This window comes from Sus scrofa, chromosome 15, assembly GCF_054392235.1.
Source record: "Sus scrofa isolate SSC_HxYL_T2T_F1_AM1 chromosome 15, Sscrofa_HxYL_maternal_Yorkshire_Landrace_v2.0, whole genome shotgun sequence".
Taxonomy (NCBI): domain Eukaryota; kingdom Metazoa; phylum Chordata; class Mammalia; order Artiodactyla; family Suidae; genus Sus; species Sus scrofa.
This window is the reverse complement of record NC_139397.1, coordinates 135253355-135324261: the sequence shown is the minus strand read 5'-3', so window position 1 is coordinate 135324261 and position 70907 is coordinate 135253355. Positions and strand designations below refer to the sequence as shown.

General features: G+C 49.2%; 2 protein-coding genes and 1 long non-coding RNA gene across 3 annotated transcripts in view; all 3 read right to left on the bottom strand.

Moving 5' to 3' along the window:
• Positions 1–14651: 14651 nt before the first annotated feature.
• On the bottom strand, positions 14652–26436 carry LOC102162937 (uncharacterized). Its single transcript, XR_002339116.2, has 2 exons — positions 25625–26436; positions 14652–14741 (listed from the first exon to the last, which is right to left on the bottom strand). It is a non-coding gene; the product is annotated as an uncharacterized LOC102162937 (long non-coding RNA).
• Positions 26437–39780: 13344 nt separating this feature from the next.
• WNT10A (Wnt family member 10A) lies at positions 39781–53828 on the bottom strand. The gene is made up of 4 exons (XM_021075610.2): positions 53063–53828; positions 51771–52033; positions 43524–43903; positions 39781–40883 (listed from the first exon to the last, which is right to left on the bottom strand). The coding sequence occupies exons 1-4, from the start codon at positions 53173–53175 to the stop codon at positions 40386–40388; spliced, it is 1254 nt and encodes a 417-aa protein (XP_020931269.2). The 5' UTR covers positions 53176–53828; the 3' UTR covers positions 39781–40385.
• A 7697-nt stretch (positions 53829–61525) lies between these two features.
• Positions 61526–70907, bottom strand: part of WNT6 (Wnt family member 6) — a 16079-nt gene continuing 6697 nt past the window's right edge. Inside the window, exons 2-4 of the mRNA XM_021075516.2 lie at positions 64537–64757; positions 63992–64326; positions 61526–62361 (exon numbers count right to left, since the gene is read on the bottom strand). Coding sequence (XP_020931175.1) covers positions 61900–62361; positions 63992–64326; positions 64537–64757 — 1018 coding nt within the window. The 3' untranslated portion in view covers positions 61526–61899. The remainder of the gene's footprint in view (positions 62362–63991; positions 64327–64536; positions 64758–70907) is intronic.

Sequence of the window (70907 nt, the reverse complement as noted above, 5' to 3'; positions counted from 1 at the left end):
CCACCTTTGCAGTTAATCAAACTCCAGCTTATCCTGAATTCTCACAGCTAAGCAACCACTGGCAGGGGGTTAAATTTTTTTTTTTCTTTTTAGGGCCACACCTGTGGCATATGGAAGTTCCCAGGCTAGGGGTTAAATCAGAGCTGCCATCCTACACCACAGCCACAGCAACGTGCTATCCAAGCTGCATCTGCGAGCTACACCACAGCTCTCAGCAACACTGGATCCTTAACCTACCGAGTGAGGCCAGGGATCAAACCCGCACCCTCATGGATACTGGTCGGGTTCCTAAAAGCCAGACTCAAGACTGCTTTATCTGTGTGCTGTGCTTTACAGTTTACAAAGCACATCCATAGCATCCATAGACACAATTTCCCCTGAGCTACAATGGGAACTCCTAAAATCAATTTTTAACTGACGTCCAGTTCCTCCAGCTGGTATTGTGTCCTCTCCAGTCCCTGGCCTTTCCTGTCCAATCCCATGCTGAGATGATGCTAAACACCTTTCCTAAGGCAGAGCCAGGCCTCAGCAACTGTCTGCTCAGTGACTGATTCTGCCCTCAGAGCATGAAGGTTAATGAGTAACTGCTTGAGGAAGAGCCTGGTGGGCCTGCTTACAGCCCAACATCTTGTTGGATAGGACCCACTTCTATTTCCCTCCTCTTTGTCCAGGATTAGAGGCTGGTGAGAGAATGGGCTCTGTAACAGATTCATTAATTTACATTTTCCTCTCTGTAGTCCCAAAACATAAGGTCAATCCTTTCTTTTTAACTCCTTTACATAAAAAAATGACCCTGATTTAATCACCCAGCACTCCACATGTACTCATTTTTGATTTGGGGTATGGGGCAGAGAAGTATAAGAAGGCTGTCTGTTGGACTAACTGGTAGTTTCTAAGATACTCTGCCTTGCAGAACCACCTGAAAGAACTTTGTAAAAATACAACTTCTGGGATCTACCTCAGACCAATGGAATCACAATTTCTTTGGGTGGGTTTAAGGTGGCATCACTGTAAGAAAAAATTAAGAGAAAGAGGGAAACTCAAGGAGATGGCTGGGTTCCACCTGTTCCTCCTCGTAAGCACTTCTATTATTGCTGCAAGAGGAGCATCTAACCTCTGTGTAGTAAGAATATCCTAATTTGCTTTTGGGGAACCATTTCTTCCACACTCTGAATTCATGCAGTTTACATGGGGCAATGGGAGTATCTTTTCCGTGTACCTAAAGGCCAGACTCAAGACCACCTTATATGTGTACCATGCTCTACAGTTGACAAAGCACATCCATAGACACAATTTCACCTGATACTTCAGCAGCCTCTTGAATAGATATGTAGCTGACCATCTACTTTCCTGGTCACAATGGATCAGGGATGGGCTGGTAACCAAAGTCAGTGTGAGATTCAGTTCTTGGAGTTTTACTAGAACTATTGAGAATGAGAGCCTTTCCTTCCTCTGAGGTTGCTCAGCTAGTGAGATGAAAACCTTGAGATGTTGGTGACTTGCTTGCTCCCACATGGAGAGAGGTCATCTGAACTAATATGCAGGAAAACAGAGTCAACAGATGAAGGGATAGATTCCTGATGTAATTTTAGCCCCTGGATCCATCTGGTCCTGATGCAGGTCTATAACCCAATAAACACCCCTTCTTCCCACATTTTTTCTTTCTTTCTTTCTTTTCTTTTCTTTTTTTTTTTTTTTTGTCTTTTTTTGCTATTTCTTTGGGCCGCTCCCGAGGCATATGGAGGTTCCCAGGCTAGGGGTCCAATCGGAGCTGTAGCCACCGGCCTACGCCAGAGCCACAGCAACGTGGGATCTGAGCCGCGTCTGCAACCTACACCACAGCTTACAGCAACGCCAGATCCTTAACCCACTGAGCAAGGGCAGGGACCGAACCCGCAACCTCATGGTTCCTAGTCAGATTCATTAACCACTGCACCACGACGGGAACTCCCCTTCCCACATTTTTTCTAATCTTAAGGTAGTTTGAATAGCAAATCTAATACCTGCAAGGAAAAAAATCCCAACAAATAGAACTTCCTGCCTGGAAATCTTCCTTCCGGATATTTGTTGATAACTTCAAAGAAATACATGTTTGGTCTTGATGCTGAGGAGGATGGTCTGTCACATCTGGTTGTCAGTGAAGGACTGAATCTGGATAAGGCACTGTTGACTACAATCTGGGCTCTGACCCTAAGGCTTATTTCCTGCTGGATTCCTCAAACCTCCCTGTCCAAACCATAGCTGGTGATAGGAGTTCTTCGTTAAGTCCCAGTGACCCTTCCTCATAGTAAAGGCCTTGGGACAAGAAAGCCATTTTCCTAAAGCCTGTAAAACTGTCAAATCTTCCTTCTGGGCTGCTGCCAGGTTACATTCCTTGGGTATCAGCTTCCTGCTAAGTAAGAAATTTGATGCTTCACTTTCCATCATGCTTCTGAATCAAGTTTGCCCCCAACCAGTGTCAGAGGCAGCTGTGGCCACACAGAACCATTTGTTATCATCAGAACCATTAGCACAGTGTCTCTGGTGGTGGTGGTGGTGGTGGTGGTGGTGGTAGCAGTGGGGGTGGGTTTGAGCTTTAAGCTGCCCCGGGGTTCTCTTCCAGGACTCCTGCCTAGCCTGCTCTTGGGGAGCTCTCTCAGAGGAGTGCCTGGGCCTTCAATAAAACAAAAAAAAATTTTTTTTCTGTCTTTTTGTCTTTTAGAGCCACACCTGCGGCATATGGAGGTTCCCAGGCTAGGGTCCATTCAGAGCTGTAGCTGCTGGCCTAGACCAGAGCCACAGCAACACGTGATCCGAGCCGCGTTTGCAACCTACACCACAGCTCATGGCAACTCCAGACCCTTAACCAACTGAGCTAGCCCAGGGATCGAACCCACATCCTCATGGATGCTAGTCGGGTTTGTTAACTGCTGAGCCATGACAGGAACTCCTAAACCAAATTTTTTTTTTTTTTTTTTGGCTTTTCGCCTTTTCTAGGGCTGCTCCCACGGCATATGGAAGTTCCCAGGCTAGGGGTCGAATCGAAGCTGCAACTGCCAGCCTACACCAGAGCCACAACAACACGTGATCCGAGCCGCGTCTGCAACCTACACCACAGCTCACAGCAACACTGGATCCTTAACCCCCTGAGTGAGGCCAGGGATCAAGCACGCAATCTCATGGTTCCTAGTCAGTTTCGTTAACCACTGAGCCACAATGGGAACCCCGAGCTACTGGGGACCTCCAAACCAAATTTTTTTTTTTTTTTTTTTTTGTCTTTTTGCTATTTCTTTGGGCCGCTTCTGCGGCATATGGAGGTTCCCAGGCCAGGGGCCTAATCGGAGCTGTAGCCTCCGGCCTACGCCAGAGCCACAGCAATGAGGGATCCGAGCCGCGTCTGCAACCTACACCACAGCTCACGGCAACACCGGATCGTTAACCCACTGAGCAAGGGCAGGGATCAAACCCGCAACCTCATGGTTCCTAGTCGGATTCGTTAACCACTGCGCCACGACGGGAACTCCCCAAACCAAAATTTTTGATCACAACATGGTTCATGCCTCTTTTTTAAACTCTGAGGGTTTACTTTCAAGTGGTTTATGGATTATTCTGCAGTAGGACAACATTTTCCTATCTCACTCTGTGGTCCAAATACACAATTTTTTTTTTTTAAATTGAAGTATAGTTGATTTATAATACTGTGTTAGTTTCATATTATTCTTTCATATTGACTTATGAGTGCCCACATAATTTTCCCTTTGCCCTTGCCTTTTCAGCCTCAGCCCTTCCTCTGACCTTACCACACTGGCCTCCTGCTTTGGGCTCTGCAATGGTTGTTTTTCTCTTCTTGGAACATTCTTCTAGTTATAGGCTGGGCTTACTTTCTCATCTTATTTAGTTTTTGATCAAAAGCCACTGTCTTAACAAAGTCTACCCTAACTAACCTGCTATGGACTGAATTATGTCCCCCCTTAAATTCATATGCTAAGCCCTAGCCCCAAACATGATGGTATTTGGAGATGCGGCCTTTGGGAAACAACCAGGTTTAGATGAGGTCATGAAGGCAGGGTCCTCAGAATGGGATTAGTACCAAAAGCTTCTCCCTCTCCTTCTCTTTCTCCACCTTCACCCACTCCCTCTGCCATATGAGGACACTGGCAGAATTCATCACCCCCTCTCCCCACCCAGCTCCTGCCTCTCTCTCTCCTCAAAACCACTGTAAACTTTCACTTTCCCAGCACAATCTTTTCAATGAGTTTAGGCTTTCACAAAAGACTGGAATAGAGGTGGTCTGGATATAAACATCTGAAACATCAACTTTTTGGAGGTCAGAGATGCCAAGAGGGAGTTGGAGGCTTCAGGCTCAGTCCTCGGATGTCTTCTCTCTCTCCATTCAGTCTCTAGGCAAAATTCAGCCATAAGCTCATGACACATTTATATCTCCAGTCTCCATTGCTTCCTTAAGTACAGGAAACTACTTGAGATCTCCACTTGGATGCATAGGCATCTCAATTCCTTAGATGCAGACTAATACATTTAGAATGGATTAACAACCAGATCATACTGTATATAGCACAAGGAACTATATCCAATCTCCTGGGAATGAAAAGAATTTTTAAAATATAACTATGTGGGAGTTCCCATAGTGGCGCAGTGGAAATGAATCCCACTAGTATCCATGAGGACACGGGTTCGATCCCTGTCCTTGCAGATGTGGCTCAGATCCTGCATTGCTGTGGCTGTGGTGTAGGCTAGCAACTGTAGCTCTGATTCAACCCCTATCTTGGAAACTCCATGTGCTGTGGGTGTGGCCCTAAAAAACAAAAAAGTAAAATAAAATTTATCTATCTAAATCACTTTTCTATACAGCAAAAATTGCCCCAATATTGTAAATCAACTATAATTTTTTTAAAAAAAGGAAAGGGGAGTTGTGGCTCAGTGGTTAACGAATCCGACTAGGAACCATGAGGTTGCGGGTTCGAACCCTGGCCTTGTTCAGTGGGTTAAGGATCCAGCGTTGCTGTGAGCTGTGGTGTAGGTTGCAGATGCAGCTCGGATCCCGCGTTGCTGTGCCTCTGGCATAGGCCGGCGACTACAACTCCGATTAGATCCCCTAGCCTGGGAACCTCTATATGCCATGGGAATGGCCCTAAAAAAGGCAAAAAAAAAAAAAAAAAAAAAAGTAAAGAGCGTTGGCTCCTTTTAGCAAAGAAAGGCATCGAGAAACCAAGATCTGGTTGTTGGATATGCTCATTGATACTGGGGTGTGGCTACTCCTAAACCTTCTTAATGGACAGAGCTAAGAAATATATTCACATTTGCACTCATGGGCATGGCCATACTCACACACAAACACACACACCTATTATCAGTCTGTGTGTATTAGAGTTCCGGTTGTGGCTCAGTGGTAACAACCCGACTAGTATCCATGAGGACAGGAGTTCAATCCCTGGCCCAGTTGAGTGGGTTAAGGATCCAGCATGGCCGTGAGCTGTGGTGTAGGTCAAAGACTTGGCTGGAATCTGGTGCTGCTGTGGCTGTGGTATAGGCCAGTGGCCACAGCTCTGATTTGACCCCTAGTCTGGGAAACTCCATATGCTGCAGGTGCAGCCCCAAAAAAGACAGAAAAAAAAAAAAAAAAAAAAAAAAAACTGTGTATTGAAAACTTCAAACTCACAATACCTCCAATTCTAATCTCACATCCCAGCATTAATTCTAGTTGTACCTCTTTTCATATTTATAACTTCTTTCTCTAACAGTAAGAAACCTGGCTCCCATGTTCCTCAATGTATTTCCTGATTGTGTCCATTCCTTTGTATGTTACCAATTTCCTGTCGCCTTCACTTTTCCTCCTCTGCATATCTTCCATAAATGTCCCTCTAACTCCACTTGGGTTCTGACGCACTGCACCAGGCCATCCCTTATGTGAAAGATCTTCTCCTGGGGTCTAATATCTTCTACTACACATAGGACGTTTCCTTCACATGGGGTACCAACACACCACATCAGCCACCCAATATGTAGATGCCCTCCTCAGTTGTCCTGGGTGGTACTGTACCACCCTTCCATTGGAATGCCCTTCTCACCCCATTCAGGCTCCTATGCCCAGGCCAGGTCGCTCTCCTATGCAGATGCCTTCCTCACAGGACCAGACACCTGTGCAGGGCCTCCACCACAGCAAGTATTACATTACTAGTAGAAAAGTGTAAGATTTCCTCCTGGTATTAAGACCATGACAAGAATGTCACTATCTCAACAAATAACAAATGCTGGAGAGGGTGTGAAGAAAATGGAACACTCCTGCACTGCTGGTGGGAATGTAAATTGGTTCAATCGCTATGGAAAACGGCATGAAGGTGCTTCAGAAAACTAAATATAGAACTACCATATGACCCAGCAATTCCACTCTTGGGCATGTATCCAGACCAAATTTTCCTTGAAAAAGATATATGCACCCATATGTTCATTGCAGCACTATTCACAATAGCCAAAACTTGGAAACAACCCAAATGTCCATCGTGAGATGAATGGATTAAGAAGATGTGGTATATATACACAATGGAATACTACTTAGCCATAAAAAAGAACAAAATAACATCATCTGCAGCAACATGGATGGAACTAGAGACTCTCCTACTACGTGAAATAAACCAGAAAAAGAAAGACAAATACCATATGATATCACTTACATCTGGAATCTAATATACAGCATAAATGAGCCTTTCCACAGAAAAGAAAATCACGGACTTGGAGAACAGACTTGTGGTTGCCAAGAGGGAGTGGGGTGGACTGGGAGTTGGGGGTTAATAGATGCAAACTACGGCATTTGCAGTAGATAAGCAGTGAGATCCTGCTGTATAGCACAGGGAAATATATCTAGTCACTTATGATGGAACATGATGGAGGATAATGTGAGAAAAAGAATATGTATATATACACACACACGCACGCATATATATGTGTGACTGGGTCACTTAGCTGTACAGTAGAAATTGACAGACCACTGTGAACCAACTATAATGGAAAAAATAAAAAACTTTAAAAAATGAATGTCACTATCATTACTTCTAAACAACATTAGAGATCTGAGCTAAAAAGACATAAAAGGTATAAGGATGAAAAGAAAACTTTATTATTCAGATACTACATGATTATGCATGAAGAAAGTTAAAAAAATGTACAAATCTAACAAAAGAGTTCATCAAGGTCACCAGATATAATGGGCAATATTTTAAAATCAATATTTTAAAATTTATACACAAGCAATAACAATTAGAATAGAAATTTTAAAAGTTATGTTATCTATCGTAGCATCAAAAAGTATTAAACACCTTGGAGTAAATCTAATGAAAAATATATTCAAGAGTCTACATGCAAAACTAGAAAGACTAGGAAACATTACTGAGAAAAATTAAAGAAAACCTAAATAAATAGAGGAAAAAACATACTAATGGATTGTCAGACTTAGTAGTGTGTACATTTTACCCAAACTTATCAAGAGATTAAATGCAGTTCCAATCAAAATCCCAATAGATGTTTCAATGAAAATTGACAGGCTGATTCTAAAATTTATACTTAACTCCAGTTTTTGTTTTCGTTTTTTTTAAAGCATCTTTGGACTAAGATTTAAGGAATTCCAACATAATGTTTGGGTAGTGGAGGATAAACCAGTAAAGGAAGGCAGAAAAGGAGTATTCTAAGGTAGGAAGAAAACCAAGAAAATGTTCAGTAACAAGTCAAAGAAAGAGAGAGTTTAAAGGAATCAACATTATTCAATGCTGCTGAGAAATATGTAAACTGAAGGTCATAAACCACAGGTCTATTTGTTATTCAATAGTTTAAAATTGCAGAGTGTCCGAGAGAAGGGGATGGACAGGGAGTTTGGGATTGGTAGACACGAACTATGACATTTAGAATGGATAAGTAATGGGGTCCTACTGTACAGCACAGGGAACTGTGTACAGTCTCTTGGGTTAGAACATGATGAAAGACACTATGAAAAAGAATGTATGTGGGGGGGGGAGTGGCTGGGTCACATGGCTATACAGCAGAAGTTGAAGGAATATTGTAAATCAACTACATCTTAATAGAAAAAAATTTTAAAATAAAAAATAAATCTTATATGGAAATCAAATAGCCAAAACAGCAAAGACAATACTGAGGAAAAAGAAGGTGGAAAACTGGTCTATCAGATAATCAGATTTCAAAACTTATTATAAATCTATAATAACTAAAACAGCATTGGATTGGCGCAAGAATAGACAAACAGAGCAAACTCCATGCACAGATTCCCAAATTTATGGTCACTTGATTTATGATAAAGTTGCTGTTCTGGGAGTTCCCATCGTGGCTTAGCAGTTAACAAATCTGATTAGCATCCATGACGCAGGTTCAATCCCTGGCCTTGCTCAGTGGGTTAAGGATTCAGCATTGCTATAAGCTGTGATGTAGGTCGCAGACATGGCTCAGATCCTGGGTTGCTGTGGCTGTGGTGTAGGCCAGAGCTGCAGCTCCCATTAGACCCCTAGCCTGAGAACCTCCCTATACCACGGGTGAGGCCCTAAAAACCAAAAAAAAAAAAAAAAAAAAAAAGTTGCTGTTCTAATATCCTGGGGAAAAGGATGATCTCGGTTTTTTTTTTGTTTTGTTTTGTTTTCAATAAACAGTGCAGGAGCAATTGTAAATCTTAATCTCCACATCACACTACACACAAAAATCAGTCCTACATAGATTAGAAACTGAATAAAGCTTCTTGATGACAACTTAAGAAAATACTTTCATGACTTAGAGTAGGCAAAGCTTTTGTAAATAGGACATAAAAATCACTAACCATATGAAAAATGATTGATAAATTGGACTACACTAAAATTAAGAACTTTTGTTTATCAAAAGTCATCGAGACAGTGAAAAGGAAACTCAAAGAGTGGAAGAAATATTACATATCTGCCAAAGGGCTGGTTACAGAATGTAAAATGAATCCCAGAATTATAAAAAGAATAAATCAATCAGGAAAAGACAGAAAACTCAGTTTGCTTGTGGTTTTTTTTTTTTTTTGTTTTTTTGTTTTTTTTTTGCTTTTTAGGGCTGCACCTTTGGCATATGGAGGTTCCCAGGCCAGGGGTCTAATCAGAGCTGTAGCTGCCGGCCTACACCACAGCCATAGCAACACCTGATCTGAGCCATATCTGCGACCTACACCACAGCTCACAGCAGAGATTTCTATTTACTGTGTGTTAAGTCATACTTGCCTATTTTCAATACATGCAATTTTCTTTTTCTTTGAATCCTTTTCATTTCTTTTAAAATTTCATTTCAATATCTAATGTTTTCTTCCTTTTCACCTTCTAATTCTCTTAAGGCATTATCTGCTATGTTAATTCACTCTAAGTGTTTTTACAATTTAGCCTTTCCTTCTGAAATTACCTTGTCATTCAGTTCTAATTCTTTTCTGAGTTCTGTCACCTCATTTCAAACTGTCTCTAATTTAGTTATCTTGCATAACCTTTTATGTCTTATATTATTTTAAACATTTTTTATCTTCTTTCTAAATAGTTAAGGTCACAGTTTTATCTGCTCTGTGGGCATGTCTTCCCAGCATGCTTTCTTTGCCTGTATTGTGGTTCTGCTTATTTCCTTATAACTTTGTAATTGATTTGGCCTTAATACTTTCCTTTGCTTATTTTTACATGAAATTAATTATCCTGAATTTTTAGAGGGACGCATGGATCAGAGTGAGTCTTCTAATTTCAAAGTTCCTTTTTCTGCTATGTTCATGTAGTAATAAAAATGTGGCAGCATGCTTTCTAAGATTTCTTGGCTCTGCTCCCTTCCCCATCCTTGTCTGAGCCTTGCCTTGTCTTTATCTTTGTTGTACCTATCCTGCCCCATTTTGATTCTTCTCTAAGCACTTTGTTCTCAGCTTGGGATCCTGTCCTGGCAGAAAGCCCTGATGGACAGCTATCTTGAGAGTTCACAAGGGCTGGAATACTTCATTTATTTCAGACCTTCCTGCAGGCTGCTTGTACTCACCCACTAGGGAATTAGGCAAAATCTCTCCCAGTTTCTGCTGCTTTTTCACATTGACCCATGAATACCTATTGGTTATTTTATGTTCTCAGTTTCATCAGAAACCCATTACTTCCCTCTGCTTTCTTCTGCCCATATGCCTTGTCCTCACCCACCTGTATTTTTGGGCTTTGTGGATATATCTCACCACCTAATTTTGTTGTAAATGTTATCTGTGAGTTTTTAGTTTTTCTATCTAATTGTTCATTTTTTATGTAGGATTTAGAGTGCAACAGCATGCCTCTGCCACAGCCATCTTTACAGAATCCCAATATTTTATATCTTCCTGTGGATGGAGGTTTGCTCACATTTTACAAATTCATTGAGCTGTGCCCTTCATATTTGTGCAGTCTGCTGTAAGTATATTATAAATTAACAGAAAATTTATCCCCGAATTATCAGAGCTAACCAGAGAAACAAAACTAATAGGCTGTATAGATAGATAGACATTTGGGAAAGGGGATTTATCTTAAGAATTGGTCCATTTATCTTAAGGAAAGAGTGACCATGGAGGCTGGCAAGTCTAAATTCTCTGGGGGCAGGTTGGCAGGCTGTAGACCCAGGGAAGAGGTGATGTTGTAGTTCAAGTCTAAAGGCCATCTTAAAATTAACCCTACATGTCCTAAAAAGGACTTTAATTTGAAGTTATAGATGGACGCAGAGATGCTAAGTAACTTGCCCAAGGTCACAGCAACAGAGTAGTGAATCCAGGAGTAGAACTTAGCTCTTTCTGAGGCCAGAGTCCATGCTCTTTCCACTACACCAAGTGAAAGGTGTGCTAATGGAGTCCAATCCATTATAATCTTTATAGATACTTTGTAGATCCAAGACACATCCTCCTTGATGGGGGCTGCAGTGGCTTTTGTTACTGCTTTTACCTTCCACGAGGCAGCCAGAGTGATCACTTCAAGATGGAAATCTGAGTTTGTCTCCTAGAATACTTCAATGGTACGTCACTGCCTTAGTCCTTTCAGGCTGCCGTAACAAAACCACCATAGACTGGTGGCTTACATAACAAACATTTATATCTTACAGTTCTGGAGGCTGGGAAGTTCAAATTCAAGGTTCTGGCAGATTTGGTGTCTGGTGAGAGCCCACTTCCTAGTTCACAGATGACCATCTTCTCACTGTGTCCTCATACAGTAAAAGGGGCAAGAGAGGTCTTTGGAGTCTCTTTTTTAAGGACACTAATTCCATTCACAAGGGCTCCACCCTCATGACCTAGTTGCCTACCAAAGGCCCTACCTCCTAATATCATTGGGGGTTAGGGTTTCAAAAGAGGAACATTGAGAGGACACAAACATTCAGTGTGAAACAGACACTAAGAATATAGGTGTAACCTCTATGACAAAGACCCAAAAAATAGAGTTAAATCAAGTTAGAAATTTATTTATTTTTTTAATTTTTTAATTTTTATTTATTTATTTATTTATTTATTTTTGGTCTTTTTGCTATTTCTTGGGCCACTCCCGCGGCATATGGAGGTTCCAAGGCTAGGGGTCTAATCGGAGCTGTAGCCACCAGCCTACGCCAGAGCCACAGCTACGCAGGATCCAAGCCGCGTCTGCAACCTACACCACATCTCACGGCAATGCCGGATGGTTAACCCACTGAGCAAGGGCAGGGACCAAACCTGCAACCTCATGGTTCCTAGTCGGATTCGTTAACCACTGCACCACGACGGGAATTCCAGAAATTTATTTATTTATTTATTTATTTTTTCGTCTTTTTGCCTTTTCTAGGACCGCACCCACGGCATATGGAGGTTCCCAGGCTAGGGGTCGAATTGGAGCTGTAGCCGCCGGCCTACGCCAGAGCCACAGCAACGCCAGATCCGAGCTGCATCTGCAACCTACACCACAGCCCACGGCAACGCCGGATCCTTAACCCACTGAGCGAGGCCAGGGACTGAACCCACAACCTCATGGTTCCTAGTCTGATTCGTTAACCACTGAGCCACTATGGGAACTCCAGAAATTTATCAACTTGTCACATACAGTCTGAATTTAACAGTCAGGGGCTGCTATGGCTGCTCCATGGTGATGGGGATCCAGTTTCCCTCTATCTTGTTGCCTCACCATCCTCAGCATATGGTTTCTATCTCACGGTCTAGGATGGCTCCTCCAGCCCCCACATCATGTCTATATTCCAGTCAGTGAGAAGAAAATAGGAAGAAATGAAAGCCTGCCCTTTTGCTCACAATCCATTGGTCAGAACTTGGTCACATGAGCAAATTTACATGTAAAGGAGTCTGGAAAACAGTCTTTAACTAGGTAGCCATATACAGAGCCCAAACTCTGGGATTTGAATACTGAAGGAATAGAGGGGAAATGGAATTTGGGGGACAACTAACGCTCTGTACTACAAGTTTTCCATTGCTCTTACCAAAACACTTTACATGTCTCTTGGCTTTGCCTTGTCAGGCTTCAGTCTTACCAAGCACAGCCCTCTCACTCTCTGGCCTCCAACCACACTGGCCTTCTTCCAGTTCCCTGAGTGTTCGATGTGACCCTCAACCCTGGAGCCTTCACAGGAACTATTTTTTTCTGTTGAAATGATTTTCTCCCACATCACCTAGTTAATTCTAACTCATTCTTCAGATGTCAGCTCAAGTGTCATTTCTTTAGGTAGACCTTCCCTGATGCCATTCTAATAAAGCCACTCTTACCCACCATAACTCTTCAATGCTTAGCTCAGCTGTAATTGTACACCTACTGATAATTACTCAACTAATTGCTATCTCCTTCTCTAGACTGTAAGTCAATAAAGGCAAGGCCATTTCAGTTTTGCTCACTGTTATATCGCTAGCACCTAACAGAGTACAGGGGACAAATAATTTTCTTGAAAGAATAGATAAGTGAGTCACGGTGAGTCCTTAAAATTGTCTGGATAATACTGACAGGACAATTTCAGCTGTGTGGACAAGTTCTCAGACTACCATGGCTTAATCCACAGACTTTCCAGTTCTACAGAATCCTATGCAAGTCAGGAGTATCTGGGTCCTCCTGCAGGCAGAGAATGGCTTATTTGAATTCCATATCATAAGAGTTGACTCTAGCATCTAGTACATTGCCCTACTGCCCCTGACTGCAAATAGATTCTATCAGGCTTTTAGTGTTTCTGCTTTGATGAGGCTGTATTTTAAAAGAAGTCAGGCAGGTTGAATCTGGCCAGACTGTGTCTCTGCACAGAAATCCCCCCAGCTTTGTCATGTGAATGACTGGCTGCTCTGAGATCCAGATCTCAGAAAACCCAGAGGGCGGAAGCACTTGGCAGGGCCCACTAGCATTAAAATGGAGTCAACTGGAGAATTCCTGCAAGTCAGAGTTTTAACTCCCTCTTCTGCTTTATTCCTGTTCCAAATGTAAAGACCTCCACAAACCTCAGAGTTACTGTCTACATGCCTTTGGCTACAAGTCACAGAAGAGTCCTTCTCAGGTAAATTTTCTTGACACATATCACAAGGAGTAAAGGCAGGGCAGCCTAGGGTTCTTAATTCAACCATTGGAACACTCCACGGATGACCTGAATTCCCTCCATCCCCGTTTCATACAAATGGTTCTGCCCCTTGCCTTTTGTCATTTAAAAATGTATCATTCCAAACAAGACACAAAGAGCTACCATATTCTTTGTTTTCTTTTTACATTGAATAGTATCCCACTTTAAAGGGCTCTCATAATTTATTCAACCAATCCCCTCCTGATGAACATTTAATTTGTATCCAGTCTTTTGATATTATAAACAATGATGTGCTAAATATTTGTGCATAAGTTATTTCATGTGCAGAGAATGCATCTGAAGATAAATTCCTAGAAGTGACAAGATACATGCAGCATGTGTAATTTTATAGATGTTGCCAATCTGCTTTCTATGCGGGCTGTACCAATTTACATCGCCTTCCCCCACTACAAAAAGCACCGCAGTCTTTTCAATACCTTAGCTTAAACATAGAGTGGAAAAACTATGGTGGATGCATGAATGGTTTCTGCATAGAGAAACAGTCAGTGGGTTGCTAACAACTCAGGCCTTTTAACTGGTAGCTTCATATTGCCTAAGTCCTCCTTTTCAATAAATCATTAACTCTGTGGACTCCCCCACCCCACCAGTGTCTGAGGGACCCAGGCTGTCCATGTGCAGTCCGTGTTTCAGAACCTAGCACTGTAACTTGGGCATTCTAGCCACAAACGACTCCTCCCTGGATGTCTTTTCTGTCCATCTCCACCTGGGGTTGTCCTAGCCTTCCCTTAGACCTAGTGGAGATTTCCTCTTCTCAATTAAACGTTATCTGACACCCCCAGGCAGAATTAGTCACACTCCTCTGCTCCTGCAGAACTTTGTGCACATCTCAATCACAGCAGGAATCATCTGTAATATAATTATCCACTTACCTGTCTGTCTCCCACACTGCGCTTCTCAAGGAGAGAAAGCGCATCTTCATCTTTGGGCCAGTGCCTCCACACATAGCGCCCAGCGCATTCATGGTTCACAGTAAAGGCTTGCAGAAATGAAATTAGGCAAGGGCACAGTTTCACAGTACCAGTGATAAATGTAATAGTACTTCTCTTTTTCTCTGGTGGTATTGAGCAGAGGGTCAAAACTACAGATGCTTCTGAATATTTATTTCTTTGTAGGTTCTGAACTTCACTCTTCTCCTTGAGGTTCTTTGGTTCTCTATGCCCTCATGCCTAAAACAGTGCCTAGAAGACAAGAGGCATTTCATAAGTAAATTCTGAATAAATGAGTATCCCTGATTAGAAGTGACATCCACAGTACAGCTAGGATTTTTTTTTTTTTTTTTTTTTTTTTTTTTGCCCGTTTGATGTGGTCAGAGGGTATTTCCAGGTCTTCCAAAAGCCTCAAGTTTGGTCCCTCATGTGCCAGTTCTGTGTATTTGGGTTTTCTTTCACCTCAAATTAATGCATGTAAAAGCGCTTCAAACTGTGTCAGTTACCTAGTGCACATTCAGTAAGTGCTATTATTATCTTTATGTATGTATTTATTTTGGCTACACCCACAGCGTGTGAAAGTTCCTGGGATAAGGATCAAACACATGCATAGCAGTGACCTGAGCCACAGCAGTGACATCCTGAATCCTCAACTGCTACGCCACCATGGAACTCCTGACCATTATTTTATTATTATTCCCACTAGCCCAAGCATAGTCCCATCAGTTCATTGCCCGTGCTGCTCTCTTTATCTCTCTCCCAGAAGATGATGTGGCCCTGGTCCCTGGAAAACATCTGAAACACAGGCTTCGATGTGTCCCCTGTGTGATGCTGGGCCAGTTTCTTGTTTAAGAAACTCTCAGAGGCTCGATTTCTTCATATGGATGGGCATTGTATTAATATCTACCTCTCTGGATTGTTATGAAGATTAAATGAGACAATCATGGACTCCACTTAGCACCGTGCAGGGCTGAGAGTAAGCATTCAGCTACCATCACCATCATCATCATCAGAGATGCTGAAGGCCTTTCATCTCTTCTTTTGGAGGGGCTCATTCTCATAGCCCTTCTGGGTGACAGTAAACCTTTAGCTGGTTCTAGAGTTTGGAGCATCACCAGGAAGCCTGTCTTGAACACGTATGGATGAAGTTCCTGCTCGTCCCTCAATGCCCTCCTGCCTGCATTATTTGAGGATATTTATTTCACACTCACAAAAATGTTTTGCTCTGACCCATTCCTGAGAGCTAGGAGTGGGCCAGAAATACAGGGCTGTCCAGTCTTCCCAATCACATCCCTGCCTGATGTCCAGTTCTTGACTGACACTTCCCCTGCCATGTAGACCAGTTTTTACGAATCCTATTTCCCACAGATGCACTTGTGACTTTGCCCTGTAAACTTTCAGTGAACATGAGGTCACCTCTGACCCAGAGGCCATCATTTCACCTTCTCCTGGGGACTCTCATCTAAAGCAGCAACTACGCACTCTCCGTACTAATCCAGTTTTGTGTATGTCACTGTTTTATGAAACAAAACAATATATGGTAGAGGAATTCTGAGGTATTAGAAATTATAAGGATAATTATATACTAGAAGATAACTAACACTGAAGATAGAGTTTGTCTTTGTGGAGGAGAGAGGAGGATTAATTGTGGAAAAGCCCATAGGGAGCATATGAAACCTTTGTAATATTCTGTTTCTTAACCTAAATAGTGAGTACATTAATGTTCATTGGACGATTAATCTTTAAAATGTACATATTCATGTAATACATTTAAGTGTATGTGATGAATTTCTTAATTTTTTGAAAAAAAGAAAAACATCATGAAATAGAAAGGAAGGAAGGTGGGAGGAAGTTAAGTTGGATCTTTAATAGGGAAGAACATGTCAATGTCAAATTCCCATTATTCAGCATCCAGGAGGAAAATCTCAACAATTACTCTGTGGATGAGTTTATTTAATTTTTGAACTATGCGTTTAATCCATGTTCAAAAATCAAACATTCTAAGCTTCTTTCTTCAGAATATATTCCAGGTCAAGATCTATCCTGGGGTTCTAGAGCACAGAATTTCTTAGGGAATATTGACCTTCTTATAGGAGCTCCCGCAGCAAAGATGGGACAACCATTCATCAGGCCAGAACATAAATCAACTCTTCAGTTTTCATCTTAAAATGAACTCTGCCTTCTGCCCCCCCCAAGTTAACTGTCGCCTTCAGTACTCAAATATCCCAAAAAAGATACTCTTACTCACCAGTAACATAAAATATCACTCCCTCAGCACCAGGGCTCTCGTTTTTTAAATTATTTTCAATGATTTCTGCCAAAAGCCTTGCTGCAACTAATGATTTTTTTGCCTTCCTTCCAAAGCTTAGAATGCATAATATGGCCACAACCCCTTCCTAAGACGGTTTCTTAAATATAGATCTTGATGGTATTACCATTTTGTGACCTTATCCTCCATTCCGCCCCAACCACAGCTATTAGCTCTGGATTGGGCACCTACTTGATGACAGACACTCTAGAAGTGAGCTAGTGGCCTGTGCATATTTGTTAAATAGGCAAATAAATGGATGAAGGAATAACCATGATGTGACCTGGCCCAAGAGCTTTGCCAAGAGAATTGATCATGTCTGAATGAGCCAATCAGATTCACTCTCTTATGAAGCTGAAACTGAGATGCAGAAGTTGGAAGTTGATGACAGGTTGAGAAACTGAGTGAACACAAAAAGAGGTGGCAAGTTGCAGAGGTTCTGAGGCCATAAAAAAGAAGCCATGAGAAAGGAAAATCAATGAACAAACAAATGATATTCAGAGAAGAGGTTGAAGGAGTTGGCTGCCAGGAGAAAGAGTAGGAGAATCAAAGAAACAAGCCATCTCCAGAATAGCAAGGAACTGAAGCACTTCCGATGTTGTAGATATGAAGACATAACTCGGTCACAAGTTTTACTTAAGGTCCTAAATCACCTTCTAATTCTCAAATTATATCCCAGGCTACATAAGGATTACCTAATGTAGCTTATTAGTTCTTGGTTTCTTATAAAATATTTATTGACCTTCTTGCCATGTATAAATAATGTAGATGATATTAGAATAAATGATAGCATTGGAATAAATCTATGGGGGGAGGGTGTCTCCATCCCTTGCGATCGAAGGAGCATAACTAGTGCAAGATTTGAGAAGGATCAACTGAAGGATATGCTTGTCATTCATTCATTCAAAAAATGTACTGTGCTAGGCACTGTACTAGGTATGGGAATCCCTAACGTATCCTCTGTAAGTCTGGTGTAGAGGCTGGAAAACAGTTATAGCACAGCATGATAACTGCTATAACAGGTTCATCCAAGATGCCAGGGTGGAAGTGGTGTCCCAGAAAACTTGTCAAAGGAGTCAATATGAGCTGAGACTTAAGGGTCCCCTCAGCCATAAAAACAAGGGGGATTCTGAGAACAGGCAGAAGGAACAACATAAACAAAGGCACAGAGATCTGAAATGGCTGGTTGTGTTTGGGGAATTGTGACTACATGATTTTTTATGCTAAGCAGAAAGAGCTAGAATTGAGGCAAAGATTAAGAATACAGGAAAGACACTCATTTCAGGCTATGATGAAGTAGCTAGTATCAAAATAACTCATTCACTGAAAACAAATACTAAAGTCAGATAAAATACAAACCATAGCTGTTTGATGACATCAAAGAACAACCACAGCAACCAGGACCTGGAGAACCAAGCTCCCAGAAAGAAGGGAAATGCAGAAAGAATAAAAAACAGCAGAAAGGGTAAATCTGTAGGTAAATGTCATCAAATAATGACTGTTCAAAACAACAAATGTGATCTACTGTGAGATTTATGATACATTAGAATAAACAATAGCATGAAAGCCAGGAGGGTGCTAAACAGAATTAAATTGTTGTAAGGTCCCTTGAATTGTCTAGAGAGAGGTACAAGCACTAATTCAAAGGAACTCTGTTAAGTCAAGGATGTATGCTATAATATCTAGGGTAACAAAATAATAATAACAATAACAACAATGTGTAACTAACAAGTCACAGAAGAGAGAAACAGAATAAAAATATTGGTCAATGCAAAAGACAAGATGAAGATAAAAAGAAACATAGTCTGTGATGCATTTTGAGGTAACTTTGTGAAGGTAGAAAGTCTGTGTCTAGATTCATTGGCAGGGGGTGGGGAGTGGGGGGTGGGGGGTGGGGGGGGGCAAGCAGATTGTCCAGTTGTTCCAGTTCCATTTGTTGAAAGACTATCCTTTCTCCATCATATTGCCCTTGCTCTTTTGTCAAAGATCAGTTGATTACACTTATATGGGTCTACATCTGGGCTGGCTACTGTTCCACTGATCAATTTGTCTCTTCTATCACTGATACCACACTGTCCTGACTGCCATAGCTTTATAGTAAGCCTTTTTCTTTTTTTTTTTTTTTTTTTTTTTTGTCTTTTTGCCTTTTCTAGGGCCACTCCCACGGCATATGGAGGTTCCCAGGCTAGGGGTCGAATCGGAGCTGTAGCCGCCGGCCTACGCCAGAGCCTCAGCAACGCCAGATCCGAGCCACGTTTGCAACCTACACCACAGCTCATGGCAACGCCAGATCCTTAACCCACTGAGCAAGGCCAGGGATCAAACCCACAACCTCACGGTTCCTAGTCAGATTCGTTAACCACTGAGCCACGATGGGAACTCCTATAGTAAGCCTTTAAATTTGCTGGTGTCAGTCCTCCAACTTCATTCTTCTTCAAGATTGTGTTGGCTATTCTGAGATTTCTTTTGTGTGTGCATGTTATTTAGAAGTGTGTTGTTTAATCTCCAAATATTTGGGGATTTCCAACTATCTTTCTGTTATTGATTTCTAGTTTAATTCCATATGGCCTGAGATCTGACACTGTATGATTTCCATTCTTTTAAATTTGTTAAGGTGTATTCTACGGTTCAGAATGTGGTCTATCTTAGTGAATGTTCCATGTGAGCTTAAGAATGTGCATTCTGCTGTTGTTGGATGAAGAAGTCTATGAGATGGCAATCATATCTAGTTACTTGATGGTATTGCTGAGTTTAACTGTATCCTTACTGATTTTCTGCCTGTTTGAGCTCAGTCCATTCCCAATAGAGGGTTAATGAAGTCTCCAACTGTAATAGCAGCTCCATCTATTTCTCCTTGCAGTTCTGTCCATTTTGCCTCATCTAGTTTGACCCTCAGTTGTTAGGTGCATACACGTTAAGGATTATAATGCCTTCTTAGAGAAATGACCCTCATGTAATGACCTTTGCCCCTGATAACTTTCTCTGTGCTGAAGTCTGCTCTATCTGAAATTAATACAGATGCTCCTACTTTCTTTTGGTTACTTTTAGCATGGTATTCTTTCTCCTTCCATTTACTTTATTTTTCCCTTTGTACAGCCATACCTGCAGCATATGGAAGTTCCCAGTCTAGGGGTTGAATTGGAGCTGCAGCTGCAGGTCTATGCTACAGCCACAGCAATGTCAGATCCAAGCTACATCTATGACCTATTGCACAGCCTGTGGCAATGATGGATCCTTAACCCACTGGGCAAGGCCGGGGATTAAATGTGAATCTTCATGGATACTATGTCAGGTTCTCAACCCCCTGAGCCACAAGGGAACTCCCATCCACTTATTTTTAATTTATATGTATCTTTATATTTAAAGTGTGTTTCTTATAGATGACAGATAGTGGGTCTTGTTTTTTGATCTGCTCTGACAATCTGTTAATTGGTGCATTTAGACCACTGATTTCCAAAATAATTACTGATATAGTTGGGTTGATATTTATCATATATGTTACTGTTTTCTATTTGTCATCATTATTCTTGGTCCCTATTTTTTCTCTTCCACTATCTTTCTGCCTTTTGTGGTTTTGAGCATTTTACGATTCCATTTTCTTTCCTTTTTTTAGTATATCAGTTATTACTTTTTAACTTTTTTAGTGGTTGCCCTAGAGTCTGTAATATACATTTATGGTTAATTCAAAACCACTATCAAGAAACACTATACCAGAGTTCCCGTCGTGGCACAGTGGTTAACGAATCCGACTAGGAACCATGAGGTTGCGGGTCCCTGCCCTTGCTCATTGGGTTAAAGGATCCGGCGTTGCCGTCAGCTGTGGTGTAGGTTGCAGACGTGGCTCGGATCCCGCGTTGCTGTGGCTCTGGCGTAGGCTTGGCAGCTACAGCTCTGATTCAACCCCTAGCCTGGGAACCTCCATATGCCACGGGAGCAGCCCAAAGAAACAGCAAACAGACAAAAAAATAAAAAATTTTTTAAAAATTAAAAAGAAAAAAAAAGAAACACTATACCACTTCACAGGTGGTGTGAATATCATATAAAAAAATAGTCCTAATTCTTCCCTCCTATCCCTTTATTATTACTGACATTCACTTCACTTTTTTATAACCATACGTAAGAATATACATTCAGGAGTTCCTGTTGCGGCTCAGTGGGTTAAGAATCCGACTAGTATCCACGAAGATGAGGGTCTGATCCTTGGCCTTGCACAGTGGGCTAAAGATCTGGCATTGCCACAAGTTGTGGGGTGGGCCACAGATGAAGCTCGGATCCTGCGTTGTTGTGGCTGTGGTGTAGGCCAGCAACTGCAACTTTGATTCCACCCCTAGCCTGGGAACTTCTTCATGCCGTGGGTGTGGGCCAAAAAAAACAAAAAAACAAAAAATATTCAAATACATTATTGTTATTATTTTGAAAAAAAAAATGCTATCTATTAGATCAATTGAAAATAAAAAATAAAAGTTTTTCTTTTACCTATCCTTATTGCTTCTCCAGTGCTCTTTCCTTATGTAGATCCAAGTTTCTGCTATGTCATTTTCCTTCTCTTTAAAGAACTTCTTTTAAAATTTCTTGCAAGGCAGATTTATTGGCAACAAATTACTTTAATTTTTGTTTGTCTGAAAGAGTCTTTGTTTCTCCTTCCTTTTTTTTTTTTTTTTTTGCCTTTTAGGGCCACACTTGCAGCATATGGAAATTCCCAGGTTAAGAGTCAAATCAGAGCTACAGCTGCCAGCCTACACCACAGCCACAGCAACACAGGATCCAAGCTTCGTTTGGGACCTACACCACAGCTCATGGCAACACAGGATCCCTGACCCACTGATTGAGGCCAGGGATTGAACCTATGTCCTCATGGATACCAGTGGGATTCGTTTCCACTGAGCCATGATGGGAACTGCCTCTCCTTCACTTTTGAAGGACAATTTTGCAGGGTACAGAATTCTAGGTTTGTAGTTTTTTTCTCTCAGCACTTTAAATATTTCAGTTCATGCAGTTTTCACTGTGGCTCAGCAGATTAAGGACACCATGTTATCTCTGTGAGGATGTGGGTTCAGTCTCTGGCCTTGCTCAGTGGGTTAAGGATCTGGCACTGCCACAAGCTTCAGCCTAAGTCACAGATTAGGCTCAGATTTGATGTTACCATGGCTGTGGCATAGGCCACAGCTACAACTCCAATTAGACCCCGAGCCCAGGAATTTCCATATGCTGCAGTTATGGCTGTAAAAAGATAAAAAAATAAATAAGTCAGTTCACCTTCTGCTTGCTTACATGGTTTCTGAGGAGAAACTGGATGTAATTCTTATCTTTGCTCCTCTATAAGTAAGGTGTTTTTCCTCTGGTTTGTTTTAGATTTTTTTTTCTTTTTTGTCTTTTTACCATTTTTGGGGCTACCCCCACAGCATATGGAGGTTCCCAGGCTAGGGGTCGAATCAGAGCTGTAGCCGCTGGCCTACACCAGAGCCACAGCAACTCGGGATCTGAGCCATGTCTGCGACCTACACAACAGCTCATGGCAACGCCGGATCCTTAACCCACCGAGCAAGCCCAGGGATCGAACCCAAAACCTCATGGTTCCTAGTCGGATTCATTAACCACTCAGCCACAATGGGAACTCCTAGAATTTTTTTATCTTTGATTTCTGAAGTTTTAAAAATAATAGCGGGTGTTCTTTTTTTTTTTTTTTTTTTGGCATTTATACTATTTGGTGTTCTCTGAGCTTCCTAGGTCTGTGGTTTGACAGGGTCTGTCAGCCAGGTCATCTAACTAGGGCTGATTAGGCAATTCCTGATTGACTGGCTTTAAGACTCCATTTCTAGGAGAGCCAAAACTGTAAATAAATTAAGTCAAATCGAGGTGAATTTGGTGATGTGGGGCTTAGCCTAAGTAACTCCATTTTGGGCCTGTTGTCTTGTTTTCAAGAGAGGCTAGAAATCTGAGATCAAGGTGTCAGTAGGGCTATGGTCCCTTCAAAAGTATTAGGGGAGTTTCCATCTTGGCTCAGTGGAAATGAATCTGACTAGTATCCATGAGGATGCAGGTTCCATCAGTGGCCTTGTTCAGGGGGTTAAGGATCCGGCGTTGCTGTGAGCTCTGGTGTAGGGCACAGGTGCAGCTCAGATCTGGCATTGCTATGGCTGTGGTGTAGGTCAGCGGCTACAGCTCTGATTTGACCCCTAGCCTGGGAATCTCCGAGAGTGCGGCCCTAAAAAGACAGAAAACAAAACAAAACAAAGGTATTAGAGAAGGATCTGTTACAAGCTTCTTCCCATCTTCTGGAAGTTCCTTGGCTTGTGGCAGCATAACTCCACTCTTCACATGGCATTCTCCCTGTGTGTGTCTCTCTATGTCTAGATCTCCCCTTGTCATAAAGTATATCAGTCATATTGTATTAGTGGCCCAACCTAGTCCAATACAGCCTCATCTTAATTACATCTGCAATGAGGTACATGGGGTTGGATTTCAACATATGAATTTTGGAGGGACAAAATTCAACCCATAACAGCAAGGATGTGGAGAAACTGGAAACTTAATACAAAGCTTGTAGGAATGTAAAATGGTGCAGCCACTGTGAAAAACAGTCTGGCATTACTTGAAATGTTAAACGTAGAGTTACCATATGATCTAGTAATTTTACTCCTAGGTACATACCCAAGAAAATGAAAATACATGTTCATACAAAAATTATACACAAATGTTCATAGCAGCATCATTCGTAATAGCCAAAAAGCGAAGACAACCCAAATGTCCTTCAATTGATGAATGGATAAACAATACATGGTATTAACATACCATGGAATATTATTTGGCAATAAAAACAAAGAAAGTACTTAAACTTATACAATGTCTTTGTTTTGGTTGTTTTTTACTTTTTAGTGTTGCACCTGTGGCACACTGAAGTTTCTAGGCCAAGTTTCTTTGACCTTTGTTACAAGTCAAAGCGTAACACGGCCACAGCAACACCAGATCCTTAATCTACTGAGGGAGGCCAGGGATTAAACTTGAGTCCTCAAGGTTACTAGTCAGATTTGTGTTTGCTGAGCCACAACAGGAGCTCCCTAACTTATACAATGCTTTACATCAACTATATCTCAATTTTTTTAAAAGAATAACAATAAAAAAGAAGTGAAGTACTGATACATGCTACAGCACGACAGCAAGGATGAACCTTTGAAACGTTATGCTAAGCGAAAGAAGCCAGTCACAGAAGACCATATACTGTATGACTCCATTCTAAGAAATGTCCAGAATTGGTAAATTTATAGAGAAAGAAAGTATATGAGAAGTAATCTAGGGCTCGGGAGATGTGCTGGAGTTGGGAGGTGGGGGGGCGGTAAGGAGCGACAACTAATGGGTACGTTTCTTTCTTGGGTGATGATGTTCTAAAAAAGTTTTTTTAAGAGCGAGATGTGATTTATTTAATTTTAAAATGTAAGTCAATCAACCAGATAAAAAGAATGCCAAAGCACACATAAACCCAGAATCACTATTCTGCCTAGGCTTTATAAATAATATTTTCCACAGCCAAATCAAAACTTTTTATTGGGCAAGACCTGGATAAAATCATGACTGTTTTTGGTACCCTTACCACTTTCCCTTTCATACCCTCTTCTCTTGTTTACAAGTTCCTTAATCTTTGATCTACAAAACAAATCTTCCTTCTAATGTTCACTCTCTAGGGTACTAGGTGCTACTCCTTCCAAGGATGTGTGCTTTTACAAGTTTAGGTTTTATCACTATATTCATTTCCCTTAAATTGGAAACCATCTTAATCAATTCTTTTTTGAATTTTTTAACTAAAGTATGGTTGATTTACAATATTGTGCCAATTTCTGTTGTACAGCAAAGTGACCTAGTCATGCATACATATACATATATGTTTTCTTATAATATGAAGATATTCTAAAATTGATTGTGGTGATGGTTACACAACTCTGAATATACTAAATTGAACTCTACACTTTAAATGGGTCAGTTTTATGGTATGTGAATCTTGATAAGCTCTTACTTTTTTACGTTAATATGTAAATAGAAATAAAACAAGGAGAAGAAAAGAAGAGGGAAAGGAACGAACATTCCATCAAAACACAATCACCAGAAGGTGAGTTCTAGAATGGCAGCAACTTTTGCCCCCTTTGTTTGTATCCCAGTACCAAAACAGTTTAGAAAATAGTAGGTATAAATAAAATAGTGTGTGTATTATATATATAATAAATATAAAAATATATAAAATAATACATATAAAATGGGTGAAGGAACACGTGTGTGTGTATGTGTATATATATATATATATATATATATATATATATATATAATGGGTGAAAGAACATATGCAAAAGCCTTGTATCAGGAAAAGAGCAGGGCTCAAAACGAAAGATCAATGTGTGACTGGGATGACACTGGAGAGGACTGGGTCTGACCATGCAAGCTGGAGATTTGGGTCTTAATCCTAAAGTAAAGGAGAGCCACTGAAAGATTTTAAGTAGAGGTGGATAGGATTTCCATTTGAAAAAACCATAAGTAGCAAAGGAGAGTCAATTAAGATTAGGACTGAAAAGCTAAATTTAGCAACAAAGAAGGTGTAAGTGACCTTGAACAGAATCAGTCAGGGTGAAGAGACAAGGTGACCAATTTTGGGAATTGGAAAGCAAGTGGAGATGGCAAAATTATACTACACTGGGTAAAGCTTCTCCCTATTCCAGTCTCCAGGGCAACAGACCAAAAATATACTTGGCTTGAGATACAACAAAAGACATGTTTGCATGCATATTCACACACAGCCGGCTCACCAGCTGATTCTGTTTCTGTTCAAGGATTCCACACTTACCCCGACAGAGGGAGGACCCATGGCTGCAGTTCTTGTGGTTCTCTCTTACCAGCTGCTGGCCTTCTTTCATCGCTGGGAGGGGTGGATGGGAGGACACAGAGGAGACTGCCATCATCTGAGAATTGGAGGCACTTCAGAAACACAACTTTTCCCCTTTTATCTTTACTAGGCCTCTCATCAGGACTCTGTATAACCTAGAACTCATGTAGACACACTCAAGCCCTACTCACGGGAAGACCCTAATTAAAAATGCCCCCAAATGCCCAAACTACTTCAATTCTCCCAGATAGGAAGATCGCAGTAGAAAGAGGTAGCTCTCTTAACAGAGGTGGCTTAAAATAGCTTTAGTTTTACTAGTTTTACAAAAACGTGATTATGTGAACACGTTGCTAAGACCCCTTCCATGGCCATTGATGGGGCCTGGGCGAGGGGGGATGGTCTAGAAGGTGACGTTTCGTTAGCGTAGGGGCAAACCACCTCCGCAGTAACAAACGCTCCTTAAAAGTCTAGGCCAAAGAAAGGAAACTTTAGTCACGTTTCCAGGGAGCTGCAGCAGCCTTGGGTGGGCTCTGAGGAGGCAAGGAGGGGCTTCGGCATAGTGGCTCGCGGCGAGCGGCCGGCCCCGGGTAGCTGCCTAAAGAAAGGAGCTGTGGCCGCTCCCAGCCTAACCTCAGGCGGAGGTCTCCGCTAACCCAATTTCCCTCTCCTGCAGCGCCCGACAGACTCACAGAAAGGGCTGCAACCTCCAACCTACCCCTCCCTCCAGCAGGTTCAAAAGGAGCGCGTTCCCTCGGGCCCGCCCCCTCACTTCCGGCCTGGAGACCCGTTGGTCCTTCCAGGTCTCGCGATATCGCGTCTTACCGCCTGCCGAGCAGACCCGGCAGGGGTATTCGTCGGTCAAAGGCTTAGGCACCTGTGGGTGTAGATAGGAACGAAGGGTCTTTCCCCGGCCGGTTTTCTAGCAGCACCAACGGGGCTATCAAGGCCACTGGCCCCCTTAAGTCTACTGGGCCCTAATGGTTCAAATAAAGAGCCGAGCGACAGGCAATCTCTTTACACCCCGTGTCCATTCCTGACCGTGGCCCTTGTCGAGTTTTGTAAAAATATTAGTAACTACCCGTTCTAGGTGTTCACTAGGACCTGTTTTTGTTTTTGTTTGTTTTTTAAAACCCTTATTATACAGATGGGGAAACTTGAGGCTCAAAAATGAAGGAAGATGCCAAGGGCCACTGAAAATGATGCGACCCAAATTCGAACCCAGACAGTGTGACTCCAGCTCAAGCCTCATCACCATGGTAGAATAATTTGTGAACAGATTCCTTCCTCCCCCTAGATTCCTAGGGGAGAGCCTAGCTCAGTGAAAAGTGTCCCAGCTTTGGGTTCACAGAGACTCCAGTTTCTATGAAAATCCAGATACTTTCATGCTGTGTGAGCTTGGGCAATTTGCTTAACCTTTCTGAGACTTTTGCTGATAGATGGGGGATAATGATACTTCATTGGATTATTGTGAGTTGGATGTATGTTCAAGGCCTACTCCAAAACAAGCTCTCAACAGATGTGAGCTGCTGCTATTAATAATATTTTATCTCCTTGCATGTTGTACAGTGCTCAATGTGTAGGAGATATTTAATAAACCATAAGTGAGGAGTTTGTGTTGTGGCTCACTGGGTTAGGAGCCTGCCTAGTATCCGTGAGGATGGGGGTTCTATCCCTGGCCTCGCTCAGTGGGTTGGGAATCCAGGCATTGCCGTACACGGCAGTGTAGGTCAAGGATGGGGCTCAGATTTGGTGTTGCTGTGGTGTACACCTGCAGCTGCAGCTCCTATTGGATCCTTAGGCTGGGAGCTACTGTATGCTGCAGGTACACACCCCCACCCCCAAAATCAACCATAAGTGAATGAGTGAATGAATGGAGGGAGAAATGAAGTAAGTCTGACCAGATACCTTGTGGTCTTTGCCTCCAACTCATGAATCTCTCACCCCCTTACCTGATGTGGCTACACTTCAAAGGGCTTGGCGTGGGAAATGACTTCATATTTCCCATTTCTCAAACAAGAGTGCATGTGTGTGAACTTATTATTGAAGCAAGATACAGAAAGGCATACAAATCTTAAGTGCACTCAAATACACTTATAAAATGAACATGCGGTGTAACCAGTCCCTTGATGAAGAAGCAAAACATGACCAGCTCCCAGAATCTCCCTCGTGCTTCCTTCTAGTCACATCTTCCCCCACAGGGGAACCACTATTCTGCCTTCTAATAGCGGAAATTGGTTTTTCTTGTTTTTGTGCAGGATGCAACTGGAATCATATATGTGCTTTTCTGTAACTTCTCAGATCTCCATGTCTCCTTTCTTGCAGTGGCAGTCCAAGAAGCCCATTGGAATTGCCTCCCATTTGGTCAGGGCTACTGCCTGGTGTTCCTCCTCTCACCATCATGGCTGGCCTCTCTGCCTGCCCATGGGCCTATGGCCCCCAGTGCCTGTGGCCCCCTGGCATACCTCACCCTCTCTGAGGTAGGAAGGCATCTGCTGCTGCTTCTCAGCTTTCATAGGGTTCCCATGGTAGAGATATGTGAGTCTCTGATAACCTCTGTCTTTGCCATTATACCCTAATCTTTCCTTCTCCACCAGGAAAGCTCCAGGAGAGTGGGAGATGGGGATGCACTGAGCCGAAAGATGGTCGTGTCCAGCCTTGCACCATTCCAAAAAACACTCTTCTCTCTGCTCTGTTCAATGCACCCCTTCCTCATCCATCAAGACCCCTTTCTCACTCAGAGGGATGAGCTCTTCAGAGCCTCTGCTATTCTTCCTTGTGGTCTGGCATCCACCACAGTCCCTGGCGCACTAGACGTGTATCTTCATGCCCAAACCCCAATTATCATGGTATTGTTCTCTTCCAAAGGATTCCTGATGTCATATAGGTTAAGGGACATGCCTTAAGGGTTCTGGGTATTGTCTCAAGGGGGCAGTGTTGCCTAATACCACGAGACAGCCCAGGCCCTAGCCCAGTCAAGAAGCCCCATTACACAGATATTAACATTAAACCCATGTTACAAATGAGGAGGGTAAGGCTCAGAGAAGTTTAAAGGATTTGTTCAAAACCATATGGCTCATAAGTGGTAAGAATTAGACTTTGAGAGTGCCACTTTGTAGGAGGCCTAGAAAGCTGGGTATCTCCTGAAGACAACTATTCAATAAGTCTAAAATGGACTAGATGCATAGATAGTTTACATATTTTTCCACCTAGTACTCAAAAACTTCCGGGAGATGAGTGTTTTTATTTCCATGTGGCAGATGCAGAAACTGAGGTCCAGAGAAATTATTTTGCCCAAGGCCACAGGGAGAGTGAAACTCAACTCTCAACCCATATACTTACCCCCAAACCCTGACTCTTTCATTCTCCCTGAGCCACACTAAGCAGAAGGATTTTGACAAGTGCAGGTATGAGTGGTCTACATGAGTAGGATTGGACAGTGAGGGAACATTCCAGAGAAAGCAAAACATGGACCACAAAGGAACCCTTTTGATTTTCTATTACCATGGAACAAACCACCCCCAAATTTAGAGGCTTAAAATAACAATTTATTATGATCTTGACAGTCCTGGAGGACACTCAGCCGGGCAGTTCTCACTTGGGGTCTCTTACGCAATTAGAGTCAACTGAAGGCTCAATCAGGCTGGATATCTAAGACAGCTTTTTAAAATCACATGTCTGGGAGTTCCTGTTGTGGCTCAAAGGTGACAAACCTGACTAGTATCCATGAGGATGTAGGTTCGATCCCTGGCCTTGCTCAGTGGGTTAGGGATCTGGCATTTCCATGAGCTGTGGTGTAGGTTGCAGACACAGCTTAGATCCTGCATTGCTGTGGCTGTGGTGTAGGCCGGCAGCTACAGCTCTAATTCGACCCCTAGACTGGGAATTTCCATATGCTGTGGGTAGAGCCCTAAAAAAGACAAATAAATAAATAAATAAATAAAATCGCATGTCTGGCATCTCATCTGAATCGGCTGGAACAGATGGGCACTATCCAGGAATTTCTCTCTCACCACACAGCTTTTCCATGTGCCTTGTTTAGATTTCCTCATAGTATGGTTGTCTCAGAGTAGACAGACCTCATACATGGTGGCTGGCATTCCCCAAAGTAAACATTCCAAGAGGCTGAGGCAGAAGCTGAAAGACTTCTTATGACTTGTCTTTGGGAGTCATGCAGTGTCACTGCCACAGCATGCCATCTGTGAACATGAATCACAGGGCTAGCCCGGATCCAAGGGGAGGGGACAATACATAGGTTTACATATTGGGAAGCGTGATTCAACGGGGATCATCTTTAGAGATCAGCTGCTACAAGGGGCTGAGGCAGGAAGGATCAGCTCAGGAGGGTGACCAGGACTGCATGTAGCCCTGCTTCAGTGGAGCACAGTGTGCAAGGGAGAAAAACTGGAAGGGATGGTTTGTGGCAAATGGTGGAGGGCTTCAGTGACACACTTAGGAACCTGTATGTGGGTACACACTGGGGTCTTAGGCTGCCCAGCATCTGACCTTCCTTCCTGGGTTAGAGTACCCTCCTTAGTGGATGTCTCAATGAGAGGTCAGATACTTGCTCCCTTGACCCCGTGAGCTGTGGTGTAGTTTTGCAGATGTGGCTAGGATCCCGACTTGCTGTGACTCTGGTGTAGGCCAGAGGCTACAGCTCTGATTAGACCCCTAGCCTGGGAACCCTAGAAAAGGCAAAAAGATGGAAAAGAAAAAAAAAAAAAAAAGAGTGTGCCAAATCAATGAGCCCTCTCAGGACTTTGAATCTTTCACAAGTGACCCAAGGGAGCAATGTGGCTGTTTATGATTGATCCTAGAGGCGGCATCAGCCAGTTCTCAGGGTAGTGGTCGCTACTTGAGAGACAGCCCCCAGAGCCAGGGGAAGCACCCTCCTAATCAGGTTGCTCCTGGGCAAGACCTGATTGAAGTTCTGGCCGCCTGGCATCTCTTGATTCCTGCCTATTTCCTGAGCCTGGTTCTTTTGTGTGTGTGTGTGTGTGTGTGTGTGTGTGTGTGTGTCTTTTTGTCTTTTTAGGGCTGCATCCACGAGCCTACGTAGGCCTGCGTCTGCAACCTACATCACAGCTCATGGCAACACTGAATCCTTAACCCACTGAGTCAGGCAACCCTGAAACCTCATGGTTCCTAGTCAGATTCATTTCTGCTGTGCCATGATGGGAACTCCTTGAGCTCTTGAGGCTTCCTGTCAATTCTGTGAGTTGCCTGATTCTAGTAAATTCCTCTTCTACTTAAGTAAACCAGAGTCCATTTCTGCTCTTTGTAACTCAGAACCAAACTGGTATAAAGACCTATTGAAAGCTTAAGCCAGAGGAAATGACATGATCAGAGCACTTTATGGGAGAGAAAAATAGAAAAATCTGACAGAGATGGATTGAAGAGGCAAGCTGGAAGGCCATTGTGATGTTTGAGGTGTGCGATGAATAGCAATATTGACAGTGCCACAGTGCCGATGGAGTGGGAGAATGGGCAAGTTTTGGGCATGACTGAATATGGAAAAGAGAAGAGAAGGGAAAGTCAAATTGATAGGATTTTTATGCCTTAGTAAGTAGGAAGATGATGATGTTACAAAGAGAAACAAGAAAGCCAGGGAGACCTAGTTTGGAATTCATTCATTCATTTAACATGTACTAGATGCCTGCTGTATGCCAGGCAGTGTTCTAGGTAGTATGGAGACAGCAGTGACCAAGACAATAGTCTCATTCCTTAAACTCACAAATACATACATTAGATAATGAAACCGCCTTAGTAAAACTTTAGTTTGTGGTGCCACAGACACACAGCAAAACATGACTTCCTGGGACTTCCCTGATGGCTCAGCAGGTTAAGGATGTGGCATTGTCACTGCTGTGGCTCAGGTCACTGCTGTGACATGAGTTCGATGCCTGGCCCAGGAATGTCCTCATGCTATGGATGCGACCAAAACCAAACCAAACAGGAGTTCCCATTGTGGCTCATCAGTAGTGAACCCAACTAGGATCCATGAGGATGCTGGTTTGATCCTTGGCCCTGTTCAGTGGGTTAAGGATCCAGTGTTGCCATGAACTGCAGTGTAGGTCACAGACTCAGCTCAGATCTGGCATTGCTGTGTCTGTGGTGTCAGCTGGCAACTGCAGCTATGATTCAGCCCCTAGCCTGAGAACTTCCATATGCCTCGGGTGCGGCCATAAAAAGACAAACAAAGTGACTAGCCAGCAGGCAGAACTTCAAGAAAGATCCTAGGAAAGAAGACTGGGCCTAAAGACAGATTGGTAGTCTTTCCCAAAGACATTCATTCATTCACTTATATTTATTGAGTACCTGATATGTACTCAGTACCATTCTTTACCATAGAAATACAGCAAAAAGAAAAGAAAAAAGAAAAAAAAGTCTCAGCTCTCATAGAGTTTTCATTATGGAGTGCAGAGGTACACAGTAAAAAAAAATACAAATATGTCAAATATGTGATGTGTACTCTGAAGAAAACTAAAACAAGGTAAAGGAAGAGGAGCTCTGCTCTTTTAAATAGGGTTCTCTGCGAAAGCTCACCTTGGAAGGAGATATTTAAGCAAAGTTCTGCATAAAGGGAGGCAAGATCCATGTGGTTATCTAGGGGAAACCTATTTCAGGCAGAGAGAATAATAAGTCCAAAGGCCCTGAGATTGGACAATTTGTATTGTTCAGAGAACTGCCAGGAATCCACTGTGGCTGAAGCAAAATGGATAAGGGCAGAGTAGAAGGAGGTGAGATGAAGGCGGTGGGGAGCCAGATCTTATAGGTCCCTGCAAGTACTTTAGCTCTTGTTCTTCATGAGTTAGGAAGACTGGAGAATTCTGAGTGGGAGAGGTGAACTGCATGATTATTAACACATTAAAAGCATCACTCTGGCTGGTGTATATAGACTAGATTGAGGAAAGGTGTAAGGACAGAAGCGGGGAGATCAACTAAGAGATAACTGCAGTCATTCAAGGCATGTTATCCTGGTAACTTACACTACCATGGTAATGATGGAGGAGGTGACATGTGACCAAACTGTAGCTATAAACTGAAGGAGAACCAACAAGATCTGCTGATGGAGTGGATGTGAGGTGTTAGAGAAATAAAGGAGTCCAACGACTCTAGAGTTTTCAACAGGAAGATCAGTTGACATTTACTGATTAAAAAGGGTTGAGAATTACATTTAAAGCTTCAAGAGAGAGTAAAGTTGTTTCCAGCATTCCTTCTTGCCTGCCTTTCTGAATAGTTTGGTTAAAAAGCCATGATGGGCCAACAAAAGTCAACCATCCATTTGGGGCAGAATGAACATTGGGCTGGCTTAGGTTATCAAGGCCAAGATGGGAGAAGACAATATCTGTAATTGGAGTGGAGGGGGCAGCAGCAGTGGCGGCAGGAAATAGGTTACTATAGGGATTGACCCAGCAGAACAGAAGAAAGTAACACAAATAAAAAGGGAGAAAATTCAAATAAATCCTCTGGTGTTGGGTGGAACTTGAAGGTATTGTGTGAACTTGTGGTTTTATACATAGATTGATAAATTATAGATAGATAATATGTGTGTTAATCATACATAAACTTCCTAGCACTCTCTACTAAGAAGCCTGGAAGCAGTGACAGCCCAAGAACAATGAGCACACCTGGCGTGCAGATCTTGATTTCTAAATATCATTCCCCATTAAAAGAAACAAAGGTTCCTGGGAGAAATGGCTGATTGTAGGACTTGAGCAGAGAAAGTAAAAGACGAGCCTGGAACATCTTATTGTGCCAGAAAATAAGGAAGTACTCAAAGAATTATGGTGACAGAAGCCAGCTTGGCAGTTGGCCGAATCTGGGAAATTCTAAGCATCAAAATGAATAATGAAGCAATGAGTAAAACACTCACATCTGTAATACTGCTGCCAACAATGCATAGCTCAAATATAATCATGACGAAACAACAGATAAACCCAAACTGAGGGACATTCTACGATACAATAGATCTGTAATATTCTAAATAATCCTGGTCGTAAAAGTAAAGGAAACCTTAGGAACTGTCTCAGATTGAAGGAGATTGGAAAGACATGCTAAACCAGATGCAATGAATAATTCTGGACCGGATCCTTTCATCATTAGGCCAATTGATAAAAGTTCAGTAAGGTTTGTAAATTCGATAGTATTAATGCATTGATGTTAATTTCCTGATTGTGAGCATTGTGTCAGGTTATGTGGGGGAATACATGCTGAAGTATTAGGGGCGATGGAGCGTCATATAGACCACTTATGCTCAAGTGGTTCAGGGATGGGGAAAGTTCTTTGTACTGTTGCTATAACTTCTCTATTACACCAAATAAAAAGAAAAAAGATAAAGGAAATAATGAATAGAATCCCTAAGGCAGTGGAGAATGAGAGGAGGGCCAGGCAGTGCAACATCGAACATATGGACCAAAAGGTTGAATATGTCTAAGGAGAGGACAGTTAATGATGTGTAGTGTTGCAAAGAGATCGAGACTGAGAAAAAGGTATTAAAATTATTTTCTATATCATTAATCACGAGGGCATCTTTTTACACATGCAGTACAACGGAAAATAAATCAGCTATTCCCATTCACAACAATGCTAGATGCGCATTTGGATTTGAGGACCCTTCTAACAGCTTTTCAGGTTCCCCGGGCCCTGAAATTTAGAGGTTGGAGTTCTGATTCCAACAAATCGTTAGAATTTTAAGAAGAAACTCCCAATTTCAAGCATAGTAGCTCTTGTCAGGAGGTCACCCTGGTTCCTAGTTTTGAAAGTGTTCTTTTTTAAATTTAACATATTCTGATGATATAAATTGATGCCCACATTTTGGGCAAAAAGATTCTGGATATGGAATTATTATTGCACCCAAGTAGTACATGTTCATTATAGATAAATGAAAAATGGAGATAAAATACAGACAAAATTTAAACAACCTATAATTCCATCATCCAAAAATAGTTTCTGCTCGCACTGCTGCCTATTTTAGACTTTAAAAATGCAAATCACAACTATAATTTTTGTTGCAATAAAGGAGGGAACCTTCCCTGTGCTATTTTGTATGTTACACTCCCTTCCTAGGTACAGAGCACTCAGTCTCAGTCCCTCAATATACATCAAACTACCTCATTTTTAAGGGCGCTGCAAGGAATTCCGTTGAGCAGATAGGCGACGGTTTATGTAATCGAGATTGCATGCAACCGAGATTGCACTGCCGCACTTGCCCTTGAAGCCTGGACTACTCGAAAAGATGGGAGGTTGGGGAACAGCTAAGTCTCCAGACAAGGTTTTTTTTAAGCACGAAGGGATGGAGGAAAGAGATTACGGTCCCTGCGGGCGGAAGCAAAAGGCCTGAGTAGTCGGATTTGGGAGCGACGTGAGGCAGAGAGCTGGTTGTAGCCAAGTGCAAGGGGCGCCGAACAGGTGGAACCTGAAACCTATGGAACTGAGCGAGACCCCAGGGCGGCGGCCGCAGCGGGCTGCAGAGGCCCGAAAGCTAGTGTACCTCCGCTCCGCACCAACAGAGGGCGCTTGGTCCACAGCAGTTCGAAGTGGGCGGGTCCCAGCTGCCGGCCAGATGTGGACACTGGAGACGCTAGCTCTACCCTAGCCCCTGCAGACCCGCAGGCGGAGGGAGAGGGAAGAGGGATGGCATGGGGCAATGGTGGCGGCAGAATACCCCACGGCGCTGCCCTGCCGGCTCCTAGACTGCCTCGCTTTGTTGGGGTAGAAGCGCAGGGGCCTCCCGCCCAGAGGGGGCGCCGTTTTCTGATTCCAAGAAAAGTGCGGTATGGGCTGGCAGCGGCCCTGGGACTGGCTCAGCAGGACAGAACTGGGTCCGCAGGGCGGAGCGTCGGGCCAGGAGCGACCCAAGCGACTGTCCGCGGCGGGAAAGAGAGCCGGCCTTGAGGGCTTTGAGTTCTTGCGTACTCAGACGCTTCGGAACACACACACGCACACGCACACACACCCCCTCACACCCTCCTTGCGCTCTTTCTGCCCTGGGTGCCTTGTGCATTTCAGGAGGGAGAAGCTGAGGCACAGCAAGACAGCACCGAATAGACCCCTCCTCCTCATATGATCTGGAGAGAGAAATTGGGCTAGAGGGCCGCAGCCCGAAGCTCCAGTTAAGGACCCCTGGCCGGGGACAACCCCAGGGACCCCTACCCCGTGACCGGCCTGATGTCCCCACCCTCAGCCGCTTCCCAGACTCCGGAGTAATCAGCTGCTGCGCGCTTGCTGTAATTGGCGGTGCAGGCCCAGCCCGACAGAGGACACGCGGGCGGCGCAGGGGCGGCCGAGGGGCTTAATTGCAGGGCTTCTGGTCGCAGTCTGGGCGCAGCTCCGCTTGGGAAGGTAGGGGGTTGACACTTAGCTCGGTGAGCAGGGCCGCCAAGGAAGCCAAAAACCTTCGCGGTGGGTACTCCGGGTCCCTTCCCCGGAAACCCGGTTGAGGGGCTCGAACCCCAGCGAGAGAGAGAGGAAGGAGAAGCGGTACCTCTCCGGAGAGCTGGGAGTTGGGGGGCACATTCCAAACTCCCCATCGCAACCCCAGAAGCCCTGGTGTGTCTCGTCCTAGACTCCTCCCTCGTTCTGACCCTCCCCCTCCCTTTTCTGCCGCCCCCGTCACCCCCCTTCTCGTATCCCCAGGGCGCTCCCACCCTGGGGAAGAATGTGCCCTCCTAGCGCACCCTTGCCATGGTAACGGCACACCCCCACCCCCGCGCACCGCAGCGGCCTGGCCTGGCCCAAGGGCGGCAAGAAAATGGGGGTGGGCGCCTCCCAGCCCTGCGGACACACCTCGACTGCCCTGGTTGCCACAGCAACCGGGGGCGTTTGGAAGTGCGCAGCCGCGAAGTGGCAAAGGGCTCTCCTAACCATTCCTCACCCCTCTAATTCTAATCCACCAGCAGAGGACCTTGGCTCCTGGGAGAGACTGCCACTCCCCACCTTCAAGGACAAAGTCCGGACAGGGATCATGGGGCGTCCCAGCTTCCACGCGGGACAAGTCTAGGAAGCAAAGGCAGCCGGAGGGCCCCAGGCAGCCTGGAACTTGAAAAGGGATCCCCCTGTCACCAGTCGGGCCCCCTCCCCCAGCGAAGCCCGAGGGGGGCGCTGGCAGCAGGAAGCCAGGGAAGGGCCCGGAGGCGCGCAGGCCCCACAGCAGAGCAGTGATTACAGGGACCTGTCCCTCCCGCCCCCGGCTCCCACTCTCATTAAGTCATTTTTTCCCCTGTTGGAAAGTCCCCTTGCCTTGAGCGCAGGGGTTGGGGCGACCGCAGGCAGCTGCCGGCAACCACATGAGAAGTGGGGGTGGGAGGGGAGGAGGGAAGCAGCGACTAGGGCCTGGCCAATCTCCAGCCTGGAAGGCCCCCCTGCCGGGGGGCTAACTGGGGGAGCATTAATTCGGGGAAAGGCGAGGGAGGGCCTGGATGGCCCTGACCTTGCTTCTCGTCCACCTGACCCTCCTACAGCTACCCAGGCTCTACCTTTGCCTCTCCCCTTCTCTTTTTTTCAACCCCGGAAACTTGGGCAACTGAGAAGCAGGATGCCTGGGTTCTGATCCCCACCCTAGTCTGGCTGCCTCTCCCTGACCCTTGACCCCACCACTGCCTGCTGATCTGTCCATCACCTCATTGTCCGTTGGTTCCCTCCCTTCCCTTTGGGACCATCCGGGCTCCATTAGACCGTGCTATTTTTCCCTCTTGCAAGGAGGTGGCCCAGTGTCCATCAAGATGAAAGGTGTTGGGGTGAGGAAGGCTTTCTCCCCCTCTGAATCTCTGGTCCACCTTCTGTTCTCATTTCCAAATCTGAACCTTGGTTCTCTCCCAGCTGTGGGCAAGTTCATCCTCCCACTTACCTCCACCAGCACACTTTATTTCAGCCCATTTCCCCTATTTCCAATCAGCGCATTGCTTTCTGCCTCATTCTTCAAGCAGGATGCATAAGCCTAGTGCCTCTTGGACCCCATTTTCCCACCCCTTCTCTCCCTGTAGGGTTCTTACCAAGTGTCTGATGTGTCAAATGTGGGGTCCAGCTTTGGTCCTGACTCTAGTCAGCTTCTGGCCCAGAGAGAGGATGGGGAGTGGGCAGCATCCTATTTGTTCCTTCCCCAACTTTTCCTCTCTTCCTTTACAGGTAAAGCTAGCATTTACCCAATCACCATGGCTTGACCTGACTGCACCATGTCCCCCACAACCTGGTGTCCAGCCCCTGGCCCCACCCCACGCCCCACCCCTCTCTCAGAGGTAGCACTCGGCAGAGTTGTGCTCCTGCCTCATTATCCCAACCCTCATCTTCTATCTCCCATCTTCAGTCTCTACCCCACCCCACCCCACCCATTCTAAGTCTGGAAGGCAAAGGAGGCTGAAGCCACAGCTAATGCTGCAGTGGACACTGCTTGGGATTGGGGGGGTGTATGTCCCCCACTCCCACCCCCTGCCGCCTTCATTGTCCCTCCTTTCCCTCCTCCTCCCTGAAATGAGAGGGAGGAAGGAGGCAGGGGAGGGGGGGAGCGCTCTCCTGGGTGAACAAGAGGAAAGGAATGAGGCAGGTGTGTCTGGCTGCTCCTTTCTAGCCCTCCTCCCGGGGGACTCTCACCCGCCTGCCTGTGGGGCTATCTTTGGGGGATGGGGAGAGAAATCTGTCCCCCACAGAGGCACAGAGCTGAGCATGTCGAAGGCCCTGCTGCCTTAGGCATGTCTGGGAGCTTCCTGGGATGCAAGCGACTGGAGGGAAGGGAGCTGAAGGCAAGCTAGTGCGGGCAAGTCTCCCAGGTGGTGGACCTATAGGATGCAACACTATGAGAGTCTCCTTTCCTTCCCGCCTCTACCCAGGGCTAGGGAGACATCAGTCAGGACCAGGGAAGTATGGGGATGCGTATAGGCTGGCAACTGGGAAAAGGAAAAAGACTTCATCCCCCACTGGTTCAGAGAAGGGTGCCATTCCAGGGTAAACTGAGGCAGGCAGCAGGACCCTGTGGGCAGCAGGAAACCTGGATGAAGTCAGTGAAGTGTTCGTGCCCTGAGATCCTGACCCCAGCTTCCTCTCCTCTGCCCTCCTCCTCAAGGGTCTGTTCCAGAAAAACATCAGATCTGAGAGCCAAGGAGGGTGCAATGCTAGACCCAGGCTGCCAGCTCAGCAGTGTTCTTTTGGGGGTATAGAGGTAAGTCTGGCTGACTTGCCAAGGGGCAGCCTGAGCTGGGGATCTAGAGGCACAAGAGACCCAAGAAGAATGCCCCCCACCTCCAGCCTTACCGATATACCCCACCTCCCCTGCCTGGACCCCGAGAGACCAGAAAGCAGACAGTGAGTCTCCAGGCCCTCCCCACCACCCTCCTCCCAGCCGCACCTCCTAGCCCCACCTGCTCCCTGGGGCGCTGGGCTGGCTGGGTTGAGCTGGGTCTTGCCCAGGATTACTCCTCTCAGAGTGTCTCCTGTCTCTGCCGACGGGTGCTGCTGGCCAACACTCGTCCTGGCTTGTGGCAGAGAGCTCAGGCACAAGGTGGACAGCCAGAGCGCTGGCATCCAGGGCCCCTGATTCAGCCCCTTGCCCAGTGGCTTCCCCACTGCCCCCATCTAGTCCAGGCCTCATCTATGGTTTGAAGATGGCTGTGGTCTCCCAACTGGCCCCTTGCTGTCAACCTGTCCCCAGTCATTCAGTTTCCTAGACCGCAATCCACACGAGAATCAGACCATAACACTCGCCTGCTTAAGACCCTCTGAAAGGTCCTATTCCTCTTATGTAAAATCCCAATTCCTTACCTCTACCTGGAAGGACACACATCATGTAACCCTTACCCCCCACCCCTCTGCCCCAGCCAGCTCTTCTCCTGCTTCTCTGTCCCTTGATTTTGTCACTCCAGTCACACAGGCCTCTTTGCCGTTCCTCCTGAGATCTTTCTGACATCAGAGCTTTTGCATTCGCATGGTCTCTGCCTGGAAAGCCCTTACCCTCAATCAGTGCATGGCTCTCCTCATCATGCAGGTCTCAGCATGAGCATCACAACTCAGAGAAGTCTTTCCCCACCAGTAGCTTTATCTAAAGGGACCCCACTCCCCACGAATCGCTCTACATCTAGCACCTTGCTTTATTTTCTTCACAGCACATAGCAGTGTCTGAAATGACCTTGTTTGTGTCTTTACTTGTTTATTGTCCATCTTCCCCAGCCAGAATGTAAACTCCAAGAGGGCAGGTGCTGAGTCTCTTATTCACTTCAGTATCCCCAGCACCTCTCAGCCGGCAGAGTGCCAGGCCACAAAGAGTGCAAAATAAATATTTGTTAAATGAATGATGAGGGGCAGAGGCTGGTGGGGAGTGTGTTTGAGGCCTCTGCAGAATCACTTCAGCTCAAGGATGTCCATTTCTTTGTAACCCTCCTCCCCCTGCCCATCAGCTTGCATTCATTCCCTCCCACTCCTGGGAAGGGGTGAAGGGATGGAAGCGGATGCCTGGCTGCCACTGCCCTAGAATGTGGGACCATCCCCAGCCCAACAGAGCTGTCTGAGCTTGGGGCAGAGAGCTGGAAGGCAAATCAATCTTGGAGTCCAGAGAAGTGAGTTGGGTGGGAGTGGGGGGTCCTGGCAGGCCGGGACTGCCTCTTGATTGCAGTCTTGAAGGCCTTAGAGCTGGGAGGTTCCTATAAGATGTTGCGGTTCAACCTCCACTTCCAGGAACCAGGACGACGCTGCCAGGCCAAGATCGCCAGTGAGAGCCGCAGAGAGCGAAGCTGTCGGCTCACTTGCAGACGCTGACCCACTCGGTGATGCGGCACTCCTCGCAGACCACGAAGCAGCACCAGTGGAAGCGGCAGTGACAGCGCTCACTGCGCGTCTGGCGTAGGATGTTGTGGCCACGGCCACAGCACATGCTGCCACAGCCGTCGGGGCCCGCACTGCTCTTGTTGCACAGGCGGCCCACAGTGCCCGCCGAGTCCAGACGCGGCTCCCGTTCGCAGAAGTCGGGGGACTTCTCGAAGTAGACCAGGTCGGCGGGGCTGGCGCGGCGCCGTGGCCCTGGAACGCCGGGGGCCGGCGAGGGTGCCCCCGCGGGGCCCGGCTCCAGCTGGCCGCCGTTGCGGTTGTGCGGCCGGATGAGCGTGGCGCGGTGGAAGCGGCTGCGCAGCAGCGCCCCCACCGCGCGGAACTCAGGCGTCACCTGCCAGCACGTCTTGAGCTGGCAGCTGCCTGACGTGCCGTGGCACTTGCACTTCCGCCGCATGTTCTCCATCACCGCCTGCGGAGGGAGGCACGGGGAGGGGTGATGCCCGCGGCCAGGCCCATTGCCCTCCTCCCGACGCAGACACTGGCCTTGGAGAATCTCGGAAGGTTTTGAAACCAATGCCCATGGAACAGAGGCAAAAGCTGAAGCCCGCAGTGGATGGATGGGGGGCAGAGCTCCTGAGCCAGGCAGTCAGGAGGACAGTTCTGCCCACTCTTCTGCTGCTCTCCCATTCACCTCCCACCCACCTCCCACCCGGCCAGACCTTGGGGGAATTCCCTCCTTCCCGCTCCAGCCTCCTTTTCCAGCAGCTGCAGGGGGGCCCTTGGGGCTGGAGGCTCTTGCTTCCTGAGGGGGGATCCCAGATCCTCAGGGAAATTCCCTCTCCTCCCAACCCTCGGATGGGGACAAGGAACAGGGGTGTGCTGGCTCCACCTCATCCCAGCCCCAAAGCCTCTGGCCTCACTCCAGGCTGTGAGCAGAGGCTGTCGGGAGTCTGAGAAAGCCCTTTACTCCTCAGCCCTGCAGCACTTTGTAGGGAGCCTGAGAGAGGGCCAGGGGCTGGGGAGACTTCCCCTCTCCTCCTCCCCCATCATGCTGGCTGGGGCTTCTTCTGCCCAATGCTGAGTGCCACCATTCCTCTAGGACACAGTGAGCACCAACAGGGGCCAAAGTCTCTAATACAGAACCAAGGGGAACCCAAAGAGCCAGACCCCCCAGGGCAATGCAAGTGGCGAGAGGTTCCCAGACTTCCAAGGGAGCTAGTTACAGGAATTCAACGTACCCACCCCATGCCCAGCTCTCAGCCTGCCCTAGAGTCTCCCCTCAAAGAGCCCCTTCATGTTATCTTCACCAGAGACCCCAGAGGAAGTTGGCTGCATCCTTCTCGCCCCCTCTCCACTCTCAAACCACAAAGCAATAAATGATCTGGGGCCCTCAAGCAATAGCACCTAAGAGAGGGACCCCATTCCTCCACGTCTTAAAGGGCTCTCTGCAGCTTATATGTGCTGTGGTGTGAGCACCACGTGGAAACCAGCCCAGAGCCTCCCCTGGCCAACAGCTCCAGAACATCTGCTTCCCACAGGCAGCAGCCATTAATTAACCGGTTTAACGAGGAGGAGGAGGCACTGTTGGTATGGGCTGGGATAGTGTTGAAGCTTGGGAAAAGCGCTGCATGGACGGGCAGAACTGGGTGAGAGCTGGAAGTGACCTGAGGGTGGGTATACCTCAGTTTCCCTCACCTATAAGTCATGATGGAAGAGCTCAAACAGCTCCTGGCTTCATGGAAGAAAGTGAACCAGCCTAGGCTGAGAGAAAGGGGAGTGAGATGGAGAAAGTGCCAGCTAGAGTAAGTGGAAGCCAGAAACAGGGTTTGAGAAGGCTGGCCATGCCTGAGAAAAGGGACAGGGGCAGAATAGCCAGGAAAAGAGGTTGCTGAACTCATGAGGGCTAAGGAGGCATCTTAGTGTAGACTACACTGTAGAACAAAAGGGCTCAGGGCTCAACTGCCAGTGGATGAAACCTGCCTCTGCTACTTTCTCACTAGTTTCATCATCTTAGTCTATCTGTGCCATGTTTCCCATATCTGAACATGAGGCTAATAATAGAACCCTCATCCATAGGCATAAGGATGAAATAGGCTAATGTATAGTAAAATGCTCCAGATAGTGCCTAACACAGAGTAAGCACTCAATAAATTAAATGCAGGCTGTTATTACCTTCCCTTCCTTTTTTCTTTCCTTGCTTCTCTTTTTCTTTTCTCTCCCTCCCCTGAACCTTTATCTACCTCATTTTTTTTTTTGTCCTTTCTAGGGCCACACCCATGGCATATGGAGGTTCCCAGGCTAGGGGTCTAATTGGAGCTGTAGCCACCGACCTACACCAGAGCCACAGCAACGTGGGATCTGAGCCACATCTGTGACCCACACCACAGTTCACAGCAATACCAGATCCCCAACCCACTGAGGAAGGCCAAGGATCGAACCCACAACCTCATGGTTCCTAGTCGGATTCATTAACCACTGAGCCACAACAGGAACTCCCTACCTCATTCTCAAATGAATGACCTTTGAGGTAGTGTGAACATTTGAGGAGAGGGAGAAAGGAGAAGGATAATATAACACAGTACCATAGTGGTCCCTGGGGATCTCCCTTTGCAGGAATCCCTCATTCGGCACAGAAAGTCTGGGAGAGGAGAGGAATCCCAGAAAAGGATATCACAGAATCATGGAACATTAGCGCTGAGTCGGGGTGAGAGCTTATGGGTCGTCCAGTTCAATCTTCTCACTTTATAGGGGAGGAGACAGAGTAGCAGAGCTAGGCCTAGATGCTGAGGCTGGGACTGAAGACTAGAGCGCTCCCTACTGCTCACAGCAAGAAATGAGGGAGCAGGCTGCTCAGCAGGGGGTGAGCTAGTCCAGAGCTGGGGGGGGGGGTGTTTGTTTCATACCAGCATCCCCAGGCCTAGGCCAGAACCTGGCACACAGTATGTCTCCAGTGCATGTTTGATAACTGAATTAGAGGGAGCAATGAGAAAGTTACTGAGTTAGGGGGTGTGATGTGGTCCTCAGAATAGACATAAGCCTGGGGGAGGGGAAGGGTCCTAGGCAGAGGGATCTGGAGAAGGCCGGGGAGGGGGGTGGAGGGGGCTCTCACCTGCCTCCCCACTCGGTTGTTGTGGAGCCTCATGCGCGCATGGATGTCTCTATGTGGCTCCCGGGAGTCCAGAAAGTCTTTAGAGAAGCGCTCTCCGAAACCCACGTCCGGGCTGCAGCCGCCCCACTCCCAGGAGTCCTGCAGGCCGGGGCTGGCAGGGGGCAGGGCTGGGTGCTCGGGAACTCCGTGGCTCAGGCCCTTACCCCGCTGCAGGGCTTCCAGCTGCAGGTGATGCAACTTCCGCCGGAAGGCCTCCTCATCCCCTCGCCGGGATGCATCGCAGCCACAAGCCCTCAGTTTGCCCAGGGCACAGGCATTGGACACCGCGTGCACCACGCCCGCTGCGGAGATGGCGTAGGCGAAGGCACTCTCTCGGAAACCTGAGCATAGAGATGCAGGAAAGAGCTTTTGAGGAGCCTCTACATGCTTTCTCTCTACTCTCCCTGCCCAACAACTCACCAGACTCAGGGGGAACAGGCCCAGTGTCGGGGGGAAATCTGGTGCAAGGGCATGGACTCAAGAGCAGCAGAAATCACACCAGAAGTTCTCCGCACGGGCTGGACCGGGGGAAGGTCGCCCCCTACAGCCCTCCTTTTTGAACTCCTTTCTGTTTCATCAGTGTCACACTTAGCAAGCTCAGAATTTGTGTCTGCATCTCTCCTGTTGGATACAATATATCTAGCATACATTTTGTTTCTTTATTTTAACCATCAGAGACTTAAACGTCTATCTCTCCTGTAATATTTGCCTTTTTTGCATATGCGGTATATGGAAGTTCGCAGTCTAGAATCAGAGCTGCAGCGGCCAGGCTACACCACAGCAACAAGGGATCCATCCGCATCTGTGACTTAACACTGGAGCTCACAGCAATGCCGGATCCTTAACCCAGAGAGCGAGGCCAGGGCCGGAACTTGAATTCTCATGGATACTAGTTGGGCCTGTTATCGCTAAGGCACAATGGGAATTCCTTCCACATTTTAATCTAAAAAGTAAATGACCAGTGATGAAATTCTGGGCCCTAGGAGGTGTTAATGGGCAGAAGGGTAGGTGTGAGGAGCTGGTGTCCTCCTAAAGCTCCTGGCCCCACTGCGTTAGGTACACGGCAGTACATGCTTTGATGGCCAGAAGTGAAGAAAAGAGCCAGCAGAATTTCCCTTTACCCTGTTCCAGAAAATCTGCTCCGAAAAGGCATCGTCCAGCCATTCTGCCTGCCATCAGTCTAGATCAGCTGAAGAGGTTGTTTGGGGGATGCTGGAGGTGAGCCCACCGCCTGCCTGCCATAGGCATACAGTGGTGGGAACACTGACAGGGAACGGTTACCTAAAGCAGATGCCATCCTGAGTTGCTCATGGGAACAACGTCTCCCTGAATAGCCACTCTCAGGGACCCAGGGCTGGTCTACTCTGCTTTCTTCCATGGCATTCCCAGCCTGAGCCATCCTCTGGGCCTGTGGCAGGGGGAGGCCTGCTTGCAGAGAAGGGTCCGGCTGCTGGATCTGCAAGCTGCTTCTATCTTATTCTGCATCTGAGAAAGGACCAGCAAGGGGCAGGTTCTGGCACAAGCTTCTCTGACCAGCTTCTGAACTTGAGAGAGCTCAGGCAGTGGAAGAAACCAACAGCAAGCTCCCACATGAGAAGGAGAATCCACCCCGGCCATAGATGCCTGGGGGAGAAGCCCAGAACCCCACTGGAGGCTGATGACTTGGGAGAAGCCAGAGATTCAGAAGAAAAAGCTCTGGGTCTTTCTACCTCAGCATCAAAGACTAAGAGGACCTGGAGGCCTCAGTGACCCCCAAGAGCCAACCAGGACTGGATAGAGACCCTAACTCAGACCCACCCCTAATGCTCTCCCTCTGCATCACAGGGCCCTGTCCTCCTCTCCCTGCCTAGCACACCCACCCCCCCAAAAGAGACAAGATGTGTAGTTAAGAGTATGAACTCCGGAGTTCCCATTGTGGTGTAGCTGAAATGAATCTGACTAGGAACCATGAAGTTGCAGTGTACAATCCCTGGCCGGACTCGGTGGGTTAAGGATTCGGTGTTGCCCTGAGCTCTGGTGTAGGTCACAGGCTTGGCTCAGATCTGGCATTGCTGTGGCAGTGGCATAGGCCAGCAGCTGTAGTTCCAATTGGACCTCTAGCCTGGGAACCTCCATATGCCGTGAGTGCGGCCCTAAAAAGCAAAAAAAAAAAAAGTCTGAGCCCTGGACCTAGAATGCCTAGTTTTCAAACTTGATTCTTCCATTTACTAGCTGTTAACAGCTATGTAACCTTGGCCAAGTGACTTGACTGCTGTGTCTCAGCTTTTGCATCTGTAAAACAGCGTTATTATTACCTGTCTCGTTGTTCCAAGAATTAAATAAGTTAATACATTTCAAATGCATAGGATCATACCTTACTCATAGTAAGTACTATATAAAATCTCACTATTATTGAGAAGTTCTTTCTGCTGTCTGACTTCACTCACTACTGTTGCAATTTCAGGCTATTGCTCCTTATTCTTGTTTCCCTGAGCAGGCCCAGAGCCTGGCAGCTCACAGCCCACTCTAGAATAAATCACTTGGGCCACTGAAGCCAGTAAAGCAGACTGTTCCTCTCTAGCTTCTCATTCCAGCTCCTGACAGCTCAGGACCTTTTCCATAAGAAGCCGAGCTATGAGCAGACAGGAAGGGACAGCGATTGGGTGGGAGCCTTCAAAGGGGTGCTTGGAATCGGTGGGAGCTGCAGAAGCATAGACACTGCTCTGGGAGGTGCAGCCTAAGGGAAAGGAAGGCAGACTCAAGCTGAGGTGTACACCCTGTATTTATCCCTCGCCTTTTATCTGCGGAATCCTGAGCACTTATTGCTTGTGGAATCATCAGTCTGCTCCTAGGAAAAATGGCTCCAAGGACAAATGTCCTTCAGAAGCAGCCCAGGCCTCAGAAAGTACTCTCTAACACACACACACACACACACACACACACACACACACACACACACACACACACAATGCAAAAGGCGTTTGCCCAGAGCCACAGGTTATGGAACGGGACCCAGCCCCATCTCTATCAGATCCCAGGACTGGCCACTTTCTACTGAAGGACATTTGGCTTTAGGAAAGACCTGCTGCTGAGAAAGAAACCCGGGGAGCCCAGTTTCCAATCCTATGGTCCTGTCTATGCCTGGCACCAGGGAGCTGTGCCGGACCAACCACCATCTTCCAGGCTCTGTCACATTCAAGGGCAGGCCTAGAGGAATCTGGAGAAATGTAGCCCACAGCCTACCTATCCCACGCAGCTAAGGACTCCATCCCATGGCCTCTGGCAGCTGTCATAGCCACGTGTAGGGGTGACCAGGTGGGGCTTGTGTGGTCACCCTCTGTTCCAAGCATTCAGGTCTCAGAGGAGCTAGCCCACTGGGTCTGCTCCCAGCTCCCATTCAGGGCCCCAGTTTCGGTCCTGGCCCCGACTGTCTGGGGCAGATGAAGGCACTGTGCCATCTGGCCAGCTGGAGGGGGAGAGAGGGGTGGGGCCTTGGCCAGCTGGGCTGCCTGGAGCATGGTGGAGGGGGGGCTCGTTAAAACGCACAATTAGCCGCCCTGCCTTTGATCTGGGACAGGGACTGCCAGCATCTAAGTGGAGTCAGCTGCTGCTACAGGACAAAGCCAATGGCCAGGAAGGGGCTGGGGGAGGAGGTTTGGAGGGCAGGGAAGTGAGGAGGAGAGAGGATTCAGGGACCACTGGGAACCAGGAGGGGTTAGAGAAGCTTGAGCCCTGCCCATTTGTGTCAAAGAGGGAGGAGAGAGAAGAGGTCTGGTCTCCATTGCCTCCATGCAAATAAGTTGTGTGCAAATTTTCTGCGCCTGCTCATGTGCCTGGAATGAAAGAGAAAGAGTGTGTGTGTGTGTGTGTGTGTGTGTGTGTTGTGTTGTGTGCATGTGGGAACACTTAGGGGGGTGACACCAAATGTAGCTACACGTTTGCACAATCATGGGTAGGTGTGTGTGTGTGCACACACATGTCAGTTCCATTTCTGGATTTCTCCTCCACTGCAGCAGCTCACCTCTGGGCACAGGATAGGAGATCATGGTGGCCTCCTAGTTTTGGAAACAGTATGGCAGGGGGTTGAGTGCAATCTCTAAGGACAGTTGGCCTGCATTTGAATCCTGGCTCTACAGCTCACTTGCAAGCTATGTGACTAATGACAAGTTACCCAACCTCTCTTAGCTTCATTTGTAAAAAGAGAGTAATAATAGGACCTTCTGCATGAGGCTTATTTGAGGATCCTAAAGCACAGATAAAGTGCTTTAGGCCAGTGCTTGGCACCTGGCAAGTATTTAATGGCTAATTTACTGGGTTCCATTAGAATAACAAGACCCTCGGTGATCCTGGGATACATACAGTTGCCTGTGACTGCTTCCTCCCATCTGATACCACCACATAACCCAAGCCTGGAGGCCAGGACATAAAATCGAGGCTCCCCGAGGACAAATGTAAAAGGGAGGTGGGGCGTTCCCGTCGTGGCACAGTGGAACCGAATCTAACTAGGAACCATGAGGTTGCGGGTTAGATTCCTGGCCTGGCTTGGTGGGTTAAGGATCCAGTGTTGCCGTGAGCTTCGGTGTAAGTTGAAGATGTGGCTCGGATCTGGCATTGCTGTGGCTCTGGCGTAAGCCAGCAGCTACAGCTCTGATTAGACCCCTAGCCTGGAAACCTCCATATGCTGCTGGTGCGGCCCTAAAAAGAGAAAAGACAAAAGACCAAATAAAGAAAAAGGGAGGTGGGAGACAAAAGAGCCAGAGCCTTGGAGAACAGAGGCTGGACTCTCAAATGGCTGGCTTCCCTGGGCTGGGAGCCTGGCTTACTGCCCAGCCTCATGCCCCCTCTTCCCACGCGTTCTGAATGGGTCTGGGCCTTAGACAGGGTGGTACCTAAACTGTGTGAGTGCTCCACGACCTGCTGTGTGAATCTACTCCCTGCCCTCCATCAAGCCTCTCTCTCATCCCCCCTCACTCCAGGGCCCAAGTCCCGCCCAAAGCAGCCCTTTCCTCAAATCTCCCTTTGGTCCCGGCATCCTGAGTGAGAGATGGAGGGGTTCACTAGCCCTCACAATGAAGAGCCCCCTCCCTCTAGCTAATGTTCTGTCCAGTGCCTCATCCACCCAGGCACCACCTATGTGGGCTCTCAGAAGAGAAATCTGCAGATACCAGTGCCCTCGGCACTTAGGTCATAGCTGCCACTCACTCTTTCTGGCCCGCTAGGGGCCCCTCTCCCTGTCCCCCAGTCCCCAGGTTCCAGCATCCCCGCATCCCTCTCCTTGGCTAGGTAAAGCCCCATTGTATGCCCTGCTTCCCAAGCACCCCCTCCAGTTGCTCACACACCCTTTCTTCTCTCTCCTACTTGAGGACTCCATCCTTTCGGCCCAACCCAGTGCAGGGCAAGTGACAGGACAAACCTTCTGAACACCTCCTCCCAGCAGTCTCTGAATTTCAAACATGGCAGAGTGCACCTTTAAGAGAACCCCACTGGCAGCTTGGGTGAGAAGGGTCAGCATCCTGATATTCTGCTTTGGGGAAACTGGGCTTCCCTGACCCCACGATGGACAATCATAGCTTGAAAAGAAGGGAGACCAGAGGGAAGATCCAGGCCCAGGGCTGGTTACCACCAAGACTGGCCCCATGCGATTCACATGTAGCTATTCCTTGAGGTGATGGCCCAAGGTAGACCAGGAAAATGACCCTGCAGGAGACTGAATGTGGAGGTGGAGTGAGGGAAGCGCAGCAATGGCGACCCTTGGAAGGGGAGGAAGAAGTGGCAATTTCTTTCTCTCTCTCTTTTTTTTTTTTTTTTTTCTTTTTGTCTTTTTGCCTTTTCCAGGGCCACTCCTGTGGCATATGGAGGTTCCCAGGCTAGGGGTCTCATCGGAGCTGTAGGCGCCGGCCTACGCCAGACCCCACAGCAACGCTGGATCCCAGCCGCATCTGCGACCTACACCACAGCTCACGGCAACGCCAGATCCTTAACCCACTGAGCAAGCCCAGGGATCTAACCTGCAACCTCATGGTTCCTAGTTGGATTCGTTAACCACTGAGCCACGACGGGAACTCCCAGAAGTGGCAATTTCTTTCCAAAAGCCCAGAGTCCCCTCCGAGGAGGGAGAGATGGAAATGAGGTGTCTCGATGGTGGGGCAGAAGTCGCAGAGGTAGGATGGTGTTCTGAGGCCAAAGGAAGAAGCCCAGCCTCCCTGCGGGAGCCCAGGAGCCTCTGCCCCGCCCCCTTCCCCGCGCTGGGCGCCGCCCCGCTCCGGCTAGCCCCGGCAAGTCTCCCCCCTCCACACCTCACCTCTCCCCCCACCGGTCCCCCCCAGCTCACCTCCCGCTTATTAAACTGCAGGTGAACCCAGGAGGGCCTGGCGCCGCGCCAACCCCGCGGAGTTCCACCGCTCCGAACTCGCCCCCAAGCTTCAAAGCCCCGCTGTCCTCCGCCAGCCCGCACCGGCCTCACCCGGGCGAAGCAATCGGGACGCCTGGGTTCACTCAGTCTAAAGGGGACAGGAGGACCAGAGGGAAAAGAGGGAACATCGAGGCCAGGAAGAGGCAGGAAGAGCTAGCCTGGCCTCACCCGAAGCGGCAGGGGTGAGAACCTCAGCGTCTGCCCCCAGTGAGCGGACCCTGGAGCAAACTCCGAGGCCGGAGCGCTGGAGAGAGAATTGGGCTTCGGGGAGCGCGGGTGACCTAGAATCCCGGAGTGGGCTCGGGCGCGCTGCGGCGGCAAGCGCCGGCCGGGCCCGGCGGGGCAGGAGAGATGCAGGGGCCTGTCACTTCGTGTCCACGAGCGCAGCGGCGGCGGGGGCGGCCGGGGCGGGGCGTCGGGCTGGAGTTGGGCCGTGCCGATCGGCCGGGGGTCGCGGGCAGCAGCTCTGGGCCGACGGCTGGAGGGGCTCGGGGAGAGCGGGGCGGGAGGGTGGGAGCGCGGAGCAGGGTGGGGGGCGCCCTCTTTGAGAGGCGCGCGGCTGGGGCCAGGAGCCGTCTGCCGCGGCCCGCGGGGATTAGTTCGCGGCTGCATGCCGCCACACGCGTCGGGCTGGGCTCGGCCGGGGAGAAACAGCGCCCCGGGCGCGCGGGGGAGGAAGGAGGGAGGGCGCGCGGGGGCGGGGCGGGCGGCCGGGGGCTGGGCTGGTGGAGACTGGGGTGGCCCCTGACTTCGGGGTTCCCGGGGGCTGCAAGGAAAGGTTCTAGTGGAAAAGGAAAGGCCCCCGGCTCAGTTCTTCCCGAAGTTGGGGTACGGTAGAACCTGACTCTTCCAGAAGCCTCTGGGCCCCAAGGCCACAGAGTAGAGAAGTACGCCCCCTCCTCTACTGTCAACTGAAAATTGTACAAGTTCCAAGGAGCCAGGTCCTCACACTGTCCCACCCCAGCAACTGAGAGGGAGATGCCCAGCTAGAGCCATGCGGGAGGCGAGACCCGCCATCTTTCCCTAGAGACCTGAGTCAAAGCCTAAGATATCAGGGCAAGAGGTGGGTACAAGCGCAAATGAGTGACAGAACCTCCGGCCATCTCCAGCCCAAGCCACTCCAGGGATTGTCAGGGGGTGGGTCCTGGGGCACCCAGAGGTCCAGGTGGGGAAATGGATAGTGGGCTGCAGCTTCTCTGAGCTGTGAGGGGAAGAGCATTTGGCAGGGCCCTCAGGCCTGCTCAGCAGGAGACAGGCACACGCCCTGTGCCTCTGATTCAGAGACGGTTTTAGGGGTGGCAAGGATGATACAGAGGCTGGTGGTGTACCCCCAGGAGAAGAGCTTCTGCTGAAGTGCAGACATTTTACCTGCCCAGGCTTCCTTCACCTACACCACTTGGCAAAAGGTCCTTGACCCCTCTTCGTGTTGATTCGGGTTACTTCATCACAGGCTTTCCATCCTAAATGCTGTTTACTAGGTAGAGGGTAACTTGAAGCAGGTGGTAATATGGATATTTCCTGGGCCTGAGATATGCAGTGTCAGTGATGGGGCAGGATAGCCCAGGAGTTCTTTTCTCAGGCATGAAACCTGCCATCCTCAGCCCACATAGCCCAGCCTGGACCCACATATGCCCCATGTGTCCGGCCCCCATGGACTTTCCTAGAGCAGAAAAAGGCAGGAGAGCTCTGTGACTGGCAGATGAGCACTGGGGAGGTTGCCAGGTTGAGAGAGCAGATTAGGGGATGGCTGGCAGATAGGTTCTGGAATGGAGGCGCTGAATGGGGTGGGCAGAAAGGTAAGGGTGAGGGGCAGCTACCTCTGCTGAAGATGGGACTCTCATAAGGGATCTTGTTTCGAGTCTCGAGACTAGAGCAGTTCCAGCGCTGGTCCCGGAACTGGTGTTGGCACTCGTGGATGGCGATCTGGATGCCCTGGATGGCCGAGGCAGCCACGTCTGGGTGGCGCACACACACCTCCATCTGCCGCTTGCTCAGGCCAGGCAACGTCAGGCACACAGTGTTGGCGTTGAGGACAGGCTCCTGGGGGAGTCGGAGGCCCAAAATATCGTTGGGTGCAGACCTGCAGGCATGGGGCGCGGGGGTGGGTGAGTGTTTTGCGGGGTTAGGAGGGCCCCATGTAACTATACACACTCTGTCCCGAAGGCCATAATCCCTCTGTTCCAGCCCCTGTTTTGAAGCTTAGGCCCATCGGTATAACCTTAAACCTTCTTTCCTTAACCTTCTCACTGTCATCCCCTCCAATGCAATCCACCCCGCTGCACACCCACACATGCAAATGCACACACATCCGGTATGCCTGCGCACACGGTATTTCATAAGTACATCCCCAGGCATAGATGCTCCCATGCACAGTGTTCCCCAGGAGACCACTCCCAATGGCATGTTTCAGACAGTCGCATTCATGCAGACACACTTCTGCACACACTGAGATGGACACCCAGACGCGGGAACACTTACACACATGCACACTTCATCAGACAGTTATACACGTTCACACGGACCCTCACAAGTACACACACATGTTCATCTTTACAAATGTTGATCCGTGATCCCTCACATTCACACACATGTGCACACACAGACTGCTGTTTACAACACAGCATGCTGGGCTCACTCGATCTCTCACACACACACACACACACACACACACACACACAGAACTCTTCTAGTTGCCATCTCTCATTGACCCCCACCTGGGCTACCCCCTTTTGGCCCCTGCCCCTGTCCCTGCCTGGGGACCATCTCCTGGGGAGCAAAGCAGTTTGAGCTTACTCCTGGGGCAAGGGTGCATCCCCCCAGCATGGCAGGGACTCCAGGATGGCACTTGCTCCCCGACCCCCAACACACACACCTCCCCTGCTAGTAGCCATCACTTTCCTGGGCACTGCCCTGTCTCCTTGGTCTGCCCTTATTCTGTCACCGGTTCAACCCCCCTCCTATGAGGGTACTCTCATTGGTCACCAGCACTTTTCCTGGGACATCATCCCTCCCTCCTTCCGGGGTCTCCTGCCCCAGCACTAGCGCCAGAGGCCCCTGCGGCTGGGGGTCCCAGCTTTGCAGGAGGGCGGGGCATTAAGTGAGGGCTCACCTGGGCACGGCGGCAGCCAGCAGCAGTAGGAAGAAGAGGAGCGCGCAGAGCGCGGGCCGCGGCTGGGGCCGAGGTCGGAGCCGCAGCCAAGGGCAAGGGTGGGTGCTGCCCATCGCGCGCGGGCCGTGATGGGCCAGAAGTGGGGGGCTCACAGCCCGATGGGACCGGCGAGCCAGGGGCAACGGCGCATGATCCTCGGGGGGTCGGGGCGGCTGCCACACACAGCTCCGACTCGGGTCACGGCTCCGGGAGCAGACGGCGCCCGCCTCCCCGCTCCATGGGGCAGCGCCCCCGGGGCACCGCCCTCGGGGGGGGGGGGAGAACGGGCGGGCGCTCCGGGCACCTCCTGGCACAGGGGTCCGGGGAATTTCCCGAACCCCCCCTGCGGCAAGTCCCGGTGCCTCTGGAGGGTAAGGGGGGCCCCGGAGGTGCCGCGGGCTAGAGACGAGAGGCTGGGGTGCCCGGGAGCCCCCCAGCGCACCGCGGTGAGCCTGCGCTTCCGAGGGCGTGAGAGGCGGGCCGGGGGTATGGGGTGGCGGCGCTGTCTGTGCCGGGCCCCACCGGCCCCACCGCCCAGAGAGTGAGCGACTGTCCCGGCTCAGGGAGCTCCGCCGCCTCCCCTTTTCTCACCCCCACCCCCCCCAGTTGAGTGTCTCAGGGCTCTACCCCACGTGACGTCATGACGACGGGGGTGGGGGGGGAAGAGGCGTGTACTGGTCGAGGCCACTGCGTCGGTCCGCTCAGGACTCGGGGTGGGAGCTGCAGTGCCAGGGAAGGGTGGGGGGAGGTGTTGGGGTCTGTGGGATCGGGCACAGGGCGGTGCCAGTGAGCTGGCTCGCTGGGTTGTGTGGGAAGGATTGTGTTACTGCGGGGTGTGCGCGCCTGGCTGAGCCACAGCTGCTGGGGAGCCGTCGCCCCCCAATATACACACCTGCAGGCGCTGGAGGGGAGGGGCTGGCCCCCTGCTCGCCTCCCCACCTCAGGAGGGACTTCCCAGGCTTGGCTGGTGAGGCAGGTGTGGGGTCCTGCAAAGGGGGTTGGCAGCCTCTGGATCTCCCTCTGTTCACTGTGAGACCTTCAACAGGTGCCTCCTGGCCGCTGAGCTTCCTCTGCCTCTTTGTGAAATGAAGTTAATGAAGCCCACCTCATCTAGTCAACTAAGGTGATGGTACTGGAACTCCAGCGAATGCTTGTCGGGAAGCAGAGCACCCTGGGGTGGCACGCCCTGGGAGGAGGAATGAGACTTCTGATCCTAAAAGTACACTTTGAGGTCATCTTATTTCATTAGCTTTTATTTCGCAAGAAAATATTAAGGCTCAGAAAGGGTTATGGCTTACTCAAGGTCACACAGCCAGTGAGTGGAAGAGCTGGAACCAAACCCAGGTGAGCATAGCAGCAACAGTCCCAACACCGAGCCCCAGCCTGCAGATGCTCCAGGTCTTACCTTGGCTCTGTCACCTGTACTTGGTCCCCTGGGAGCTTCCCCCCCCCCCCCAATATCAGCCTCCTGGCTCAGGCCCACTCCTCTCTGGGATCCCTTCCTGTCCTGCCACCCCAACTGAACACTGGCTCACCTCCATATGGGAGGAGTGTACTGGACCCAGGTTAAGTCCGAGAGCCAGAGGACTGGGCAAGGAGGCTCCAGCTTCGCTTTCTTGTTCTAACCTGGGCCCTGAGAGTGAAACCTACTCCCGCTGTAGCCTCGGCATCATCCTCTGTAAAATGGGCACAAGCTTCCCACTCTATACATACACTTCCCTTCCAACCTCACTGCCCCCATCTCTGAAGAGAGCCCCTCCAGGTTTAAGGATAAACGACCAGAGCCTCTAAGACAAAAGGCACCCATTCCTGGAATTGCCCATCCCTGGGGAACTGAAGGAGAGGGGTGGGGCCTCCCCTGTCCCCAGACTGTCAGGTGGTGGGGGCAGCCAGAGCAACAGCAGGCTGACGGCATACTCCCCCCTCCTTCTCCCCATTGCTGCCGGCAGCCACCGCAGCTGTCAGGAATTAAGGGCTTGAGGCTGCTGGGGGTGGGGAGGGGGGCAGTGGGTGGGGGGGGGAAGCAGTCTGGCTGGACAGCAGGAAAACAGCCGGGGGCAGGAAGCAGTCTGCGTCAGCCAGAGCCTTGTTTGACCCCAGCCACCCCCTGCCCTCCCCACTCTCCCTCACCGGGCTGCAAGGATGGGGACAACTTGGGACTAGAATTCGGGCAGGGTATGGGAAGGGGCAGGGCAGGACCAGACTCAACAGAGGAAAGGGACCTGGGCCTAGGGTGAGAGGGGGCACCAGCAGGGACAAGCCAGGCTGGAGAGTCATGCTCCCATTGGCTGCCGGGGAAACTGAGGCCCAGAAAGACTTAGGAACCGGCCCCATATGATAATGGAATGGTCTGTAATCTAGTTGCAGACCCTCTTACTCCCCATCTAGTGCACACACTCGCATCTCCCATGCTTGATGCATCATATGTGTCCCCTGGGGTAGGCGATCATGGGAAATACTGGTTCTGGGCCCCGTGCAGCTGAATCAGCCTTTCCAGATGCGAGGCCTGGGGGGAGGGTCTGCATTTCCAACCAACGTCCTGAGTGATTTTTGAGAAGACCACATTTGGGAAAGTCTACTGACCTGCAGGAAGCCCAAACTGCAGCAAGGCTCAAGCTTCACTGGCACTCAGGCATGGTACTGGCCTGATGTCACGAGAATACAGGAGGGCCCGTCTGGGGTGCCTCTCCCCAACCCAGGTAGGTGAGGGCAGAAGTTGGCATATGGCCTGGGCACGTGTGAAGATGAAGCCCAGAAAGTGTCTGCAGCTGGAGCCCCAGCCCGCTAGGACCCATGCCATGGGCAAGCCCCTATCAGCAGCCTCTAAGCCCCTCCCTGGCTCTGCTCTGGGCTCTGGCCCCAAGCCCAGCCCCAGCCCCCGCAGCCGCCGCGCCTGAGACCACAATTACAGGGGCCACTGGGGATGGAGGAGCACCAGGGATGAAAGGCAGTGCAGAGAATGGTTCCAGCTGTGGCGGCTCTGTAGGAGGTTGCAGGGAACAGAGAGCCAGGGAGGCAACTAGGGTGAGAACAGGTGGGACCCTCACCGCCCCAGCAGAGCCCAGCCCAGGCTCCATCCTGATGCTCGGCTAGGGAAGGTTATCTTCCCGAAGAAGTCAGAGAAGGAGCTCTGGACCAATAAAGGAGCTCTTTGTCCTATTGTCCAGGCCTCAGGGACCACAGCCCGTCAGCAAAGTAAGGGGGAGGAGCCTGCCGCCCCAATCTCCGGACTCCTGTGTGTTTGATCAGCCAAGGGAAAGGGAAGTGCTTCCTGAGTCCTCAGCCTCAGGCCGATCCTGAGCCTTCCTCCTGGCCTCCCCACCCATCTGCCTGTGTTCCGGCTGTTCCTGATGTGGTCACGCACACATCTGGAGCGCCTCTGTGCTCTTCCCCCACCTCCCCGGTCCCACATGTCCCCCACCACTCAGCCAGTGGGGGACCTTGATGGCTCAGACTGTGCCTGGGGCTGAGCAGCTGGATGAGCAAGGGGGGGTCGTGGTAATGGGGGCATTTCTGACTCTGCTTCCAGCCCCCTTCTGAGGCAGCACTGCCAGAGTGCAGAGCCATCTCTGAGCTTGAAGAGGACCAGGGAATGGTCAAAATGATGCCTCCCAGACAGGTCCTCTCACCCTTCACGGAAGGCAGTCCCCAGATTCTCGTTGGACTTGGTCGAAGAAGATGGACGCTAACACGTGAGTGGCAGTTTAAAGACAGCAAGCACTCTTGTGATGTGCTATCAGGCACCTTTACTTCATGATGGGGAAACTGAGGCTCAGGGAGGTCAGCTCACTGACTTGACCAAGGTCAAGCTGGCAAATGAGGTCCTTTTGCACTGCATTGTGCTACTTCTACTGAATTCCTCTTAACTTGATTGGGGTGGTGTCAGTCTCTGCCACTGCCTCAGTTTCCCTCCAGCATCCCAGAGGAGGATGTCCAGCATCACTCGCCCAGTATCAGCACCACCACTTCCAGAACCTGGCAGGAGAGACTGAGAGGCTGGCATTCCAGCCCTAAATCTGGGTAAGCCCAGAGGACTCAGACAGTCTGGAACCCTAGTAGCTTGATCCAAGCTGTCCGTGGGTCTCCTTGCTTCCTTTCATCCTACCCTCTCCTGCCCATGGCTCTCTGAGTTCCCCCAGATGTCCTGCGGGTCCTGTCTTTGGGCCCTATTAAAGGCCAAGCTGGGTTCTGTGCACCCTCTGGTGGCCTCGGTGAAAAGTGCAGGAGACTTCTTAGAATTGTACCCCACCCGCAAGCTCTTGGGAAGGCAGAGCTGTGAATAAAAACCTTATCCTTGTAGTGCTTCATTTTCCCTCCTTGTGGCCCACAATGCTGGTTCCACTCTACCCCCTCAGTAAGATAGCCAGGCCCTCTGAGTCCAAGAGACTCAGCCCAAATTCTCCATGACACTTCCCTGAAGCCCAGGCATTAGACTTGAAGGAGCCAAGAGGAAGAAGGAAGAAAAACCAAGATGCCTCTTCCTTCTCATTGCAGCCTGATACTTCCTCCCCACACAGGCCTCGCTCTGGGGCTCCAATGTGATCTTTAAGGGCTGAGCCTGGCTAGGTCATACAGCCGGATGCAGGGTCCATTGTCAGGGAGGGGAGATGCAGCGGGAACCATGGTTAGAATCTGTCACATCCAGAGGAAAAAAAAAAAAAAAAAAAAAAAGGGAGTTCCCGTCGTGGCGCAGTGGTTAACGAATCCCACTAGGAACCATGAGGTTGTGGGTTCGGTCCCTGCCCTTGCTTAGTGGGTTAACAATCCGGTGTTGCCGTGAGCTGTGGTGTAGGTTGCAGACGCGGCTCGGATCCCGCGTTGCTGTGGCTCTGGCGTAGGCCAGTGGCTACAGCTCCGATTCGACCCCTAGCCTGGGAACCTCCATATGTTGCGGGAGCGGCCCAAGAAATAGCAAAAAGACAAAAAAAAAAAAAAAAAAAAAAAAAGAATCTGTCACATCCAGGATGAGTTCCCCCTCCTTCTGTGTCATTTGAAGAACTCTGCTCTCCTCCCTGGGCTCCCATTCCCTGTGGTCCTAGGGGCTGCTAATCCCAGTCATGATGGTACAACTTCCTGGACACTCTTATTGGTTCAAGAATAGGCAAGTGACTGAAGTTGACCTGATCCCAGCTTCCTTAGGACTTCTGCTGGGAAGGCCATTCTTCTTTGGGTCAGCAGCACTGAGAATGTAGGCAGAGGGCCGCCACATAGAGGAAGTCTATGTGCAGCAGCAGAGAATGATGGCAGTAAGAAGAGAGACAGAGACAGGCAGAAACAAGAGATGTGGGGGTGGGGCTTAGAGAAAGAGATGAGAGAGAAGTGGCGGGGGGGACACCCAATGACATCAATCGTTTGGGCCCCTGGGTTCAGCTGTGCCTAAATTCACCTGGACTTTTAGGTGTAAAATCCATTCATTAACTCCCTTTGGCTTGAGCCAGTTTGAGTTGGGCATATTTATTTGCAATCAGGGCCTGTTCGATGCCTGCAAAACATCAGCTCTTACCTTCCACAGTAACTACCATTTACTAAACACAAACTTGACAAGAGTTATTGCATCAAATGCTGTGTTAAGTGTTTTGCATATCTCAAAAAAAATCCTCCCCACAATTCTATGAAGATATGATGGCTGTACATGCTTGGCCACTGTGCCACTGAGAGGTGGTGGCGTCTGTTTTCCCTTCCCTTGAATTTTGGCTGGTTCTGTGATGTGTGTAAACCAAAAGGGAGTGACAGTGTTATCAGGTAGATTCCAAGGCTGGACCTTAAGAAGAGACTTGGAGATTTTGCCTTCAAGCTTGGCATGGTCTATTTTGAAACCCAGCTTTAAACAAGAGGTCTGACTACACTGAGGCCACCATGTTGTAAGGAAGCCCAGGCTAGTCACATGGTGAGAAGGAGGCCTCTGGAGAAGCTTTGAAGCACTAGACACATATAAGTGAAACTTCTTGGACTGTCCAGCCCATCAGAGCCACCAGCAGAATCATCCAAGTGAATGACCACAGAGAATAATTCTGCCATAAGGAACAGAACCACCCAGCTGAGTCTTGACAAATTCCTGACCCAAAGGATCATGAGAAGTAACTTTGTTGGGGGGAGGTGGGTTGTTTGTTATGCAGCAATGACTAACTGAAACAGGAAGATGTTCCCATTGCCTAGATAAAAAAACAAAGGTTAACATAGCCTGTATCGTAAACTTCTAAGCAGTAGGACCAGTTTCCAACCCAGAGTGCCTGGATCTAATGCTCATGCTGTGCCCTGCAGACTTTGTTTGGAGAGTCAGTCCCCACTGCAGTATTCGGACTCTGGGAAAATGGGGGGCTCTGAATCCTAGCCATCTGGCCATGTCCTCTCCCATTCTCCCTGGAAAAAGATGAGGGCATGAGGCTTAGTTCTGGAGGACCCCAGACCCCAAATTCTTCCTCTGTTCCTTTACCCTCACCATCACTTTTCTGAGAGGGGCTAGAAAGAAGGAAACATGGTTGAATCCAAGAGAAACTTTGGGACAAATTTGCTTCATCTCCCTCTCAAGTGTGATTGGAAATGCCATTCTGGGCAGGCTTTTCAATGTTAATGGAGGTAAAGTTAGGTTTGTTGGTTTGTTTGTTTGTTTTGGTCTTTTTTAGGGCCACATCCATGGCATATGGAAGTTCCCAGGCTTGGGGTCAAATCAGAGCTGTAGCTGCCAGCCTACACCACAGCCACAGCAACTCCAGATCCAAGCCACATCTGCAACCTACACCATAGCTCACAGCAATGCCAGATCCTTAACCCACTGAGCGAGGCCAGGGAGCGAATCTGCATCCTCATGGATCCTAGTTGGATTCGTTACGGTTATGGCTGAGCCAAAGAAGAACCCCCAAAATTGGTTTTGATGGTAACAAAATGTTACTAGTAACATTTTCATTACATGCTCCAGTTTATAAAGTTAATCCTATGGGTTTAGGTGGCCCTGAAAATATACCCTCAAATTCCCCAGAGGCTACACAAACGGAAAGGCAGGGGAAGGTGTCCCACCCTGTTAGAATTAAGACAAGGGCTGAACTGAGAATTGAGTACACCACCAGAGGCTTCTGGGTCTCTTTCCCCAGACCCTCTAGTTCTGCTCCTTTAAAGAGAGATGCTGGGAACTCCCCTTGTGGCTCAGCTGGTTAAGAGTCGTGGCACAGTGGTTAACGAATCTGACTAGGAACCATGAGGTTGCGGGTTTGATCCCTGGCCTTGCTCAGTGGGTTAAGGACGCGGCATTGTCATGAGCTGTGGTGTAGGTTGCAGACGTGGCTTGGATCTGGTGTTGCTGTGGCTCTGGTGTAGGCCAGTGGCTACAGCTCCAATTCAGCCCCTAGCCTGGGAACCTCCATATGCCGAGGAAGCAGCCCAAGAAATGGCAAAGACAAAAAAAAAAAAAAAAAAAAAAAAAAAGAGAGAGAGAGAGAGAGAACCTGACCTAGTGTCGGTGAAGAGGCAGGTTCAATTCCTGACCTTGTTCAGTGGGTTAAGGATCCAGCATTGCCACAAAGCTGCAGCATAGGTCGAAGATGCAGCTTGGATTGAAACCCAGGGAATTTCCAAATGTGGCAAGTGAGGCAGTTAAAAAAAAAAAAAAAAAAAGCTAGTTCTTCCCCAGCTTGCAGAACCAGGCCCTAAATGTGTACTAGGATGAACAAGAAGAATGCCAAGGCAGAGGTTTGGTGTTCTTCACCACCACTGCCAGGAGAGCTTGGTTGGTACGACAGAAGATATGGACTCAGAATGATGAGCCCTGAGATGCTAGTTCTTTCAAAACCATTTCCCTTGGAGTTCCTGTCATGGCTCAGTGGTTAACAAATCCGACAAGGAACCATGGGGTTGCGGGTTTGATCCCTGGGCTTGCTCAGTGGGTTCAGGATCCGGTGTTGCCATGAGCTGTGGTGTAGGCCACAGATGCGGCTTGGATCTGGCGTTGCTGTGGCTCTGGCATAGGCCGGTGGCTACAGCTCCAATTTGACCCCTAGCCTGGGAACCTCCATATGACGAAGGTGCAGCCCTAGAAAAGGCAAAAAGACAAACAAACCAAAAAAACCCATTTCCCGGAGTTCCTGTCATGGTGCAGTGGTTAACGAATCCAACTAGGAATCATGAGGTTGCGGGTTTGATCCCTGGCCTTGCTCAGTGGGTTAAGGATCCAGCGTTGCCATGAGCTGTGGTGTAGGTTGCAGACGCAGCTGGGATCCCACGTTGCTGTGGCTGTGGTGTAGGCCAGCGGCTATGGCTCTGATGAGACCCCTAGCCTGGGAACCTCCCTATACCGCTGGAGCAGCCCAAGAAATGGCAAAAAGACAAAACAAAACAAAACAACCCATTTCCCTTGACACACTCCTTCCAGAGCATGTCCCAGTGGCAGCCTGCAGGAAACCGGCCCCCCTTCCCAAACTGTGCGCCCAGTCCTACTGGTTTAAATATCTTTATTGATACTAAACTCACCCACCCACCCCATAGCCAGCAGTTCTGGGGAGCCCTGCTTCCAGAGGCCCAGAAACTGGCTCTTTGGTTTCCATCTGGGAGCCAAGGAGAGAAAAGGTCTGTAGAGTCTTCCCCAGAGGCCCTCAGAGCGCCTCTCGGAGCCCCCCCGGGGCCCTGGGCCTTCCTGAGCGGGCGTTAAGTCCAAGCACCCCGCCTTCCCCCCTCAGTTTCCAGGAGGCCTGGGAGACGGACTTTCTCCGGGGGGAAAGCGGGCCAAGCAACGCCCCCTGCTGGAGCTCGGAGGTCCGGCAGGTGCCGAGAGGCGGCTCCGCGCGCAGTTTGGGGAGGCCGGTGGCGGGTCAGAGGCAGAGGCTGAGTTCCTTGCGCACGCGGCAGCGGTGGCACTGCACCACACAGCACCAGTGGAAGCGGCACAGGCAGTTCTCCTCGAGCTGCACGCTCTCCTGGCGGTGCCCACGGCCGCAACACAGCAGGTCGCAGCCGCTGAGGTCGGGGGCACTGCTGTTGCAGGCGCGGCCGCGCGTGCCCGGTGAACCGGTGCGCCGGTTGGGGGCACAGAAGTCGGGCGAGTCGGCTGCGTAGAGGAGGTCAGCGCGGCCCGGCGGCTTGAGCGTGCGGACGGCGGGCAGCAGAGCTTTGCCGTCGTTGGTGCCCATGACACGCGAGGCGCCGTGGAAGCGCTCGAGCAGCCGCGCGCCCACCTCGCGGAACGGGGGTAGCTTCTGCCAGCAGGTGCGCAGCGCGCAGGAGCCCGACAACCCGTGGCACTTGCATTCGGTCCTCGTGTGGCTCCGCACAGCCTGCGAGGAGCAGAGGAGCATACGAATGGAGACATCGGGAAAGGCCCAGAGGACCGACAGAAAATAAGATGGGGAGGGTAGTGGGTGGAAGAAAGGAAAGAGCAGCCCCAAAATGACACAAAAACCCAGAGATCGCAAAGTGGAGAGGAGGAAATCAAGGGACCAACAGTCCAGAGAGGAGGAGGAAAAACAATGGGGGAGGAGAAGTGGGGAGTCAGGGGACACTTTGCAGCCAGATTCCAGGATCCAAGCCAGGGAATGGGGGAGAAAGCAGAATGGACAGCACTGGGCAAGAGTCTCCCTGGAGGGAGGGGGGATGTGGCAGCTGTCGCACCCTATTCCTCCTGCCAAGTAGGGCCCCTCATTCCTGCTCCTCAGGGCCCCAGGCAGAGCAGGCTGCCTGGGCTCTGTCTCCACCACCCCTCCCCAACCCTCTCCAACAGGTATGTGGGCCTGTCTGGACATTCCTCTCCGGTATCAGCCACCCCCTACCCAATGCCTCAGGCCAGAGCCCTAGAAGACATAGGATGTGGAGGGGTGTCCCTAACACACCCCAGAGCTGGTGCAGGAGAGCACAGGAGAGGACAGAGGGTGCCAGCGAGCCCTTTGTGAATGCCCTATGAAGAACTGGAACCCAAGAGTCCTGCTCATTATTTGCTATTTATGTCCGAAGTGGGGGGAAGTGGGGTCTAAGACTCCCAGCCCCACCAGAGATTTATGGGGTCAGACGCTCCAAGAAGATCATTTCCAAAGCTCAGAGTGCAGGGGCCAACCTGATCTGCTGGGGACAGATCTATGTCCCCACCCCATTCCTGCCGTCCCTTCTCTCCCCCCTCCCCACCCCTTCCTGGAAACACCTGACCCAGACTACTTCTTGTCCATAAACGGGAGATCCTGGGGCCTCCTCATCACACAGGGAAGGGGAGAGGCAGGGACTGGCCTGGGGTTGCCCAGCAGCCAGCTGACAAGTGCCCAGTTTCGGTCACAGATTTCCTGGCCTCTGTCCGATGGCCTCTTACCACCAGGATCTACTCCTTGTCCTTCACTCCTTCCTAAGCCCATTGCCCCTTGGGCCTGTTCTCATCCCTTTCCAGCCTCCCTTACTTCTCCGGGCTCCCCTTTGCAGACCCCATACCTTTACCCCGCTTCTCTTCCCCAGCTTTGTCTCCCTCCTCTGCCCCAGCCCTGGCAGCCTGCTCTCTACCCAGCCCAAGCTTTGCCCCACCTGTTCTGTCTCAGAGGTATGTCCTCCCTCTCTGAAGTCCCTAAAGGCCCTGAGTCCTCTTCCCTGGTCCCCTCCCTACTCTGTGCACTGGGCCCTCCCAGGCTCCCCAAGTGACTCCCTCTTCTAGGCTGGCCACTCAACCTCCCACATGCCCAATCGCACCCCTAGCCAATCTTCCCGAGGCTCCGCCCCCCTGCTGGCTCCGCCCACACAGGAACAAACTCCTACACACACACCCTCACTCACACCTTCACCTCCCCACACCCTTCCACAAACTCGCTCCTGTGCATATACCACACTCTCCCACATCCTTTCAAGCCCAACCACCCACACATTTGCACACACACACACACACACACACACACACACACACACCTACACCTCTACATCCCTGCCCAGACTCACCAGCCTGCCTGCCTCGTTGTTGTGAAGTTGCACCAACGCACGGATGTCACCACGTCCCCGCTTGTGCTGCGCGTCCATAAAGAGCCTCGACTTCTCATCCCCGAAGTCCACATCGTCGCCACAGCCTCCCCACTCCCAGGCGGCGCTGCCATCGGGGGAGCTCGTGGAGCCTGGGGGCCCAGGGGTGCCTGGCAGGCCCGGGGGGCGGGGCGGGGCCCGGCCACGGGGCGCCTGGCAGCCGCACTGCAGCAGTTCACCCATGGAGCAGGCCTGCGTGACCGCGTGGCTGGCGCCCGCAGCGGTTATAGCAAACACAAAGGCTGTCTCCCGGATGTCTGTGGAGGCAGGGAAGGGCAGTCAGACAGTAGGACCAAAGCTGGGTCTTGGGGGACTGCAGTGTGGGGCTGGGAGACAAGATCAAGGCAAGGTGCCCTTCGACCCAATGGAGAAGTGGGGCTCAGGCAGCCTCCCCCAACCCCTACCCTCTCTTCTGATCCCCCAGCCAGGGGAAAGCAGCCCCCTCCTGGTCCCCTCCCCACACTGACCCTGCTGCAGGATGCGCCCAAAGGCCTTGCTGTGGCTGGAGCAGTTCCAGCGGCGGAAACGGAATTGGAACTGGCATTCTCGAACCCCCAGCCGAGCGCCCCGGGCTAGCTCAGCCACCACCTCTGGCTCTGCCTGGCACAACTCAGCCTGCCGCCCTGCCAGCCGCCGTGCCTTCCTGCAGATGCTGGTAGGGTCCATGACCAAGGGGCTGCCCACCGCCCTGGAAAGCAAAGAACAGCAGATCAGGGGTGTAACTAAAAGGGCCTGGAAGAGGGGAAGGAAGACCAGCTCTGCCCAGCCCACAGCCAGGAGCTGTGACATGCCTCTTCCCCAACCAGCATCCCCCAAAAGAGACTGAGATTGTCCCATATGGTTCTCTTACTGTTCCATGTATGTGTCTTAGACTAGATCCGAGACTGAAATTGCTATCAAGGATTTAGTATTAGCCTTCTGTGCACATGGCCGTTCATAAATCCTTCAAGGAATTTGACTCAAGGTGAAGGCAGCTGGCACCAGGTAGACCAAGGTTAAAATTCAACAGGCTGGAGTTCCCGCTGTGGCTCAGTGGTTAATGAACCCAACTTGTATCCATGAGGATGCAGGTTCAATCCCTGGCCTTGCTCAGTGGATTAAGGATCTGGCATTCCCGAAAGTCGTGATGAAGATTGCAGATGCGGCTCGAATCCCGTGTTGCTGTAGCTGTGGTGTAGGCCAGCAGCTGCAGCTCTGATTCCACCCCTAGCCTGGGAACTTCCATATGCTGTGGGTGTGGCCCTAAAAAGAAAAAAATAAAGTAAAAAAAAAAAAAAAAAAAAAGGCTAGGGAATGGAGCTTCTGAGGAAAGTCATACCCTCTCTCTAGCCCGAGTTTCTCCTTCTGTAAAATGGGAAGGTTTGGCTTTGATCTCTAGAGTAGGACCTCCTGGGAGTTCCCGTCATGGTGCAGTGTTTAACGAATCCAACTAGGAACCATGAGGTTGCGGGTTTGATCCCTGGCCTTGCTCAGTGGGTTAAGGATGCAGTGCTGCCATGAGCTGTGGGGTAGGTTGCAGAATCAGCTTGGATCCCTCGTTGCTGTGGCTCTGGCATAGGCCGGTGGCTACAGCTCCGATTCGACCCCTAGCCTGGGAACCTCCATATGCCATGGGAGTAAACAGCAAAAAGACAATACAGGAGTTCCCATCATGGCTCAGTGGTTAGTGAATCCAACTAGGAACCATGAGGTTGCCGGTCCAATCCCTGGCCTTGGTCAGTGGGTTAAGGATGCAGTGTTGCCATGAGCTGTGGTGTAGGTTGCAGATGCAGCTCGGATCCCACGTTGCTGCGGCTGTGGTGTAGGCCGGCAGCTACAGCTCCGATTAGACCCCTAGCCTGGGAACCTCCATATGCCACGGGAGCAGCCCTAGAAAAGGCAGAAAGAAAAAAGAAAAAGAAAAAGAAAAAAAGACAATATAAATAAATAAATAAAAATTAAAAAAAAAATAAAGTAGGCCCTCCCACCCTGATCTCCTCTGTTTCCCTGAACTGGAGAGCAGGAGGAGGGAAGTAGGGACTGAGTCTCAGAGGCACTGTTGTAAAACAGGTGACACTCATCCTTCTGCTCCAGTGTCTGTAAACTTACTTCAGCAGGATGGCCTTGTGCACTGGAGCAACATCACTGATTGGGGAAGGGGGTGCTGTTTGGCTTGGGGGGGTAAAGACCTCATGGGAAATTCCACACACTTTCAGAAATCCCTCCATTCTCAGGCTTTGTAAACCCGAGGAAGGTGCTGCCTTTTTTTTTTTTTTTTTTTGCTTTTTTTTGCTTTTTAGGGCCACACCCATGGCATACGGAGGTTCCCAGGCTAGGGGTGGAATGAATTGGAGCTACAGCTGCCAGCCTATGCCACAGCCACAGCAACATCAGATCAGAGCCACATCTGTGTCCTACACCACAGATCACAGCAACACTGGATCCTACACCCACTGATTGAGGCCAGGGATTGAACTCGAAACTTGATGGTTCCTAGTTGGATTCATTTCTGCTGCACCACGCTGGGGATCTCTGGAAAGTGCTGCCATTTGGTCACCATATACCAGATCCCTGAATGTTAAAGTCGGCTAGGTATTCACAACTGGGTGGAACTACTTTAATTGGATATATATATATATATATATATATATATATATATATATATATATTTTGTCCTTTTGCCATTTCTTGGGCTGCTCCCACAGCATATGGAGGTTCCCAGGCTAGGGGTCAAATCGGAGCTGTAGCCACCAGCCTACGCCAGAGCCACAGCAACGCAGGATCCGAGCCACATCTGCAACCTACACCACAGCTCACGACAACACCGGATCGTTAACCCACTGAGCAAAGGCAGGGATTGAACCCGCAACCTCATGGTTCCTAGTCGGACTCATTAACCACTGCGCCACGATGGGAACTCCTATATATATATATATATTTTTTTTTTTTTTTTGACTGCACTTGTGGCACGTGGAAGTTTCCAGGCCAAGGACTGAAGATGCGCCACATAGTGACCAGAGCCACAGCAGTGACAATGCCAGATCCTTAACCTGCTGAGCCACCAGGGAACTCCTAATTGGATGGCTCTTATTTAAGCACTGAGCTGAGATCCCTGTCTTGTAGGAATGAGGGGTTGAGGGTAGTTTGAAACCACTCAAAAATCCTTTAGCAGAAGGCAGAAAAAGATTTTGGGTGGGGTGAAGTGGCCCCAGGAGACAGAAAACGTGGAGGAAAATGTTGGTAGAGAGGTGTCAAAGGTCAAGGTGGCCTCCTTTTCGGCTTAGCTGTAGTGCACATCCACCCACTGTCCCCATTTGCTCCACAAGTACAGGCTGTCCAGGCACGTTCTGGCCCCACAACAATGAGATGAAATGGGCTGAAATAGCAGCAAGAGGAATTTAGGGCTTAAGGCAGAACGTCTCAGCACTGAGGAGTGTGGTGCTTGGAGACATGATTGCAGGATGATGTGTAAGCTTGGTCCCTTAAAGTCTCCTAACACACACACACACACACACACACACACACACACACACACACACACACACCCTACCAGGTCATTGTCATCAATTCCAACCCAAGCAGTCCAGGAGCCAAGGTTTTCTCCTCGGTGGAGAAACTTAGAGTCCAGACTTTCCTTCCTTTATGCTCAGTACCTGCCCACACTGCATTCCAAACGGCGCCTGGGAAGGTCCAGCCCCACCCTTTTCCAACTCTAAAGAAGTGATAGATGGGGCAGGGGTGCAGTGGGCCAAGTGTAGGACAACCCAAGCTGGCTGCCAGCGGCCCAGTTATTTTCAAAAGTTGACCAGGGAGTTCCTGCCCTGGCTCAGGACTCCGACTAGGAACCATGAGGTTGTGGGTTCAATCCCTGGCCTTGCTCAGTGGGTTAAAGATCCAGCGTTGCCTTGAACTGTGGTGTAGGTCGAAGACGCGGCTTGGATCTGGCATTGCTGTGGCTCTGGCGCAGGCCGGCAGCTATAGCTCTGATTGGACCTCTAGCCTGGGAACCTCCAAATGCCTAAAAAGACAAAAAATGAACAAACAAAAAAACTCCAAAAAAGTTGATCAATCCCTATCTGTCTGTCTGTCTGTCTATCTATCCATCTATCCATCTACCTACCCATCCACCCATCTCCCATCCACACATCCACTGAATTACGCAAAGGATTGGGGGCAGCTTCCACCATCCTGGTACAGGGTCGGGATGAGCGCCTTGAGCGTTGGGGCTGTCATTTTTTTTATCTCCCATGGCAGAGTTTTAGCCGCTTAATTTGTATTTCCTTCCATTTTTTATTGTGAGAATTTGCCTATTATGAATGATGACTAATACTACAATGAATACCATTTAGTGCATGTTTTTGAATGAATAACTGACTGAATGAGCCATCTAAGAAGAAGGTTCTCACTTGTGCCCAGCCCCCTGTCCACATGCGGTTTCATGACTCCTAATTAACTTCCTGAAATGTTTTCTTTTTCCCCAACTGGATTCAGAGGCAGGGAAGCAGGCCTCCCCAGAGCTGTCCAGCTCCTCTTTTGTCACCTGCCTGTCCAGGACTCCACCTGGGAGCCTGGGGCCCTGCAAACCCATCTTCTCCACCCCACCCCCACTCTCCCCTCCCCAGTCCTGCCCTTTGCTAACTCCCTACTTTCCCAAGGCTGACTGGCCTTATCGTCCCAAGGTTACTCGCCCCCTCCTCTCCTCTCCCTCCTCCTGCCCTAGGAAAGTGGGAGAGGGTGGGGGGTATGCAGGCAAGAAAGGGAAAAACCTCTTGACCTTGTCTTTTTCCCAGAAGCTTGAGATAGGAGAGGATTCAGGAGGAACACAGAGGGCAGGGCCTCCAGGAGGTGGGGCTGGCCCTTCGCAGGGCCGAGGGGCTGCCCCAGAGTCAGTTTCTGGTCCGGGTCTGGCTCCCCAGGCTGGCTGGCTGCCTGGGAACTAGACTTGTTTACAAGCCGGTCAGGAGGCGGGATGGGCAGTAGTAGCCGCTAGAGTCCCGAGGGACCAGCTTGCTCCCTGCCCTCCAGTCCTCACTCCCATCTTCAAGTCACAGGAAAGGAAACTCCAAAATGAGAGTGGCAGGGGGGTCATGGGCAAAACACCAGGCCTCATTTTTCCACCCGGCTCTCTGTCAACTCAGGGTGAGCTGAGCCACTCTGGGCAAGTTGGGTCCCTCCCTAGGCTTCGGAAAAGTGAGGAGTTGGCAAGAGAGGCTCAAATATCCTCTCCATCTTTAATGCCATTTTTAACCATATCAAGAAATAACTCCCAGAGTTCCCATTATGGCTCAACGGGTTAAGAACCCATTTAGTGTCCATGAGGATGCGGGTTCGATCCCTGGCCTCGCTCAGCGGGCTAAGAATCTGGCGCTGGTGTGGCTGTGACATAGATCTGGCAGCTGCAGCTATAGTTCGGCCCCTAGCCTGGGAACTTCCATATGCCACAGGTGTGGCCCTAACAAGAATATTTTTATTTTTTTTATTTTTTATTTTTTGCTTTATCTTAGGACTGCACAGGCGGCATATGGAGGTTCCCAGGCTAGGGGTCGAATCAGAGCTGCAGCCCCCGGCCTAGGCCACAGCCACACCAGATCTGAGCCATGTCTGGGAACTGCACCACAGCTCATGGCAACGCTGGATTCCCCAACCCACTGAGTGAAGCCAGGGATCAAAACCACATCCTCATGGATACTAGTCAGATTCATTTGTGCTGTACCACAGTGGGAACTCCCTTCACAAGAAAATGTTTGAAAAGAAAGAAGGAAAGAAAGAAATAATACGGAGTTCCTATCGTGGCTCAGTTGTTAACGAATCCAACTAGGAACCATGAAGTTGCGGGTTCGATCTCTGGCCGTGCTCAGTGGGTTAAAGATCCGGCATTGCTGTGAGCTGTGGTATAGGTCACAGACGCAGCTTGGATCCCATGTTGCTGTGGCTGTGGCTGTGGCGTAGGCCGGTGGCTACAGTTCCAATTCGACCCCTAGCCTGGGAACCTCCATATGCCGTGGGAGTGGCCCTAGAAATGGCAAAAAGACAAAAAAAAAAAAAAAAAGGAAAGAAATAACTCCCTCATCTCCCTTTCCATCCCTTCTGATTCTTCCAGGGCCTCTGAGCTACCATGGGCCTGAGATCAGCCCAGAGAAGATGGATCCATTCAAAAATGTCTGTGTGGGAGTTCCCGTCGTGGCGCAGTGGTTAACGAATCCGACTAGGAACCATGAGGTTGCGGGTTCGATCCCTGCCCTTGCTCAGCGGGTTAACGATCCGGCGTTGCCGTGAGCTGTGGTGTAGGTTGCAGACATGGCTCAGATCCCGAGTTGCTGTGGCTCTGGCGTAGGCCGGTGGCTACAGCTCCGATTCAACCCCTAGCCTGGGAACCTCCATATGCCGCGGGAGCGGCCCAAGAAATAGCAACAACAACAACAACAACAACAACAAAAGACAAAAAAGACAAAAAAAAAAAAAAAAAGTCTGTGTGGTTGCGGTGGGGGTGGGTGTGTGCTGGAGCTCAGTGGTGATAGGAAATATATAATATGTGAGATCTGGATACATAATACTGCTAACTGAATAGCCACTCCTGGGCATAGGGGGAGAAAAAAAAAGAAGCTGGCCCTAAAAGAAATCCGTGTGTTGACAAGAAGGGACAAGCCTGGGGCTGGCCATTCTATCTGCCTTAGCCTGTGCCAAGCTCTCCCTCCCAGGGCCCTTGGTTGTTAGAATAAATAGCCTCGTGAGGTGGCAGCAGGGGCCAGCCAGTTCCTACTGGCATCGTCTGTAGATCTAAGCCTCAGAGGTTTCTGGTCTAACTTGCCTTTCCACCTCTGGATTCAGAGGGCCAAAGAGAATCACCCATCTCACCTCC

What these genes read in the sequence shown, in the direction of transcription:
- WNT10A (XM_021075610.2), bottom strand. Translation starts at nt 53,175, where the DNA reads ATGGGCAGCACCCACCCTTGCCCTTGGCTGCGGCTCCGACCTCGGCCC. An exon ending in CTGGCTGCCGCCGTGCCCAG is followed by an intron (nt 52,034 to 53,062) that starts GTGAGCCCTCAC and finishes CCATGCCTGCAG; the next exon opens with GTCTGCACCCAACGATATTT. An exon ending in ACAACCGAGTGGGGAGGCAG is followed by an intron (nt 40,884 to 43,523) that starts GTGAGAGCCCCC and finishes CTCCCTCCGCAG; the next exon opens with GCGGTGATGGAGAACATGCG.